This window comes from Tenrec ecaudatus, chromosome 2 (assembly GCF_050624435.1).
Source record: "Tenrec ecaudatus isolate mTenEca1 chromosome 2, mTenEca1.hap1, whole genome shotgun sequence".
NCBI classification, from domain to species: domain Eukaryota; kingdom Metazoa; phylum Chordata; class Mammalia; order Afrosoricida; family Tenrecidae; genus Tenrec; species Tenrec ecaudatus.
In genome coordinates, this window is record NC_134531.1 from 51,001,559 (window position 1) to 51,073,647 (window position 72,089).

Below are 72,089 nucleotides of genomic sequence, written 5' to 3' on the forward strand. Positions count from 1 at the left end.
CGAGTGGCCCTTGGCTTCTGCAATGTCACAGAGGTCTTTCAGTACTGTCAATAAATGCCTGAAGGACATGCCACTTTGCCTTAAGTCTTAGCCTGAGGGCACTCAGTTCTAGCTCAACCGACTTGGCAAATCTAGCTTCTTAAGTAAGTGCTTGGAGGCAACCTACCCCACAAGCAAGCCTCCTACCTGAAGACACTCCATGGTGTCCACTCTGTGGGCTGGGAAGCCCGCCACTCTATCTTGTGCTCTGGCTCTTGGTTCTGCGGCTGATGCTCCTCTACCCCTTGTCTGAAGTTAGCTTTCTGTTCCTCGATCAAGGAGATTCACTGACAAAGGACACACTCCACTCCTGGACCTTCTTTCTTGATGGCAGTGAGAGCCCCCTTTTCTGCTTCTGAGATGTTGGGGTTTTTTTTCACCCAGCAGTATAGCAAACCTGATCAAACGCACATTTGAGTTCCTAGTTTTTACAATCACAATGAACCCTGATAACAATCACTCCCAACTTATAAGTATATAATTCTAGCAGCACCTTCTGCACTTTCTCTTACCCAGATCCCTCAGGAAGAGGGGATTTTATATAAGACATGCTGCAATGAAGAAGAAGAATGAGCCCCTGAAGCAGAGTGTGGATGAATCCATATTAGGCTGAATGAAATAAGTCCATCACAAAAGGCAATCTTACAGTAACAGTAACTAAAAATGTGGTTACCTGGGTAGATACATATGCCTTTATGTGTATAGAAAGGCACATGTGAGTATAGGGGTGTATCTGTAGGCATATGTATGTATACACATGTTTGTGTGTGCTGTACAAGACTGCAGTTCTTCAGAATCCCACTGTTACCACGTAGTTCTCCAGGCGCCATCAGCACAGTGTGCTCAGTGTACGCAGTGGTGCCCTTCCTGGTTGAAAGCTACTGATGACGTTAATGAGGCACTTGGCCTAGAGCTCATCCGCTGTGAGAATTGTGGCAGGCTCCACTGCTGGTGTGGGTGCTAGGGGAGAGGAACGTGTAAATACCACATACGTGGCTACTGTGCATGTGAAAGACCTCACTTGGTATCATCCCTATTCTTTACATAATTTGACTTCTAACTGGTTGTAATAACATGTGTTCTACATAAAGTAGTAAACCATTTCTGCATTCCTTTATCTCCTACCAGCTTCTTCCACGACCGTGAAGCAGCATTGTGGCTGGCACAGCAACTGCGGTCAGTGGAACTTAGCCAATACCACTGGGAGCCCAGACAGGCATCGGCCTTGCTGCCAGCAGTCACAAAACAGAATAAAGGGGTGTCCTGAGAGTGCGGGCAGTGGAAGCTCCAATCATCAGTAGAGTGTAGAAAGGATAGCAGTGTTAGTAACCTGGTCCAGGCATGAAGCCGACAGCCTGCCTAGAGAATTCCAGTGGAACTCCCGCCAGTCCCTCACGCCTGGACCCAGACAGATAAAGCACCCAGCAAAAATCCCACTCCAATGGACTCCCTTTCAATTGCATGGAGCTCAATTAAAATGTATGTTCACAACACGTTTTTTGTTCCTGTATCGAGCTATATGCCCCAAACACAGAAGAATGCACACACTTGGAATGGCCGAAATTGAGAATCTATTAATTTTCCAGATCGAAAAGAAGCATTGATCGCTTTAGAAGCTCTTCATTGGATTTGATAAGCCTGAAAACATGTTGCTCATATTGGACAGACTGTTTGTCACACTTTTAAAATCTTAAAGCCATAACAAATAAGAGATCTCTACAAATGTCCATCAGCCACACCTCAGGAGAAAGATGAGGCTTTCTACTCCCATAAAGAGGTGCAGTCTGGAAAACCCAGAGGGGCAGTGCTACTGTTTGATGGGATTGCTGTGAGTCGGAATCAACTCAATGGCAGTGGGCTAAGAAAAACAACACCCTCAATGTACCTAATCAGGAAGCAAACAGCAAAGACATAAGAGACGTATTTGGAAGTTCCTTTTACAGATGAAGAAGTGGACTTATCATGAGAAACCCTCAAGATCAGAACAAGCTCCCGGATCGCCGGAAATGGCTGCGTCAAGAGATCTTTGACTGAGAGAGAGACTAGGAGATGTCAAATTATGCTCTGAGTCTTTACCTCTTCGAAAGAAGCAGTACTCGTGTCTGCTATCATTGTTATTTTTTGACTGATACTCTCTCAGGCACTTATCCGACATCTCTGCTTTATGGATGTGCTTTCATTCATGTCCTTCAATCACTCATCTTTTTCTATCAGGAATTCATCTTTTCCTTACTGATTTAGAAAGGCAGCTAAGCGAGCTCTTCCCTGACATTTCGGGACTTGGTCTGGGATTTTCTTTCTCTAACCACCTGGCCTTGGGAGAAAACATTTTTCCTTCCAACCTCCGTCCAGCGATTGAGGTGTCTTGCACACATGGAGAAGGGAGTTATTGGTTTCAAAGCTTCCTCTGATGGGAGTGTTCAGTGAGTTTTTGTAGGATCCTGCAAGAGAAAAGGTAAGATTTAAGCTTGGTCTTTAATGCAAGTTAATCCTTTATTGAAGGTTTGTTCATGGCGCCTTCCATAAAAGAGCAAACTGAGAAGACTCAGGCCTTGTCTCCCCAAAATCCTCGGCGGCTGGGGCTTGTCCGGAGCACTGTGTTCATAGGGAAGTAGGCGAAGAACCGGCCGGTGGCTTCACGAGCAGAAAGCAAATGCAGCAGAGCCAGCAGAAATGTTCTGTTGGATTTTCTGTACTTTTGTTTTGCTTTGCTTGTTCATATCAGAGCGTATCTCACATATGTTATGTCATTGGGGGTCACCCTCTTGAAGTTATTATGTTTTTCTGGTTTTCGGTATAAGAAACCCTGGACTGATGAACTTATAGAGACAGTGGGTATAATAAGGGTTTGGGGGTAAGGGTGAATACAGTGAAGTGGGGTGAAGTAAAAGGAAGATGATGTCAAGGAGGCCAGGGAAAAAAAGAAATGCTTGGAAACTGATTATGATACCAATTGTATAATACTGCTTGACATGATCGAACTATGGAATGATATGTGTACTACCTCCAAATTCATAATAAATGTTCTTTAAAATTTTTTTAATGGTTTGGGGGCATGCATGGGCCAGATCTGAACATTCAAAGAATGGATGGCTACAAACCATTGAAAATATTTTAAAGGCTGGAATGACAAGCAGGATCAGATCTACCCGGGAGACCTTGGTTCCCAAGCAATCATCTGAAACGTTTGCTTTGCCAGCTCCTGACATTCCCTACACCATGTTGAGCACATCCCAGGGCCTCTCCACCTGCTTATTGCAGAAAGAGGTCCTGTGAGGAGTTCAAGGTGGCATTGATGAAATAATCGCTGAGTTAAAAAAAGAATAGGAGGATCGGTATTATTGGCATCTTTGTTATTCTCACCTACTCTCTGGAGAAGACCCCTCAGGGCCTTTGACTCCTTTTCCAGACCTTTAACTGCACTGAAACTTCGATGAGTCATCCTCCCACACCCCAGTGTCCGGGACTGCTCAGACATCAGAGCGACCTGGGGACTATTGGAAAATCATGGCCTTTTGCCATGTGGCAATCCCTTCCTAATTTGAACAACACTGGGCTAGGTAAAGTGTCCCCGATGTTCCTCCCTACAGCCCAGCACCGCAAGTCCTGAGCTATCCAAAAGCTGAGAGAGATGCCGTACATCAAGGGAGGCGGTGAAAACATGATCTGCTCCACAAAGTGTTTGCTAGCATTGTTCTGTCTGTGTGTGTGTGTGTGTGTGTGTGTGTGTGTGTGCGCGCGCGCGCACACGCTATCTAGAATTTAAGAGAGAGGAACCCAACTCTCGGAACGTCCAGTGAGAAAGAAAAAGATGCAATGGGATGGTCTTACCGGCCATCAGTGCAGGTTCACTTACTTACCAGTCTATAAAAGCGACTGCCTGCCAATGCAAGTCTCAGAGATGTACTTGAAACACAACAAAATTTATTTTGTCTTTATTACACACACACCCTTGAAAGCACCTTCTTCAAAAGGAGAAAAATAAAAAAGAAATTCACTAAATGTGACACTGAACGCTTCTTGCAAGACAAAGATTCTATCCATAATATATCCCCTTTGAACATCTCAAAACTAAATTGTGGCTCTATAGTCCTGTCCCCTCGGCCGGAATCAAGGTCTCTTTTTCATCAGTCATCTGAAGCGCTCATTCAGGGAGTCCCAGCCTGAGTGGGCTTCAGGAAAGGTAGGTGCCAGATCCTTGTTTTGGCTTTGCTGCCCTCTTGTGGCAACTGGGACACTGGCATCAGACATCTCAGTCGACAGCCACTTCCCAAAGCAGTAGCTCTGAAAGTTAGAATATGAAGGTACTAGCGGCCTTCAAATGCCTGTTTTATCGACACAAAGGAACATGGTAGAGCTGACAGGAGCCACATTGAAGCAAAAGGGAAAATTCCTTAGAAGAGACGAAATCAACCTACTTCCTCTATGAGCAAGATGGCGGGGAACGAGGCTGGAGTCACTCTGGGGCAGCCGCATATTTCTCCGCAGGATCTCACCACCTTGGATGTTACCAAATTGACACCACTGTCTCATGAAGTCATCAGCAGACAAGCCACCATCAATATAGGCACAAATGGTCATGTAGCTCATGGGAAGTCTACAGTTGTAAAAGCTATTTCTGGCGTCCACACTGTCAGGTTCAAAAATGAACTAGAAAGAAATATTACCATCAAACTTGGATATGCTAATGCTAAGATTTATAAACTTGATGACCCAAGTTGCCCTCGACCAGAATGCTATAGATCCTGTGGAAGCAGTACACCTGATGAGTTTACTACAGACATTCCAGGGACCAAAGGGAACTTCAAATTAGTCAGGCACGTTTCCTTTGTGGATTGTCCAGGCCATGATATTTTGATGGCTACCATGCTGAACGGGGCCGCAGTGATGGATGCAGCTCTTCTGCTGATAGCTGGTAATGAATCTTGTCCCCAGTCACAGACATCTGAACATCTGGCTGCTATAGAAATCATGAAACTGAAACATATTTTAATTCTACAAAATAAAATTGATTTGGTGAAAGAAAGTCAGGCTAAAGAACAGTATGAACAAATCCTTGCATTTGTACAAGGTACAGTGGCAGAAGGAGCACCGATTATTCCAATTTCTGCTCAGCTGAAGTACAATATTGAAGTTGTCTGTGAGTACATAGTAAAGAAAATTCCAGTACCTCCCAGAGACTTTACTTCAGAACCCCGACTCATTGTGATTCGGTCCTTTGATGTCAACAAACCTGGCTGCAAGGTTGATGACCTCAAGGGGGGTGTGGCTGGAGGTAGTATTCTAAAAGGAGTGTTAAATGTGGGCCAAGAGATAGAAGTCTGACCTGGTATTGTTTCCAATGATAGCGAAGGAAAACTCATGTGTAAGCCAATCTTTTCCAAAATTGTGTCACTTTTTGCGGAGCATAATGATCTTCAGTATGCGGCTCCAGAGGGTCTTATTGGAGTTGGAACAAAAATTGACCCCACATTGTGCCGAGCGGACAGAATGGTCGGGCAGGTACTTGGTGCCATAGGAGCTTTACCTGAGATCTTCACAGAGTTGGAAATTTCCTATTTCCTACTCAGGCGGCTTCTAGGTGTACGTACTGAAGGAGACAGAAAGCAGCCAAGGTGCAAAAGCTATCTAAGAACGAAGTGCTCATGGTGAACATTGGATCCCTGTCAACTGGAGGAAGAGTTAGTGCAGTGAAGGCTGATTTGGGCAAAATTGTTTTAACTAATCCAGTGTGCACAGAAGTAGGAGAGAAAATTGCCCTTAGCCGAAGAGTGGAGAAACACTGGCGTCTAATTGGCTGGGGCCAGATAAGAAGAGGCGTGACAATCAAGCCAACAGTCGATGATGACTGAAGATGCCCAGTTAAATAACAGTAAAGCTGGAAAATCGCTCCCCAACCTAGGGATGTATGAAGATGCCCAGTTAAATAACAATAAAATTGGAAACCGCTCCCCAACCTAGGGATGTATTTTCAAAGTAATACCACAATTCCATTTCACCGCTCATTACCTTCAGTGGTAGCCATAAGATTACTCTGAGTATTTGCTGATGAAATGTAATCTCTGGTACTACAAGCAGTCCATAATAAATGAACAATTAGTGTAATACTGGATTTACTCTACAGCCAGCCTTTGGTGTAGCGTACATGCCAATTGAACCTATTTGAAATAAAGATTCTGACCACCTGGAAAAAAAAAAAAGAAGAAGAGATGAAATCGACTCATCTAGTACAACACAAATAGCAGATATATAAGGGTTTTTTTAATTTTTGTGACTTGGGAGAATGTTCGTAAATGTAACAAGTGTGTGCATCGTAGAATGTGTGCGTCACATATGACCTTTGAAACACTCGTGTCTATTGAAAGCCTCTCTACTCAAGGCTCTCAAGTGAGGCCAAAGTAGTTAAAAACCCAAAGCCAACTCACTGCCATTGGGCTGATTCCAACTCAGAGTTCAACTCAAAGCTGGACAAACTAATTGGATTTAGAAGTACAGCCACCATGCTCCCCAGAGGCCAAGATGACAAGTTCTTTGGACATGTTGCCAGGAGCCACCAGCCCCTGGAGAAGGACATAGTGCTTGGTAAAGGGGAGGAGCAGCGAAAAAGAGGCAGGCCCTCGACCAATGGATTCACAGGGGCTGCAACAGTGGGCTCAGGCGTAAATAATTGTGAGCACGGGGCAGGGGGGGGCGCTGGTTCCTTCTCGTTCCTAGGGGCGCTGTGAGTCGGTCAATCCCATGGCAGGACGCACCAACGACACAGTGACTCCCCAGAAGGTGTCTGAGGTCGTAAGCCTTTATGGACACACAGATTCCCCTTGCTCCCAGCCCGGGGTCGCTGCTGTGGTCAAGCCCAATGTTTCACCCACCACACCACTAGGGCGCCTTCCTCTGATCATCAGCAGCATTACAAAGAGTGGCATAATATTCCACGGCTACTATGGAACTACTTAATAATGCTGAAATGCATTCGGGTGTTGGGAAGTGAAGAGTAGGAAACAATATTCCAATGTGGTCCCATTCCCTAGGCTTCCATGAAAACCGGGGGAGTGGGGGTGGGGGCGGACAGGCTAGAATCTGGAGGTCATAAACACTAGTTTGTTTAATGAGCCTGTGTGAGTAGGGGTGGTCTTCCTGCACCCCTTCCCGGCCGTGTGGGTGCTCCCGGGTCAACCCAGCAGCTCTCTCCTCCCTGCTGCCCACCCTCTGAGCTTCCAGAAAGGGCACGGTGCCAAGGGAAAGAGATGCCCGACACCACAGCTGTCAACAGTTTTGTTTTGAGTCCATGTTCTAGGTTTGAGGAGGGGTTGGGGAAAGAGCGCTGAAAACAGGAAAAACGACAGCTTCCCAGACAGTAGCCAGGCGTCTAGAAGGACGCGACAGCCCCACCGGAGGACAAGGCCAAGCAAGGGGTGAGGAGCCAGGCCGGCCTGGGAGCGAACCTTTTCCCACTTCGCGGTTCTCCGCGCTAAGGAAGGCGAATTCCCATCCCTCCCATGCCAAAAAGAACACCCCGCCCTAGAGCGATCATCCACTCTGTGGCTCAGAGCAGAAGTGCCCCCTCGGTGCTTCCCAGGCGATCCTCTGTATGGAGACTCCCATGGATCCGCCACTGGCTTCAAACTGCCAGCCGCGCTCTCACCGCTGCGCCACCAGCCCCCCAGAGGCTGCGCCCAGAGCTGGAGGGAGACTGAGGCTAGGGAGCTCGACTAAGTGCTCCCCCTCAGAGCCTCGGTCCCCAGGGCCACTGGAAATGTCAGCGTAAGTATCAATCCCCCCCCCCCTGTCTCCTGCTCTCAACTAGTAGCAATTTGTGAAACACGGCAGGACAAAGGCCGGTGATTCCCCAGCTGTGGCCCACATCTGCGAGACCAGGGGCCCTTCCAGAGAAGGGAGAAGCTACCACCCTTGAAGACATCTTTCCTGGGCAGTGACCCAGACAGAGGAAGGAGACTCTTGCTCACCGTTCACCATGGCGTTACAAAAGGCAACCTACTCCAGATGTGTAACATAATCCTGAGTTTATAAGAGAGGAAGCCGACCGAGCAAGAACAAATTCAGTGATGCAGCCGCTAAGAGAGACAGTGGAGAAGGTACTGTCCACAGTGAGAAGAAGGTTGGGAGGCCGTGAGACCAGGTTAACGGGAAGGAGACAGCTGGAATGGAGACCATGAGAATGTGGATGCCGCATGAGGAACACAACCAGTGTTACCGGATAGTATTGTAGAACCTTGGATTGGGGAACTCTAATGTTGTGTGCACCTCCCCGGAAAACAGTAGATATAGATAGAGATGATATAGATAGATATAGATGATATAGATAGATATAGGTGATATAGATAGATATAGGTGATATAGATATAGATGATATAGATATAGATGATATAGATATAGATATTTAATTGCACACTAACAATCTTGTGGTGTCTTGGCAGGTCTGCCTCTCGCTGTCACTCGTTCCACACTGTTTCCCCGCCAGGAGTGCCAGTGAACCCCTAGCAGACCTTCATGTCTTAGCTACCAACTGCTTTGTGAAATTATCTGCGACATCTGCTCTGCCATTTCATCCCACACCGGGCTACACAGTGACCGGCTCACAGTGACCCTGGGCACCGCCGCAGGGAACACTGCGCAGCCCTGGGCCTTCCTCGCCATCCCCGTCAAGTTTGAGCCCTTGGCTGCAGCCACTGTGTCCATCTCTCTCCTGACCATCTTCCTTTTCTTCGCAGACCCTCTGCTTCATCAAACACGGAGCCCTTTTCCAGGAAGTGGTCTCTCCTAGTGACAGGTCCAAAGTGGGGCAGAGGCCATCAGTCTCACCATCCTTGCTCCCAAGGAGCATGCAGGCTGTACTCTGTCCGCGATGGATCTGTTTGTGTTCTGACGGTCCGTGGTCCTTTCAGCGGTCTTCGCCAGCACCGTCAACCAAGCACATCGATTCGCTTCACTCTTCCTTAGTCTCTGTACAGCTTTTGCTAGGGGATTGAAGATACCCCCCAAATTATGGCCTCCAAAGAGACCCATGTCTATTTCTGGAAGCTGTGATTGTTATCATGTGTGGTCAAAGCTTTGCCGACATGAATAAATTCAAGATTTTGTTTGGGGGAGATTGTTCTAGAACGGTGGTTCTCAACCTTCCTAATGCTGCAACCCTTTCATACAGTTCCTCATGTGGTGACCCCCTCAACCATAAAATGATTTTCGTTGCTACTTCATCACTATCATTTTGCTACTGTTATAAATCAGGCAACCCCTGTGAAAGGGTCTTGTGACCCCCAAAGGGGTCATGACCCACAAGTTGAGAACCGATGCTCTAGCAGTCAGTGGTTCTCAATGCAATTGCCTGTGACTATCCAGGAAAGGTTAGACACTGAGCTGACAGCCCCAGGTGACCGGTGGTTGAAAGGGTGCTCTTGTAAGGAGAAAAATAAAGCGGTCTGCTGCTGGAGATTTCCAGTCTCAGAAACCCCACCTGGGCGCCATGGGGGTCAGCATCAACTCATGGCAGTGGGCTCGGTTTTTCTGTTTTCTGCATAGAAGAGGAGCAGACAGCGTGGCCACAAGGATCACATTGCAGCAACACAGCCAAGGGCCTAAGTAAGTCTGGATCCCATTAAGAGCAAAATAGCGTCTAGGGAACTCCAACATCACCCACACTGGGGAACTGTGGGCTGTCCGCAACCGTTCTCTAAAAGGAAACGGACAAGCCAGGACCCGAATCCTGAGTTCACTCGGAGTAAGGGGACAGCAGTGCTTCCGGGTCTCGGAGAAGAGGAAGAAATGGAGCCGCGCCTGATCCAGGAGAAGGAATCCAGTTTAGTAGAGGGGAAGGGAGGTCCCAAAGAAACTGCCCTCAAATGGTCTTCAAACTGCCCTTGAAGGATGAAGGACCCCTTGTGACGCAGAGGATACGACCAGGCTGCGTTCTGCAAGCTTGCGGGCCAGAGCCACCAGCACGCTGCTCCTCAGGAGAAAGACTGAGCCCGTGGAAAGTTACAATCTCAGTATGTGGAGGTGTGCATTTGTTATTCTTGTTAGTTGTTGTGGTTTGGTTTCAATTATTTTTCGGCATATGAAATCCAGGATTGGCAAATCTATAGAGACAGTAACTGGATGAAACGGTTCCTTCGGATGTGGGCAGGGGAGGTTGGGGAGAAATGAGGGCTAATAACGTTGGGTGCAAAATGGAAGAAAATGTTCTAAAACTGATAGTGCTGATGATTGTACAACTTCCTGATGCGATCAAACTATTGAATTGTGTAATAGGTGAACCCTATGCCAATAAAACTGTGGGGGGGGGATCTTTTCGAAGAGTTGCCCTCGTGGAAACTCACGAGGCAGTTCTCCCCTGTCCTTCGGGCCCTGGGAGTGGGCATCACTGGAGGGCAGGGCATTTGGAGTTTCCTTTGCAGGAGGGGGAGGGGAGGAGGAAATGGAAGGAGTGATTAAGCAAGCACTCCACTACTCGCTGAAAGGTGGGGGGTGGTGACCCCATCGGGCAAGTACTTCAGAAGACAGGCCTGGCGATCAGCAAGCTCTCAGCCCAGCAGTTCCACTCTGCACACACGGCAGCCACGCCCCAAGCACCACCAGTTCTGAAAAGGAAAAAAAAACAAACCTTATCCTTTATTGGTCCTGAGGGCGAAACTAGAACTGAGGAAGGGGAAGAAGCGAATCTGTATTCAACATAAAGACTTTTGAAAGCGTTCAGGCACAATTTCCCTTGGTACTTTGGATGCACCCCCTGCGGGTTAACCCCTCCTTTCGGGGCCACACGGTTTGGAGGAGTACAGATGAGCGTTTTTAATGCACTTAAAATCTGGGGGTTTCCAATGATGAAGTAAAGTTTTCCCCACGAAAAATTTCCTTTGAATAAAACCACTGAGTGCATTCCATAAATAGCGTGAGGGCTCCAGCGCTGTGTCCCGGCAAGGGGGGGGGGGCGCCGCTGCCTGGGGCTCCGGAACCTGCCAGTGGGCTGTGCCATCGCAGCGTGTCCGTGTTCTCTAAATGTGTGCTGCAGGATCGTTCTCCTGCTGAGGAAATGCCTGTCGCATACTTCTAAGTGACTCAAGTATGTATTAATAGAGAGGCAGAGGAAGATAAGAAAAACAAGACAAAGGGGGGAAAGGGGATGAATGCCTCCCCACCGAGGCCCATCAGTTTTGCCTGTTTGTCCTTGCAGTTCACGGCGTGGGGACACTAAATCGGGAGGAATTTGGAGCGCCCGCGCCAAAAAACAAATAGAAAGGAACCTGGGGAAGTTAAAAATAAGGTCAGGAAGTAACAAACTGAAACAACTGGGAAAACAGAAACAAATCTATCTAGTGACAAATGATCTGACACGCAAGCATTCCGTGGGCGGGGAAAGCCTGCACGTGCCAAGAAAGACCACGCTGCTGCCACTGCCACCGGAGGCGTCTAGAGCCAGCGGAGTCTTCAGAGGTAGCCAAGATGACCCCTTTAGGACTCGGGCATATCCTCCCAACCCCCCCTTGCTTAACCTGCGAATGAGGAGCCCAAATGTTTTCCTGTATATGAAATCTAGGACAGGTCAGGTCAAAAGCAGCTTCCTTCAGGGGAAAGACGACGGGGAAGAGTTCCACTAACGGGCGACACCTGGGGCTGCTAACTACTAGGCCTGTAGTTTGGCTCTACCAGCTTTCCAGTCTCAGAAACCCACAGAGTCCCTTCTGGCCTGTCCCATAGGGTCACGCTGCGCTAAACTCACCTTGATGAACAAGAGTGTGGTTTCCAGTCTTTAGCCTCTGAAGGTCTGTCTCCTGGCCCCATTCTTCCTGCCGGGAGACATTCCAAAGGTAGGGTCTCAATACTATTTCAAATGAATCATTTTTATGGATTCAATCCGGCCCCCAGTATTGTATGGAAGTTCTAACCCCTGGACCTGTAAACATGACCCTGTTTAGAAATAGAGGGCTTCTTTCTTGATGTTAATGAGGTCATACCAGAGTAGAATGGATCCTAAACCTAATGACTTTTGAGTTATAAAACGCAGAATAAACACAGAGACACACATGGGGAGAACACAGATGATAAGAAATTCCAAAGCATTCCAAGGAAGTCCTGGTGTTACCAGAAAGGTAGGGCTCTTCCCTAGAGCATGGGGAACAAACCTATTTGGCATACCACCTCCTTTTCAAGATAAAAAGCACTCAGCACCTCCTTTGCAATTAAAATTTTTTAGTGCTAACATGCACACCCAATGTTCACTGCAGCACTGTTTACAGTATCAAGAAGATGGAAACCGCCTAAATGCCCATCAGTAGAGGAATGAGTAAAGAAATGTTGGCACACGCACACCATGGAATACTATGCATCGCTACCAAGCAATGACTATACCACAAAGCACACATGACCTGGAGATCATTATGCTGAATGACACTAGCTGATCACAAAAGGACGAATGTTATATGAGACCACTGTTGTGAGGGGGAGAAATAGCAAACACTTTCGTACCAAAGGGAGCAGACCTTTGAGTTTGCCAAAGGGAGACCAGAGAAACAAATTCATTTACACTCATATATGTGTATAGGAAAAAGATTTCTATAAAGGGTAATTGTACATTAAGAAAACATCCCAGCCCAGTCCAGATCAAGTCCATAAGTCCGATATTAGCCCATATGTCCAATATCAATCAGGAAATTCCTTTTCAGACTCATGCAGCACATGAAATAATGCCGAATGCAGGAAGATCACAGGCCAGTGGGTGGAAAGTCTTATGGATCCAGTGGCAGTGGAACCATCTCAGCGCTGGCATGGGTCTCCATGCCGCTCCTCCAGCTCCAGGGCTCTGGCTGCCATCAGCACAGCTCCATGTGGCTTGTCAACAGGAATGTCTTGCAGGGAGTGAGAGCATTCCCCGCCTCCTGCAAGCTATTTATCTCCAGAACGCCTCCAAGTGATGTCATCACGCACTGACCTGATGGACTGGCTAAATTCCACCCCTTCACTCATAATAATCTCACATCTCATAATGAACAGATGATGTAACTATCACAGGGAGGGAGGGTAGAGCCATGCACTAAACGGTTGGTGGGTGTTGACTCAGGTGAAGCGGAAGGTGGTGATCAACAGAAGAGAGAAGGCAAATCAAGGGGCGGGGAAGGAATAAACAGAAGGGCTTAATTACTCATTTAGGCGGTGGAAAACCAAGTAACCTCTCTGAAGTGGAAAGCTCCATCTGTGTTCCCATTTAAAATAAAAAGCAAGGAACTTTTGTACTGTACCCCCATAATCCAGGATAAAGCATAGGCATCCGCTTTTACAACCCACCTGGATCTTCCAGCAACGCTAGTGGGTAGTATCACCCACTCTGGGAAACACTGCAGGAGAGAATACTCTGAATTTGAGCTTTGGGGCTCCTGACCTGTGAGAAGAGGAGCCTTGGTGGTGTAATGGGCTAGACACTGGCCTGCCGACTGCAAGATCAACAGTTCAAAACTGTCAGCCCCTCCTCAGGAGAAAGAGGCTTTTACTCCCCCGAAAGAGTTACAGTCTCAGAAGGCCACAGAGGTAGTTCGGCCCTGTCCTACAGGGTTGCTGTGAGCCAGAATCCACTCTGTGGCAGTGAGTGGGTTTTGTTTCTTTTGTTTGTTTGAAGTGTGAGAGAGTTCTGTTTTGTTACATCAGCGCTAAATAACTAAGACAATCATAAAGCCCAAACGATTTGCCGCATGTTTGAACCTCCATACCTCTGAATCTTTGAGGGCCATGCAACTCAAAACAAAACTCAAATACAACTCAAAAACAAAAGCAAGATCATTTGCCGCTATTTCCTTTAGTTGCCATTGGCAACTCCTACCACTTGGGGGCTCCAAGTGTCTTCAGCATCTTCCCTTGTTTGCTGGGGGCCCAGGTTACCTTCTCTGAGATCCAGTCATTTGTCATCTTGATTTGTTGCTGGTCCTGGCTGAGCGTTTGTGACGTTGTTCTCCATTCTTCCTCACTAAGCCCTTGGGATGATTTCCTCTACAAGTGTCTTCCCAGGAATGAAACCCCTTCACCAAAAGTACTCAAGTAATTGCACTACCATGTTTTCTTCTAAGTAAACCTATGCTTCCTATAACAGGGAAACGTTTAATGCCATTGAAGAGAAGGCTTAGGAGGTTAGGAATCCTATTCCACTGACTAGATAGGTCTACTATCTTGGATGAATTATTAACATCTTCCTGTTTCAAAGAACAATGTGAAGAAAATACCAGTAATCTAAATACTAAAGGGGGGGGCTGTGTGCTCCAAAATGAAGTCACTTATTTAGAACTAGGTTGTTTACTACTTTATCTTTCTTCCGTAATTGTTTCATGTGGGTTCTCTTGGCTCTAAAATAGACTTTAAAGTTGTGTAAAGCTAGCTGCCTCACTTACACTCTGTACCCTCTGCAGCGCCTCATTTGGGTGGGTTAACTGAATCATTGGCTGATTCCATGCTTGACCCGGTAGCTTCTCCCAAGCTTGGCCTTCACCTTGTAAATATCTTCTCTTCCTCTCCTTTAGGTAGCTTTCCTTGACCTATAGAAAGAGTGCTGGTGGCTTCTCTAGCATACTATCTCCTATGCAAATAAATGTGTAATTTTAATACACTTACAGTCTAAGAATGGAGCCCTAGTGACGGAGTGGTTACACCCTGTGCCGACTGCTCCTCGGGAGGACAGGGCATTCTACTCTCACAAGAGTTAAAGTCTCAGAAACCCCTAGGGGCAGATCTACCTAGCCCTGCAGGGTTGCTATGAGTTGGCATCCACTCGAAAAAATAATTTCCATATAGACACAACAAGGAGACAATTTTGACATACCCAGAAGGCTAAGAAATGACCTCAAAACATGCAACCAATGCCACGGAATTGTACATGTAGAAATTGATGAATTGAGATATGTTCCACTGTGTATGTTCTCAACAACAACCAAAATAAATTACAAAGGCAAAACAAAACACAGATAGAAAAAGAACCTGTCAAATGAGCAAAAGAGAGGTCTCTGAAGGACAAACTCTGCTCACCCAGCACCGACCAAAGCAGGAGTGTCCCAAGCTTGTCATGAGTGCTGGATGAATGGGCCTTACAAAAAACTGTGTCGTGTTTTTGTTGGTTGAAACTCTTAAGAATCATTAAATTAACAAATAACTGCTTGCAGCCTGAACTTAGTTAAACTTTAGTTTTCATATACAGTAAAAGTTTATGGAGACTAAGATTTCGTATGCAGTCAATTTATATACAGTCAAACCAAGCTGAACAACTGTTTGGGATTTTTGTTAGTTTCTTATTATTAGAAAATTGGAATTCTAGTTTATACAGCAATCTTTTACAAGTATGTACGGCATAATGTTGGCCTTCCCAAAAACACTCCCAGGAACCCCTGGCAGGGCAGTAATGGAAGTGTTTGGACTGCTAACCACCAGGTCAACCGTTCAAAGCTACCAGCTTCTCTGTGGCAGGAAGATGAGGACGTCTGCTCCTGGAAAGGTGTACAGTCTTGGAAATCCTCTGGAGCTGTTCTGCCCTGTGCTAGAGTGTCTCTGAGTTGGAAGAGCCTCGAGGGCAATGATAGAGAACATCAGTAGTTTGAGCCCAGTGGTCTCTCTGAGGGGGAAGCAGAGGCATCGAACTCCAGTAAATACCGCCTTGGAATCCCACAGAGGCAGTTCTAAGTCAGAATCAACTCAATGGCAGTGGGGTTGGGTTTGTTTGTTTTGTCTTGTTTTTAGTTTTGAAGTCCACTCAACAGCTTGATAGAAATGTTTGCATTTATTAAATAAAGACTTAAAACTACTGTCATAAGTTTATCAAAATAATATCAACCTCCCTTGCAGAGCAAACCACCTTGTCCTCCCATCTCAAAGTACACAATAATGGGACAAGATTCATCTCAACTCAACTCACCGCCATTGAGTCCATGGCAACTCACTACAACGTGTGTTTTATAAAGTAACTGCTGGGTTTGGGTTTGTTTAACTGCATTGTGATTTGTGAACATTTATATGAATTAACTCTTAAGACTCAAGTTCCTGAGCCATTTGCTTGGACAGCTTAAAGAGTTAAAAGAGACGTAGTTATTTTGAGAATGCTGAGGGCAATGAATGTACAAATGTGCTTTACACAATTGATGTATGTATGGATTGTAGTAAGAGTTGTATGAGCCCCTAATAAAATGACTAAAAAAAAAAGAGAGAGCGAGACCTAGTTACACAGAGGGGTCACAGGGGAGAGGTGAGTCAACCAGAGCGCAGTAAAGCATCAATGAAATACACAATATTCCTCTGGTTCCTCGAGGTTTCCTCCACACCCCACTATCATGACCCCAACCCTGCCTTTCACTGTGGGATAGACCGGAGCATGTGCACAGGTACAGACAAAAACAGGAATGGGAATAGTGATACCAGAAAGGGAGGGGAAAGTAGAAAGGAGGGGAAGAAGGGGGAACCTATCGCAAGGATGAATGCATAACCACACGCACACCCCTCTAGGGGGATGAACAACAGAAACCATGGAGAAAGGGAGACGGGTGAGTGTAAGATATGAGAGGAGCTGATACCAAGGGCTCAATAGTAAGTAAATGTCTAGAAAAGAATGATGGCAACATATGCACAAATGTTTTTGATACAATTGATCTATGGATTTTTATAAGAGTTGTGAGAGCCCCCAAAAATGTGACCTTTCAATAAAAAATAATAATAATTTTTTAAAGATACCTAATTAGTGTAGACAGAGACCTAGAGTTAGGTTGTGTAGACAGAGATCTGAAATGAAGGCCAAGGTCATCCAAAGGTAGGGAAAGAACTAAGCAGCAGGGTTTCTCAACCATCTGAATTATCTGTGGTCTTATGAGAATGCAGATTCTGATCCAGAAGCTCTGAGTGGGCCTCGGATTTGACTGCAGCCCAAGAGTCACCAGAGAATTCAAGCAACAGAGCAGGCTTAATTAGAATATAAATATGGGGACTTTGGCGGTTTAGACAGCTCAGCCACAGGACGCCAGGGTAGCATCATCACTATGACAAAGTGCTGTAAACTGTGGTGTGCATTCTTGTTCTTCACTTGAAATTATGTTTGAAAGGGAATGCTTTCTGAGTAACCATTAGTTAATTGTATCCATTCTTTTTGTTTGGTTGGTTTGGGGTTTGTTATTGTACCCATCCCTTGCAGATTTTATAGTCTAAGCTGTGGGCCTTGTTCAATGGTTCTCCCCCACCCCAACCCACTATCACATCACCCCACCATCATCCACCCCCCCACAGACACACACCAACAACAACCCACCCTACACATTGTCACCACCACCACTATCCCACTTCACACGCACTACCCATCTCCCTGCCCCCCATCCCATCCCATCCCATCCCCACCACTGCCCCACACCCTCTCCCGCTACCCCAGGTCACCCCCACTGCCACACACAGGCAAACATCACGCCGGCAGCATTGCTGGGCAGCCTCCTAAACACGGCTATGAAAGCCAGCCGTCTGGCAGTGCTAGGAAGGGCACAGGCGTGAGCTCCTTGGCTCAAGACATGTACTTCGCTAGCACCTTCCACAAACACATCGTGACACCCACGCCCAAGTGCAAGAAAGCCTCTGGAGTCAGAACTTACCACGTGTCTTCACTGGGCCAAATGAGGAGACCTGCAGTTTTAGGATCTGCAGGCTCCCTGCCTCATCCACCTGTGCCCTCCCTTTAACCGCACCACCATCAGCGGCTGCAGCCGGGCTGTCTGTGGCCTGTCACATCTCCAGGTGGAGGGCTGGTGCTTGAAGGAGACAATGCACCCAGGTGAAGAGCTTTGGGTTTTGTTCGGCCCTTTGGCAACCTTTGCCACATGAAGTCTGGGTAAAGCTTCTGCTCTTTGTGCTGTCAGTTCCTTCAACTCAGATGGCATATTTCATCCAGACATATCATAATAATAAATCCACTCGGGTTATGCATCATGTGAACAGATTCCATTTCATCTACATTCTGAACCATTGCTGAGCAGAGAACGCCCAGCCCTCTCCTGGCAGCCTACGGCTCAATGCATCCCATCAGGACCAAGCCCAATGGTAGCCAACCGGAGACCCCTTACTGAAGGGTTGTGGGGAGGAGATGAATCAGGCAGGGTGCAGGGTAACAACAATGAAATATATAACTTTCCTCTAGGTCTTAAATGCTTCCTTCCCATCACCATCATGATCCCAATTCTACCTTACAAATCTGGCTAGACCGGAGCATGTGCATAGGCACAGAGAGCAACTGGAAGCACAAGGAATCCAGGACAGAGGACTCCTCCAGGACCAGTGGGGAGAGTGGCCATGCCTGGAGTGGGGAGAGAATGTAGGGTAGAAAGGGGGAACTGGTTACAAGAATCTACGTATAGCCTCCTCCCTGGGGGAGGGACAGCAGAGAAAAGGGGGGGGGGAGTGGGGGGGGACGTCAGACAGTGTACTATATGATAAAATAATCATAATTTATGAATGCTGACGGGTTCATGAGTTAGGGGGAGTGGGGAGGGAGGGGAAAATGAGCAGCAGATATTAAGGGCCCAAGCAGAAAGCAAATGTCTTGAGAATGATGAGAGCAACAAATGTACATATGTGCTTGACACACTGGATGGATGGATGGATTTGATCAGAACTGTACGAGCCCCCAATAAAATGATTTTTTTTAAGATGCTTAGTGAGTGAGCACCCCGCAGCTTTCTCGTTACAAGAGCGCCCTCTTCTGCTGAAACATCGTCCGTGCCGGGGCTGTGCGAAAGGACTACTAAAATGAACTGGTTTTTTCGCTAGCGACCATCGCCCCGGGTGTCACAGGGTAAGGACTGGCTCTCTCCGTTTCATTCTGCAGGTTCACGCCACGTCCCTTCCACGAAGGGTCTTTCCCGTCTGGACGGTGACGTCGGTGGGCCCCGGCGCTCCGTTCAACTGAGCCGGTGTCCGGTTTCAGCTCCTCCTAGGATTCCGCCGGGATCCTGCCTGCCCGCTGGGATCGTCCAAAATGGAGCCTCTGGCCGCTTCGCCTTTAAAGTACTCGGGGCCCAAAGCGAAGGTATTTGCCGCGTTCCTCTCTATGGTTCTTTGCACCGTGTTGCTCTTTCTGCTGCAACTAAAGTTTCTGAAAACTAGAATCAACAGCTTTTATGCCTTCGAAGTGAAGGATGCAAACGGAAGGACCGTTTCTCTGGAAAAGTTTAAAGGAAAAGTAAGTGCATCTTGTGATCGTTACGCTGTCGTGCTCACCTCCCGCCTCTCGAGTTATTCCCGAACGCCATCCGGGTTGGCTAACCAGGCGTCATCTAGAAGTTAGCCTTCAAAGAACGGATGCAGCGCTTCCGTTCGTAGAACTCTGATGGTGTGCTGACTTTTGATCACCTATTCGGTTTCCTTCGAACGCTTCCCTTTTTGTGTTGAGTTACTACTTGGAGATGTTTAGACGGTGCTTGCCGTTAACTGTGTGTCTACCGAGACATTTATTAACAACAGCGTCCGTTGCATAGGCTAACAATATTTAAAAAGCACACTATCAGGGATCATAGTATTTGCTAGTGTAAAAACGCACGTTTTTGTTTTGTGTTTGTTTGTTTGTTTGTTTCGTAACACTGGCTAACCTCACACTTCAGGGTTGTGACAATGTAACAAAGCTAGCTATGTCTAAAAATATTGAAAATAACCTTCTGGGAGCTCGCAAAGTGGTTTAAGTTGTTAACTACTTGCAGGATTTTTTTTTTTTTAATCTTTTCTTTGCTTCACTTTCCGGTTGGATTTTTTTCTTTTTCCGGGAGGTTTCACTAGTTGTAAACGTGGCTAGTGACTGCCAACTCACAGCCAGAAATTACTTAGCGCTCCAGGAACTGCACAAGGAATTTGGGCCGTCCCACTTCAACGTCTTGGCTTTTCCGTGCAATCAGTTTGGAGACGCCGAGCCACGCCCAAGCAAGGAGATAGAATCTTTCGCGAGAAAGAACTACCGAGTAACCTTCCCGTTCTTCCACAAGATTAAGATCCTCGGATCTGAAGCAGAGCCCGCATTTAGATTCCTCGTTGGTAAATATCCATCTTGCCTCTCCGATATAATGTTGTCAGTTGCCTTTCGATTCCGAATGGAGCGGGGCGTCCTTTGCTGTTTCATTTGAAATGGTTCGTAAAACGTATCAAACAGCCAGAATCTCACCCCGGGAAGCCAATTTCCCAGATGTTATGCTTCCCTGAAATTAGCGTTTTCATTTGTTGGGCAGCAAGAGAAAACAAAAGAAAAAGAATATTCTCACGTGTGTTTTATTCCTAATGACTTTGGAGTTTGTTCCCCTGTCAGTGTTTTCACAAATCATCTGTCATTTCCCTAGTGTTTGGGGAAAGGCCCCTGCTCACTATTAAATCTCGGAGCCTTAGGAGTGGAGGGCTGCAAGCTGGCCGGCTAGCTGTAAGGTCAGCGGATCGAAGCCACCTGCTGATGCAGCAGAGACATGAGGCTGTCTATTCCCATAAAAAGTGCACGTTGCGGACCCCTGCAGGGCGTGGGCAGGTCTGTGCTGCCCTGTGGGGTCTCAGTTAGTGAGAATCGATCCCCTGGCAGAGAGTATGATTACATTTGTATACTGCTCATGAGAATCATTGAAAATGACTAAATTTACCTTTGTACTAATTTTCTGTTAGCTTGCAGTCTCAGAAGCACACAGGGGTATGTCTACTTTGCCCTACAAGGTCACCGTGAGTCAGAAATCACTGCATGGCAGTGAGTTTGGTTTGATCTGAATCAAGGAGAAAGAATATCTAGGCTTACCAGGTTTTTTCTACATTCTAAACAGAATAGCACTCAATTTTTTGTGGACATAAGGTTAGTGTTAAGCTAACTACAGGCACCAAGGTAGATTTCCCAAGGTTGGCAAAAGACAAACAAATCTACCTTGGAAGAAGTAAGACCGGAGGCAGGGAGAGCAAGACTTCATCTCACGTAGTTTGGATGTGTTGCCAGGAGAGACTGGTCCCTGGAGAAGGACGTCAAACTTGGTAAAGTGGAGGGGCAGCGAAAAAAAGGAAGATGGACTGACACAGAGGCTGCAGCCATGGGCTCAGGCATAGGAACAATTGTGAGGATGGCGCAGGACCGCCCTGTCCGACGTCTCCCTTCACCCACTTTTCTGTTGTCCGTCCCCCAGGGAGGAGGTCACATGCAGATCCTTGTCATCGGTTCCCCCTTTCCAACCCACCCTCCTACCCTCCCAGTATCACCACTTACACCACTGGTCCTTAAGGGATCATCCTGTGTTTTCCTATGTTTCCAGTTCCTATCTGTGCCAGTGTCCATCCTCTGGTCTAGCCAGACTTGCAAAGTAGAATTGGGATCATGATAGTGGGCCGGGGGGGGGGGGGGGGATAGGAGGGGGGGGGAGAGTGAGGAAGCATTAGGAACTAGAGGAAAGTTGTATTTTTCATCGTGGCTACATCACACCCTGACTGGCTGCACTCCCCCCTCAATCACTATGGTAAGATTTTTTGTTCTGATGATGCCTGATACCTGATCCCTTCAACATCTTGTGATCGCACAGGCTGGTGTGCTTCTTCCATGTGGGCTTTGTTGCTTCTGAGTTAGATGGCTGCTTGTTTACCTTCAAGCCTTTAAGACCCCCAGATGCTATACCTTTTGATAGCTGGACACCATCAGCTTTCTTCGCCACACAAGATAAATCCTTAACAACTTCAATGTTTTCTCCATTTATCATGATGTTGCCTATTGGTCCAGTTGTGAAGATTTTTGTTTCCTCTACGTTGTTGTAATCGTACTGAAGGTTGCAAACCTTGATCTTCACCAACAATTGCTTCAAGTCCTCTTTTTGGCAAGTAAGGTTATGTCATCTGCATATCAAAGGTTATTAATAAGCCTTCCTCCAATCCTCATGCCATGTGGATTCTTCTTCATATAGTCCAGCTTCTCTGATTAAATAGGTATGGTGAGCATATACAACCCTGATGCACACCATTCTTGATGTTAAAGCATGCAGTATTCCCTTTTTCTGTTTGTACAACTGCCTCCTGAGCATCAGTTAGTGTTCTGGAATTTCTGTTCTTCTCAGGGCTATCCATAGTTTGCTATGATCCACACAGCCAAATGCCTGTGTGTAGCTAATAAAACACAACTAAACATCTTTCTGGTATTCCCTGCTTCAAGTCCAGATCCATCTGACATCAGCAATGACATCCTGTGTTCCATATCCTATTCTGAATCTTGCCTGAATTCTGGAAGCTCATGGTCAATGTACTGCTGCAACCATTGTTGGGTGATCTTCAGCAAAAATTGTACTTCCATGTGATGTGAATGATTTGCACATTCTGTTGGGTCACCTTGATTTGAATTACCCACTTCAAAGAATGGATCTCTCCCATTCAGTTGGACAAGAAAATGTCTTCCAATTTTTTTGGCGTATGTGAGTAAGAGCTTCCAGTACTTCATAAGCTTGTTGAAATGTTTCAGTTGTTATTCCATCACGTCCCGGAGCCTTGTTTTTGGCTTATGCCTTCAGTGAAGTTTGAACTTCTTCCTCAGTGCCATTGGTTCTTTATTATATTGTACCTCCTGAAATGTTTGATTGTCGATTATTTTTAGTGTCCTGGCTCTGCGTAGTCTTTCCATCCTCTCTGGATGCTTCCTACATCATTCAATATTTTGCCCAGAGACTCTTCCAGTGTTCAGCTTGAGGCTTGAAGTTTTTCTTCAGTTCTTTCTGAATATGCTGAGTGAAGTCTTCCCTTTTGGATTTCTAACCCTAGGTCTTTGCACATTTCATTATAATATACTTTGTCTTCTCAAGCTTACCTTTGAAATTTTATGCTCAGCTCTTTTGCTTCATCCTTTCTTCCATTTATCTCAATTATTCTATAATTAAGACCAAGCTTCGAACTCTCTTCTGACATCCACTTTGATCTTGCCTTTCTTTCCTGTCTTTTTCATGCCCCTTTGCTTTCTCCAGAGGGATAGCCTCCCACAGCTCATTAAGTCTTCTGACGGTGTTCAAAGCAACAACTCTGTCTTTGAGATGTCCTTGAGATTCAGGTGGGATGTTCTCAAGGTTGTATTTTGGCTCTTGTGGGGTTTGTTTTTATTTTCTTCAGCTTCAACTAGAACTTACATATGAGTGATTGGTGGTCTGTCCCAAAGTAAGCCGTGGCCTCCTTTTGCCTGTGGTTAATTTGAAAGGATTAAGAGTGAAGGGGTGGAGTTTAGCCTGTCAATCAGGTCGAAGCTTGATGACCTCATTTGGAGGTGCTAAGGAGAGAAATAGCTCGCTGGAAGTGGGACACATATTCACTCCCTGGGAGACATTGCCGCTGACAAGACACATGGAACTACCCTAGTGCCCAGAGCCAAAGGAGCCATGTGGAGAGACCCCCCTGCCAACGATGAGATGCTTCCACCGCTACTGGATCCATAAGACTTCCCACCCCAACCACTGGTCTGTGATCTTCCTGCATTTGGCATCATTGCATGTGTTTCATGAGTCTGAAGAGGACTTTAGAGATTGGTATCGGACATATGAGCTAATATCGGACTGATGGACTTGATCTGGACTGGGATGCTTTCTCAATATTCAATTGCTCTTATAGATAAAGCTCTAACTTATAGACATATGAGTCTCCCTGGATTTGTTTTTCTATCCTGCCCTAACACAACCTGATATTCACCTTCTCCATTGTCTTGTCTCACAGATGTAGTCAATCTGATTTCTGTGCATGTCATGTGGAAAAGTCCACATGTGGTCACTGTTTGTGTTGAAGAACAAAAGGTACTGGCAGTGAAGATTCCTGTCAGTCAATCCCCAGCTTCCTTTCTCTCACCAAAGCCATACATGCCAGCCACAGCTCCTTCCTCTGTTTCCAGCTGGTGCATTCCAGGCCCCAGTCTCATCACTGCATCTTGGTTGCATGCTTCATCAATTTCAGACTAAGGAAATGGTAGAATTCTTCAATGTCTTCACCATTCGCTTTAGTGGTTGGTGCATACGTTTGAATAATCACTGGATCAACTGATTTCCTTGTCTTTGTGTAGATACGGTCCTATCACAGACCACAGTGTACTTCCAGGTAGATCTTGAAATGTCCTTTTCTTGAAGATGAATGTGACACCGTTCCTATTGAATTTCTTATTCCTAAACCATTTGATCGTCTGTTTCAAAATGGCCAACCCTAAGTCATGTATGCTCACTAGCACCTAGAACTTCAATTTTATAGGTTCCATTTCCAAGATTCATACTTCGTACGCTGCACGTTAACAGCTGTGTGTTCATTCTGAGTCATGCCCCATCGTGGAGGGGCGCATGGAGGCCCCAAACGCTTTATTCCATCCCTGTCCTTGCGGCCGCCTCTACATTGAGGAGGCAGGTCTTCCTCAGCCCTACACTGAGTGCCTTTCGACTCGAGGGGCTTGTCTTCTGGCCTTGTCACGGCCCGTGTTCGCTGTTCTTGAGGTGGTCAGTGTCTGGTGAGATTCTGTGCTGCTCATCAGGTTTTCAGTCGCTAATCACTAAGAAGTCGACAGCCTAATCCTTCTTTATAGTGTCTTCTTAGTCTGGACGCTCTGCTGAAACCTGTGTTCACTCCGGGTGACGCTGCTGGCACTTGAAATACCAGGGACATCGCTTCCAGCATCACAGTAGCACACAAGCCACCACAGTAGGACAGACAGACAGACAAAGAGTGAGTCTGGTCCGTGGGCTTCCCCTTTTTCACTGCCCTTCTATTCTACTGTCCTTTCCCAGGAACTGGTCTCTCCTGAGAACAAGGCAAAAGTGTTGAAGATGAAGTTTCATCATCCTCTGTTCTAAGGGCTGTACTTCTTCCAAGACGTTTGTTTATTCTCCTGGCTGCCCATGGTCACACATGTACATATTTTAAAATATAGATTCTGATCCACCATATCTGAGGTGGAAATGCAAATTCTCAGCATGAAGTGGTTCAGAATCCTGGTTTAAAGACATGAGCTAAAGGCCTCTTATCTTACTCTGATGATACTTTCAGCCCGTTTTCACTACAGATAATCTGAGTTTTGACAAAAATAAATGAATAACCATAGTCAGGCAGTCATGGTTCCAGTCCAACCAGATAATGATGCTTGCTCAGTAATAGTTCCTAAAACTATAAGAACCTCCTAGAAATATTCGTTTTCATCTCTAGAGCAAGCCAATATGCCACACCTAACACCATGAAAGAGTAGCACAGCAATGATGCTTCTGGTGTTTCAAAGAAGAAAGCCAGCATGTGTGCTCTTGAATTCCTAAGCACTTCTGCTCTGTCACTGAGAAAAACAAAAAACAGATGACAGTTTAACAGAGAATCCAGAATAGATAAACCCCTCAGGGCCAACAAGGAGGGTAGAGATGCCAGGAGGATTAGGGGAGGGTGGGGGAGAAAGGGGGACTCAATCACAAGGATCAATCTAGAACCCCCTCCCAGGGGGACGAATAATGGAAATGTGGGTGAGGGGCAACAGAGGATGATGTAAGATATGGAAATAATAATCTATAACTTATAAAGGGTTCATGAGGGAGGGCTGGTATGGGAGGGAGGGAGAAGAAATGGGGAGCTGATATCAGGGGCTTAAGTGGGAAGAGAATGCTTTGAAGATGGTGGCATCTGTGCAAATATGCTTGACACACTGGAGGAATGTGTGGATTGTGATAAGAGATATAAGAGCCCCCAGTAAAAGTATTTTTTTAAAAATGACAGTTTAAAATTCTTTACAGTTTTTAGCTATGTAATATGTATGTAACAATCTGAAGAACATTAATACATTTCATGTGAAAAGTAAACCTTATGTTTGTATTGTCACATAATATGAAAACGTCAATATAGTTCATGTGAAAAGTAATCTACGCATTTCTGTTACCAAGGATTATTTAGAGCATCATTTTATGGAAAAATAATTTTAAGAAACTGAAAATAATTCTGAGCTGGTTACCCGGTAGATTTGTTGTTATTGTCAAGGTCAAGGAGTTCAAAGTAAACTGCTGCGCTCAGGTTCATAGTTTTAGCTCACTCACATCATCAGTGGGGCTACCCACCATATCAGCATCTGCTTATCCAAAGCTGGGTTTGACCACTGGGTGTGGGTGTTTCATTTTGGTATTTGACATTTTGACAGTCCTAGAACCAGACACTGATGCTGTTGTTCATGCAAATACTAATGGAAATGAAAGTCTGGACAGAGAATGAAAGGCCCGCTCATGAGATTATGTTCTGACATTTCAGATTCTTCAAAAAAGGAACCAAAGTGGAATTTTTGGAAGTATCTGGTCAACCCTGAGGGTCAAGTTGTGAAGTACTGGAGGCCAGAGGAACCCAATGAAGCCATCAGGCCTGACATAGCAACTCTGATTAGACATATGATTATAAAAAAGAAAGAGGATCTATGAAAAAGACCTGGAACCATTCTAATGCAGTAGCCAACAGGAATGTCGCCACGAGGCCTTGGTCCCATTTGAAGCGCTCTGACAATTAAATACAGCACTGAGGAATGCTTGTGTTGTTGTGGTTGTTGTTGATATCTTGCTCTAACCGGTGCTCAGGAATGTCCCTAAGATATAGATGTTTCCCAAAGCAAAAGGGGAATGTGGACAAAAATCCCAAATTAAGTATGTTTAAATAATCCACCCGCTCGCTCAACTCAGCAAACACAGTCACCTGTGGATTTCACTGTCCTACTGCTCAGTTTACCATTTTCTAGAATTGCACGTGATGGCGACGCTAACAGACGAGGTCACCGTTTGGATTCAGAAACAGTTCACATGGCAGAATTTTTCAACACAAAATACAGGGAAAAATACAACATATATATACAAATTAAAATCCTTACATTGTTTGGTTTCACATGCAGAGTTTTTTTTTAAACGTTTTATTAGGGGCTCATACAACTCTTATCACAGTCCATACATATACATACATCAATTGTATAAAGCACATCTGTACATTCTTTGCCCTAATCATTTTCTTTTCTTTCTTTTTTTTCCCCTTTTCTTTTTTTACATTTTATTAGGGACTCATACAACTCTTATCACAATCCACACATATACATACATCAATTGTATAAAGCACATCCATACATTCCCTGCCCCAATCATTCTCAAAGCATTTGCTCTCCACTTAAGCCCTTTGCATCAGGTCCTCTTTTTTTTTCCCCTCCCTCCCCGCTCCCCCCTCCCTCATGTGCCCTTGGTAATTTATACATTGTTATTTTGTCATATCTTGCTCTATCCGGAGTCTCCCTTCCCCCCCTTCTCTGCCGTCCCTCTCCCAGGGGGGAGGTCACATGTGGATCCCTGTAATCAGTTCCCCCTTTCCAACCCACTCACCCTCCACTCTCCCAGCATCGCCCCTCACACCCTTCGTCCTGAAGGTATCATCCACCCTGGATTCCCTGTGCCTCCAGCCCCCATATGCACCAGTGTACAACCTCTGCCCTATCCAGCCCTGCAAGGTAGAATTCGGATCATGGTAGTTGGGGGGAGGAAGCATCCAGGATCTGGGGGAAAGCTGTGCTCTCCATCGGTACTACCTTGCACCCTGACTGATCCATCTCCTCTCCTAAACCCCTCTATGAGGGGATCTCCATTGGCCGACACTTGGGCCTTGGGTCTCCACTCTGCACTTCCCCCTTCATTCAATGTGGTATATATATATATATACACACACACATACACACATTTTTTTTTTTGCATGATGCCTTATACCTGGTCCCTTTGGCACCTCGTGATCGCACTGGCTGGTGTGCTTCTCCCATGTGGGCTTTTTTGCTTCTGAGCTAGATGGCCGCTTGTTTATCTTCAAGCCTTTAAGACCCCAGACACTATATCTTTTGATAGCCGGGCACCATCAGCTTTCATCGCCACATTTGCTTATGCACCCATTTGTCTCACATGCAGAGTTTTGTTTGGTGGGTTGTTGTTGTTTTTGTGGTGGTGGTGGTGGTGGTGGTTTTTAAGGGGGGGAGAGGGTTGTACTACAGTTTTCCTGGTACATTTTACTACATTTGGCCAAATCACTTTTTTTTAATCATTTTATTGGGGGCTCAGACAACTCTTATCACAATCTATCCATCCATTGTGTCAAGCATATTTGTACATTTGTTGCCCTCATCATTCTCAAAACATTTGCTTTCTACTTGAGCCCTTGGTATCAGCTCCTCATTTTCCCCCTCCCTCTAGCTCTCTCTCCCTCATGAACCCTTGACAATTTAAAAATTATTATTATTTTGTCCTACCTTACCCTTCCCGAATCATTATTTTTAAATGGTACTTAGCAAAAGGGAGCTTCAAAAAGTTCGTGGAAAAATCCCAGTATCTTTTCATTCAATTTTTCCATACACACTTTGAAGACCCCTTGAATTTGAAAATGCTCTCATCAATTTAATTATTCTCCTCACTATTATTTGTAATAAATAAGAGGGTTCCTTTGCCCACAATGATTTTTCCCCCCATAAAGATTTATAGTCTCGGGAGCAAATGAAGGGGGAAGAAGAGAGTGGAGCACATCCTGGCCCACCCAGCCCTGAGGACGATATTCGGCTCAGAGCAGCCAACCCACAGATAAGACCATTTGGCCGGCCCCACTATGAGACATGACATCATTCACTGACCTATAGCCCTAGAGGAGAAAATACTGGAGACACAGTGTGGGAATTGCTCCCAATCTGATCCCACCACACTGAGACAAAACATTAAGGGTGTGCAACAGAACAGCAAGGGGAAGAGAGCAAGGAAGTCTTGAGGGAATACAAAAATAGACTTTGGGGCAAGGGCTTGGCACCCCATCAGACTCAAGCGGAAAACACTCTTAAAGGCTAGCAAACAGTCCTTGAACTAACTACAGGCTTTTCTTTTTTGTTATTTTGGCTTTTTTGTCATTGGCTTTTTGTTATTGTTTTGTTTTTCTCTGTCTTGTTTTTGTGCATGTTATTATCTCCACAGGTCTGCCTAAATAAGATAGGCTGGATGAACAATCTGGAGGAGAAAACAACGGGACCAACAGTTCCGGGAGGACATGGGAGATGGAGAGGTCGGGGGAAAGGAAGTGGTGTTAACAAATCCAGGGACAAGGGAACAGCAAGTGATCCAAATTGGTGGTGAGGAGGGCATGATCAAAGGTAATGTAACTGAGAGGAATTACTGAAACCCAAATGTAGACTGAGCATGATAGTGGGACAAGAGGAAAGCAAAAGGAAATAGAGGAAAGAACTAGGAGGCAAATGGGCATTATAGAGGTCTAAATAAAGGCATGTACATATGTAAATATATTTATATATGATGGGGAAATAGATCTATGTGCATATATTTATAGGTTTAGTATTAAGGTAGCAGATGAATATTGGGCCTTGACTCAAGTACTCCCTCAATGCAAGAATACTTTGTTCTTTTAAACTGCCATTCCATGATGCTCACCATCCCAATACGATTACTGAAGACAAAGGGGTGCATAAGCAAATGTAAAGAAAGCTGATGGTGCCCGGAAAGGCCTGAAGGTAAACAAGTGGCCATCTAGCTCAGAAGCAACAAAACCCACATGGAAGAAGCACACCAGCCTCTGTGATCAGGAGGTGTCGAAGGGATCAGGTATCAGGCATCAAAAAACAAAAAATTAAATCATTGTGAATTGAGGGGGGGTGCAGATTGGGGACCCAAGACCCATCTGTAGGCAACTGGACATCCCCTTACAGAAGGGTTACGGGGAGGAGACAAGCCAGTCAGGGTGCAGTGCAACAACAGTGAAATGTACAACTTTCCTCTAGTTCTTAAATGCTTCCTCCCCCAGATCCCCACTATCATCATCCCAATTCTGCCTTACCAATATGGCTAACCAGAGGATGTACACTGGTACAGATAGAAACTGGAAACACAGGGAATCCAGGACAGATGATCCCCCAGGACCAGTGCTGAGAATAGTGATACCAAGAGGGTGGGGTGGAAAGGGAGAACCAATGAAAAGAATCTACATATAACCTCCTCCCTGGGGGATGGACAACAAAAAAGTGGGTGAAGGGAGTGGGTAATATATGACAAAATAATAATAATTTATAAGTTTTCAAGGGTTCACGAGGGAGGGAAGAGTGGAGAAGGAGGGGGGAAATGATCTGATACCAAGGGCTCCAGCAGAAGCAAATGTTTTGGGGATGATGATGGCAACAAATGTACAGATGTCCTTGATACCCACAGGGGCAGTTCTACTCTGTCCTGTGGGGCTGATATGAGTCAGAATTGACTTGATGGCAGTGGGTTTTAAGTTTATCCTGTTGTTTACCAGAAGCAACTCAATGCCCATACATAGAATAATAACAGTTGGTTCACAGTGTTTATTTCTGAGCACAATCCCTAGTGTGAGGAACCCTGGCAGCAGCGGGATTCTGTGTTGGGCTGCAATGCATAGTCGGCAGTTGGGAACCACCAACAGTTCCTTCGGAGAAAGACTAGGCTTCCTACTCCAGTAACCAGTCACAGTCTCAGAAACCCACAGGAGGTCGCTATGAGCCAGCATTGATTCCATTTGTTGTTTTAAGGGGATGGGTTTAACCCAAGTGTAGGAAGAGTAAAAGATTGCTTAGCTTGATTCACTCATTCATTATAGGTTGGTTTTTAATAAATTCAGATGGCTGAAACATCTGGAAAGACTGCTGTGTCTCCATCTTTCTTTCTGATGGCTGACACACGAAGGGCCATCTCCGACCAGTCAAAACTGTAATTCAAAAGGAGGATGACTGCAACCACATAGTCCTACCTGTGGAGCAAGGAGCTCTGGTGGCCCTATCAGGGAAGCTTCGGACTGCTAACCACAAGGTTGGTGGTTCAAACCCACCAGCTGCTCCTCGGGAGGAAGTTGAGGCTGTCTGCTCCCATCAAGATTTACAGCCCTGGAAATCCTATGTAGGGTCTCTGAGTCAGTACAGATTGGATAGCAGTTGGTTTAGGTTTGGATAACATGGAAGAACCTTAACAACACCCAATAGTGTAAGTTAACCTGGTGCTGCTTCTAACCAGCTACATGACTTTGGGCATGTGACTTAACTACAATTTTTTATTAGATTTTTTCCCACTTAACTGCCTTTAACTTCAATTCCCTCACGTGTAACTATATAAACTGCCCTTGAGTTGATTTCTGCTCGCCATGATATACAGGACAGAGCAGAACTGCCCCTTTGGGTTTGCAAAACTATGAAGTCTTTAGTCTCATCTTTCTCCTGTGGTGTGCCTGGTGAGTTCAAACTGTTGACCTCGTGGCTAACAACCTGAAGCCTAACCCACTCTTCCACCAGAGCCTGAACCACCACCACCACCACCACCCGCCCCCCCCCCGACAATGCACTTCCATCGCATGGTCTCCCACTCACAGTGAGGACGTAGTTTCCAGGTCAGAGAATCTTTATGGAGCAGATATAGCCTCCACGTTCTGCTGTGGAGAGGCTGTGGGTCTGAACCAATAACCTTGTGGTTAGCAAGCCAGTGCTTACCAGACACCACCACCAAGGCTCCTTAGGACTTGGGCGGGGGCTGGGGGGGATCACTACCATACCGTCAACCCTAACTCCTGGTAACCCTACAGGATTGAGTAGCCCTGCCCGAGGGCTTACTGGTGCTGCAACTCTTTCTGGGGGTGGAAAGCCTTATCTCCCCCGCAGAGCGACGGGTGGTTTCAGCTACGCCACCCAGCCTGGAAAGCTCCTTGAATGCTGCACAGTGACACACATGCTCACCAAACCGTGTCAAACATCAGGAAAGAAATCTGAAAACTAGATTGTTAGCTTAGAAACAGAAACCACCTAATCAACCTATCTAGCTTTTCCAACTTTCCCCCCAGAACCTCCTAGCAAGGTGAATTCTTGGCCTCTAAGCAAAATTGTGTCCTCCAGCGCAAACCCCGCCAATACTACTTCCGGGGCACCCTTTTTGAGCTCTTATGTGCCTATTAGCTGTGTGAGCAGAAGGATCACTGCCAAGCTAGGTAGACGCCTCACTGCCAGACCGATCTAATGGAGCTGCCCCAGGGCTGACCCCGACAATCCGATGAATGGAAGTCCCCCTTACCTAAAGTCATGAGTCCTCACGGAAGCCACAATAAATGGGTGTCCTCACTTATCTATCACAGCCCTGGCTGCCTTATTCAACCAGAAATACCGACCACTGTCAATGCTTCGTTCTCCGCTCTGGCCCTTGGTGCGTCTGAGCAGTTGCAGTGGTTAGGGACTGGGGAGTTGACTGTCACGGCCACCCTATTGACAGCAGAACCAAGCACCACCCAGGCCTAGGCCATCCTCACACTTCTGTTGGAGTGCACTGTTGCGGCCACGGTCGATCTGTCTGGTCCAGGGTCTTCTTCTGTATCTCTCTGGAGTGCTTTCAACCCTGATGTGCTCACCCGCTGGTCCTGTGTTTGAGTGTCCTGTTTGGATTCATGAGGATCTCCAGGGTTAATTCCTCAGAAGTGAACAGCTCTGTCCTTCTCCGTGCTCTGTGCTTAGTCTGGAAGCTCTGCTGAAGCCTGTTCACCTCAGGTGGCCTTGCTGGTATTTGAAATACCAGTGACATCACTTCCACCATCACAGAAACATGCAAGCCACCACAGTATGATGTTGGGGGTGGTGGTGAAGGTGCACTGCACGCATGGCCCTGAGGAAAGGGAAAGTGCATGATCGTTCAGGATCAGTAACAATTAAGCTTGTGAGCAGAAACGACGTGAATGGATTTGTTGGTGTGTTGCAACCCCAGGATAAATGCCTCCGAGAAATGCCCCACCCTGAGAAAGAAAGGCGTTTCTCTTGCCTTGAGCATAACTGCCATCACACATCAAGAAGTCCAGAGCATAAACTGCCACAGGCTGCCTGAACCGCGGAGTGGAACAAAAATAACACGAGTCAGTTACACAGAAGACAATTCAGTGGTTGTCATGTCATGACATAGGAATTGAAAAAAAAAAAAAACCAAGTGCATTTTTTTAATTTAAATCATTTTATTGGGGGTTCGTACAACTCTTACCACAATCCATACATATATCAATTGTGTAAAGCACATTTGTACAGTCGTTGCCATCATCATTCTCAAAACATTTTCTTTCTACTTGACTCCTTGGTATCAGATCATTTTCCCCCTCCTTCCCTCACACTCTCTCCCTCATGATCCCTTGATAATTTATAAATTATTATTTTATCATATCTTACATTGCCCAACGTCTCCCTTCACCTTCCTTTCTGTTGTCCATCCCCTAGGGAGGAAGTTATATGTAGATCCTTGTAATTCCTTCCCCCTTTCTACCCCACCTTCCCTCCACCCTCCTGGTATCCCCACTCCCACTGGTCCTGGATTCCCATCTGCCCTGGATTCCCTGTGTTTCTGATTCCTTTCTGTACCAGTGTACATCCTCTGGTCTAGCCAGGTGTGTAAGGTAGAATTGGGATCATGATGGGGGGTGGTCAGCGGGGAAGAAACATTTAAGAACTAGAGGAGAGTTGTGTTTCATGCTACACTGCACCCTGACTGGCACATTTCCTCCCGAGACCCCTCTTCAAAGGGACATCCAGTCCCTGCATCCCACACTCCCCCTCATTCACAGTGATTTGATTTTTTGTTCTTTGGTGCTTGATACCTGATCCCTTCAACACCTTGTGGTCACACAGGCTGGTGTGCTCCTTCCACGTGGGCTGTGTTGCTTCTGGGCTAGATGGCACTTGTTTACCTTCAAGCCTTTAAGACCCCAAAACCAAGTCCATTTTAATTGTGGCAAGTAATTCATTGGCCTGAAGTGGGTTCTGTTCTGCCTTGGTAGATGATGACATCTGGTCTTCTCAAAGCATATGTAATAGATGGTTAGATCAGAATAAAGATGAGTTTGCCTGAAATCTCTCTTGAAAGTGATATTTCATGTTGGAGAATGCTTCATCATGATGGCATATATATCATATAGTGCAGGCGTGTCAAACTGGTGTCCCGAGGGCTGCATGTGGCCCCCAGGTAATTTTTGTGGCCCACGATACTCTGAAATAAAATGAAAATAGAAAAAATTGTTAAGAAGAAAATAGCGCTTAGGAGAGATTGAGGCAATACCGCTGCACACAATTCCCTCACTAACCCTTTAACTACTGAAGACAAGTAGACACGTGGCCCAGTGCCTTTCCTGGGGGCGTGTGGACATGAGTAAATGCACTGTCTCTGTCCGGCGACGTCTGGAGGCGATGCATCTGCCACTCTCTGTGCCACGTCATGCAAACAGATCCCAATAGCGAAAGGTTAAAAAGAGCACTCTGGGTTATGCTGTTATGAATCATACCTAGCGGCAGCGCTGGCTAACATTTTTAGAGAGAAGCCACTGTGTGAGCAACTATTTTCATCCATGAAATTATATAAAATGGCATACAGATCAAGATTAAGTGAGACATGTAGCTGCCTTAATGAAGATTGTCTATTCTCAGTCTTTGAATCCAGACATTGGAAAACTAATAGGAGGAAAGCGCCGACAAGTTTCAGGAAAAAAAGAATAATTTTAGGTTTATAAATACATTGAATACGTGTTTAAATAAAAGCAATTATACGGTTTTTAATTATCCTATCCATATTCCTGAATCCTCACTTCGAAATATAAATTTAACAAAATTTGTAAATGTGATGTGGCCCACGTGAATCTTGTGTGTTGCACCAAATGGCCCATGTTTTAATTGAGGTTGACACTCCTTGTGTAGTGTATAACCAGTACATGTTCAACACCAACCCAGGAAGGAAAATCCAGGCTGTGTTTGCCGATTTCCTTGGGGTAAAGGTTCCCACATCACCAATTTCAAGCTACCAATGGTTAACAACTGACCTGCAAAATGCTTGAAAAGTTAACAGTTCTCAGAAACCAGTAAGAGCTGGCTCAGCACACCAAACTTCTTTTAAAATCCAGATTGATCGGGGTGTCACATAGTTCTCCAAAGAGAAAAATATAGAGCAAAATATATACCCTTTATTTTTACTAAGTTCAAATTTGATGAAAGGTTATGGAAACTGTCCACGCATGTGACCTAACTAAATTCTTTGCAGATGTCAAATAAGAAAATACCTAGATGAGGAAAATAGACATGTCGATAAAATCCACAAAGTTGGATAAAAGTCATATTTTTTGGTAAACATTTCTTTTAAAATATTAACGGCTTCAATATTTTTGAATATTTGCTGCTCATGATGTGAGAAGTGCCGTGTGGTCTAATAAATGTCACGTTCAGCAGTGGTGGGCTTTTGAAAGTGGAATAACATGGGGACAGAGGAGCCCTCCTGCCGTGGTGGTTACACGTTGGGTGGTTAAGCCAGAAGGTTGGCAGTTCGAAACCACTGCCACTCGGTAAGAGAATGAGGAGGCGTTCTACTCCCACAGAGTTACAATCTCGGAAACTCATGGAAGCAGTTCTACTCTGTCCTGAAGGGCAAGTCAGAATCAACTGGATGACTGAGTTTTAGTTTAATACAGGGACATTCTGTCCAAATATGGTCCTCAGTTTGAGTTCATCTTCTCCATGGGATAACAAAGTTCTAGTAAAGGCTGCACCCAGAAACCTAACACATAGCTCTGCCCAGTCTTCCTTCTCCTTCCCCGGCTTAACCTGGCAGAGTGAGGATGCCTTTGGACGGGCATAAAAGATAGTCAGCAATTGGGGAGAAGTCTTTCAGCGGGAAAGCAGGTGCCTGTTCAGCAGAAATGAATAGACCTTGGCTGCCTGCCAGAAAACACAGGACAAACCCTTCACATCCAACTAAGTCTCCTTCCTCCCTGTCACGCCCCCCTTTCTTTCCCTCCCCCCCCTATGAGAAACCAGACTCCGAGCTTTACTTTTGTTTTCTTCCTTACCTTGACCCATTGGTGTCTTTAATCTGATTCCACTCTGTTCTCTCCGCCTTCCTTTCTCATCCCTTAATATGGAACGGGTTCAAGCCAACCCACTGCATGCCAACTCATAGGGACACTGGACACAGGCTGGAACTGCCCCTGTGGGTTTCCAAGATTGTAACTCTTACCGGGATAGAAAGCCTTGCCTGTCTCCCAGGGAGCGGCTGGTGGTTTCAAACTGCTGACATTGTGGTTAGCAGTCCTACTCATAACCCATTAGCCATCAGGATTCCTTTATTAAACTAAATATTATTCTTTGAGTTGAGTATAACTGTTGACTTCTTGAATTTAGAAAAAAATTAACACAAAGGCCAAGCTTTTATATTTAGTATATTTTATGTCTAATTATCAACAGATTATAGTCCATAGAAGGAAACATATTGGAATTGCCTTTTATATAGATAAAATAAATGTAAGAAAAGAAGTTGAAAACAGCATTGACATAGAAGGGGCACTTAAAATGATACTGAATAGAGAATGCATTTTCAAGGGCAAAAACAGCCCAAAAAGGGATGAAACTTTAAAGCAGAAAGACGACTAGGGGTCAACTTCTAGGCCTCTGTCTCACCCATGTCCTAGAAATGAGGAATAGAAATCATCTCACCAGTAGCCTCTCATCTAGTATAATGGATAGTAGGATACATTTCTCACGCCTCACTTGGAGTAAAACGACCTTCCTACAGATGGCCACAAGAGGACGCTCCACACCTGGAACCCAGCCCGCATCTGCCAGTCAGCATGGCCTCCAGGCGGAGGAGGGAACATTTACAACTTTATGGTACAGCCAGTTCTTCCTTCTAAACAAGGTAGATAAGCTCTACTCCAAACATTTCCCGAGCCTGTGATCTGACAGAAAATGACGATTCAGGCAAATCTTCCCCACAATCCAATCCCATTTCCATGGGAGAAAACATCTCCCGTTTTCTGGACATTTCAGGTGAAATGTTTCTGTTGACAGACCCATAGAAAGTTGCCTCCACTGTGTGTTCATCAGCTGGAACGCGCCAGGCGATAGAGACCGATTCTGCTGGCAAACTAAGAAACTGATCGCCCAGAAAGAATACTTAGTAGAAAACTTCAGGAAACATTTCAGGTTTTCTGTTGAAAATTGTCATTTTCTACATTTTAAATTAAAAAAATAAAATACATCATTTCACAAATATCTCTACCCCGAACTCCAATACTCTTATTTAGAAAGTTTTAAATAATTAATTGGAGTAGTTCCTTTGCTCTATGGCTGTCTACATAGCATTATAAAAGGAGAGCTGGCGGCTTGGTTGTTAAACCGCAAGATGAGCAGTTTGAAATCAGCCACTCCGCAAGAAAAGGATGAGGCTCTTGCCTGTAAGGAGTCTGGAAAACTCACAGGGGCAGCTCTCCTGTGGCCTACAGTGAGTGCATTACAATTGAGCAACTGGAATAGCATTATAATTGAGTAACTAGAATAACAGTAACCATTACAGTAAAGAATGTCCTGGTTGTCAGCAAAAAGCATCTAAGTATATTGATTGCACGTTTAATTATGCTTGGATGTTTGTAGGGTCTGCAATAAGTTAGCAGCTGCACGTTAGCTGGTGTCGCTCACATATTCAACCAGCTAACAATACACTGCCAACTCATCACATCCAGGTAACCAGTGCTTTACATTAGCAAGATGAGCTTATCCAGAAGCAAGTGGCAGGGTAGTCGTGGCTGCTGAATTGACCCAACGCAGCCAGCTAACAATACACTGCCTACCTGATTCTGGCCACTGCTCCTTTCCACAGCGGAGGAAGTCACTGAGGCATAGCAAAAATGAGACTTGCTGGCACGACTTCGCATCTTGAGAGTCACATTCAAGAAAAGGTCTCAACAAAAATTATTCTTCCAAAAATGATTACGAACTAACACTAGTAGTTGCTTTAATCTAATCAAAATCTTTCCAGTTTTCAGAATACTTACCCTTATAAGCTTTTCCAAAGTCAAAGACTGGGTAATAGAAATGCTCTATCAGTACAAATGACGTAAGTTACTCTAATAAACAAGAGCTCTTGAAATTACTTCTACTTACTAACCAAAAGATCAGTTGTCTTTTATAGCAAAATATCAAGGAGGCATAGTAATACACACACTGCGCAAGAGATTAAATGGAAATAATGTGCTGGGAAGAAATCAATATGAAATAGTCTAGGAAATCGCAAGAATTTAAGTGTTCGTGTAGGAGCCCTGGTGGCAGTTAGCACAACAGGTAAGTACCAGGCTGCTAACCAGAAGGTTGGCAGTTCAAATCCACTGAGCAGCTCCCTGGAAGAAAGCCATCATGCTCTACACACAGCCTAGATGTGGAGGGGGTTGGGGTCAAGGGGGGGGAGGGCAGCTCTGCTCTGTCACACGGGGCTGCTATAAGTTGAAATCAGCTAAACCACCCCTAATCGGTGTTCTAAGAGTGCAGTTTTGCATTCACCTTAAGCAATCGCGTTCGAGTAAGTGAACATCATAGAAGGCCTGGAAGCGGTTAGCAAACTCGTGATGTGTTTGAATTAGAGTGTGTGGATTAAAGGTTGAAGGAGTGTGCTCTAGTTAGCCTGGAAAGGAGTAGTGTGAATGGTGATGGTGAAAGACTTAAAGCGTATGAAGAATGATTATGAAAAAAATTAAGAATCCCTAAAATTTGTTTAACTTTGATCTCTCAAGGAGGAAAATTACTACTTAGAATCAATTTTTAAGTCAATTTAAAGGATCGTAGCAGTAAAGATTCACAGCCTCGGAAACCCAAGGGGGCAGTTTTATTCTGTCTTGTAAATTCGCTATGACCCGATGGTAGTGAATTTGGGTATCTTAAAAAAAAAAAAAAATTCGCCGTAACCCTGGATGGTGTCACTTCTACGTACTGCCCACAGGGTGGCACCATTTCCATTTCTTCGAGGATGTTGTGCCTGCAGCAGAATAATATTACTAATAATACTAGTAAAACCAAACCCGCAGACTGGACCTCCTCGGGACAGAGCGGAAGTGCCGCGTGAGGTTGCAGCCTAGCCTTGCTATGACTATAATAGGGCTTCTGAAACGGCAAGTCTTTATGGAAGCCCACAACGCGTCTTTCTCGCGAGGCGCGGCTGGTGGGTCTGAACCGGCATCCTTGGTGCTCAGAGCTCGTGCGAGGGGCGTGCAGTTAGCGACTGTGAAAATGCACGGACAACAGCCAGCTAGCGACGCACTGCCTCCCCGGCACGCTCTCGCGTCGACGCCGCGGAGTCAAGATCTAGAAAGTACCTTTCCTTTCCGATGCCAATGATTGCCCGTTCTTCCTCGGGAACGTCAGTGTATCGCGGAATTTTCAGAAGTAGATGATTGGGACGCCAGGTGGCGCAAACGATTAAGCATTTGGCAAGTAGCCCAAAACTTGGCCTACGAACCCACCTGGCCTGGCGATCCACTTCTAAGCTGCGCACACGTGAGGTCGGTCGCCGCTGGTCCGAGTCGCCTCCTCGGTCAATGACAACAGAGTTCTTGTGCGATGCTTTTCAGTATTTGGAGGAGGCCACAATTCCTTAGGACCGACCAGTGTTTCCTTCTGTCTTACCTAAGAGGAGCACCTAACAACAATAACAACATCGTGGCAGAGTAAGCTTTTTACATTCTCCCATTTTCAGGGCAGTAGGAGCCCTGGTGGTTACGCGTTGCGCTGCTAACCGCAAGGTCAGCTGTTGGAAACCATCGTCCGCTCCCTGGGAGGGAGACCATGCTTTGGACATGTTGCTAGGAGACTAGTCCCTGGAGAAAGAAGTCGCACTTGGTAGCAGGGTGGCGGAAAAGAAGAAGGCCCGCAACCAGATGGATCGGCACAACGGCTGCGACCGGGGGCTCAAACATAACAACAATTGTGAGGAGCGCGCAGGACCAAGCAGTTTACCTAACAACAGCAACCACCACCGCACTGCCGTGAAGGTGAAGAGTGACCGTCTTGGAAACCCACCGTGGCAGTGTCACCCTGTGCTATAGGGTCGCCTCCAGCTAGTACCCCGCCATGGCAGTGAGTTTCTATGCTTCCTACAAGATCGATGGCGGTGAGTTTCTATACTCCCTACAAGATCGTCGCTTGCTCAATATACCAACAAGTCAGACCCAGAGCGAGCGCTGCCCACTCACCTTGGAGGACCCTGGGCTTTTCCGAGTCAGGTCTTGGGCGAGCACCCTCAAGGCATCCTCCTTTGAAAACAAAGATCATATATTCAGCGGGAAACTGTTTACGAAAATCATCACATTAGGTGTGGGCTGTTTCTAGGTCCTGGGCTAGGCGAAACCGCACTCTCTTTTTTACGGCAACCAGGCGCCTCTAGACTATCACTGAGTTGGCACGATTTGAAATGACCCTGGGGCCCAGGGGTCCCGGTAGTCTACAGGTGCTGCCCGCGGGCCCTGCGGTCTTCACCCACGGCATCGCCCCCTCGGTGCCAACCTTCCGCCTGGCGCCACTCCATCGGGGCTCCATCTGGTCTCTGCTCCGCGGCCTCCGGCGTGCCCCTCCCCGCTCTAGGCCAGTCTGGGCACATCACCGTCAGACCCCTGCGTCCCGTCCCCTAGGACCCTGCCGCTCTGCCACCGACCTCCCAGGTCCTCTTGGAGAGCAGTCCCCAGAGCCCGGTTTAAAAAGCCCACTCGGCGGCCGCGGAAGCGGGAATTCCCCGCCCGGCTTCTGATTGGCCCGCGCCGCGGTGACGTCAGAGGCCGGGAGGGGTTTCCCCGGCGCGCGGGGCCCGCGCGGGCCGGCCAGGAGGCCGCAGCGGCTTTGTGGCGCGGCGCGCGCTGGAGCGCCAAGCTTTCCCGCGGGCGAGGGCGCGGGCGGGCCTGGGGCTCGCAGGGCGGGAGCGCTGCGGGAACGGCCGGAGGCCGGGGAGTTGGCGCGCGAAGCAGCGGGTTCTGGGAATTCACATCTTTCCCGTTTTCAGAAGCAGAAGTGTCCCCTTTCCTGGGCCACCCCACTTCCCTTCTCCATCTCCACCCTGCCGCGGGGGCCTGGAAGGGTGCCGGCGCCCTCTGGCCTGCTCTTCGCGGGATGGACGTGCAGTCTGTGTTGGTTCTGCACGGGTTTCCTGGCGTGTTCAGCTGCTCTTCGTGGGCAGGCAGACGGGGGAAAGGTGGCACGCTTTCGTGCGGATGAAAAGGGAGCGCATCGCGAGTGTCTGCCCTGCTTTGTCCGTTTGGAAGCGGGCAGGGTCTCGCACTCAAGCTTCTGAGCTCTCTGCCTAAGCAGGGGCCTGTCACTGGCGCCAAGAGCGCGACAGGAGGAGCGAGCCAGCCGGAGAGCGGCTCAGACTAGGTGTTAAAGGGGAGAGGATAATGTGGGGATTAGAGGAAGGGGTTTGGAGGGAAAGGACTAGGAGCCAGATGGGCTGCGCAACCGTAGCGGCCCACCTGAAATGCCAAGGAGGCGAGATGCCCATATGGCCCAAGCTAAACGGTCTATGAATGCCGACCACGGGGGCAGCCCTCCTGTCCCTCCTCCCTCACCCCCTGCTCTTTCTCCATACGCAATTTGATGCTGGGTTACATGATGCACATTTGTGCCTTACTCTGGGAAAAGAGGTCGTGGACAGTGCTCAGGGAGATCACAGAGCCCCCCAAAAAACCAACGCTCACTTCTTCTTCCTGGAAACAATCAGAATGGCATTAAGAATGAGGTCCAATCTCAGGCCACTTTTCCTTATAAAATGATAACGTTAGAGAAAATCTGCTCCACAGACTAGCTTAATGTTCACATGAGATTGAACCAAATAGCTGATAGTCTAATACAGCGGTTCTCAACCTGTGGGTCACGACCCCTTGGGGGTTGAATGACCCTTCCATAGGAAAACACATCTCTGATAGTCTTAGGAACCGAGACCCCATTCCTCTATCACTTTCCAGGTGGGTCCGCAGATACGCCCACATCCAGAGTATCTGGCGAAGACTGTTACCCATGCTACATACACCATGCTTAAAGACATTTCATTTATTTGTAATTAGAAATAAATATTTCACAATATATAATTACATATTGTTTTGTATTTAATCACTATGCTTAGTTATGTTCAATATGTAACAATGAAAACACATCCTGCCTATCAGATATTCACATTAAGATTCATAACAGTAGCTAAATTACAGTTATGAAGTAGCAACAAAAATAATTTTATGGGGGTCACCACAACATGAGGAACTGCATGAAAGGGTCTCAGCATTAGGAACGTTGAAAAACACTGGTCTTGAGTTTCAACCACAAGAAACCTATTTTTATTTCTTTGGTAGTGCCTGTAGGGGAGAGCTCCTTCCAACTGGCAGTAAATCTCTTCAGCAAACATGGAAGCTAAACCAGATGAACCACCATTGGATGAGAGCCAGACTGACTTAAGTGGTCAGATTTGTAAACATCTAACAAATTAGCAATACATCAGAAGTAACCTTCAAGGCTTTACATTTTTATTCTATTTTAAATGGTATCTTACATTTAATCATTTGTTATTTTACCACTTAAGTAGAAAAGAGAAAGAAAAAAAACTATTCGTAGGTTTCTGAGGCTGCTGCAGATCTTTTTTTAAAAATTTAAATGCAGGCTTGGCAGGCAGGGGAACGCTGAAACACTGCTACAGATTCGAAGAAACAAAATACAGGTTCCAAATAAATGCCATGTGAGATTCTGGTTTGAATTCTGGATCAGAAACAAGGTGTATGAGCTGGAAAATTGTAGAAATTTAAAAACAGTGACACCCACTGGGTTTGATCACTGTAGTGTAACAAAGATAACATCTGGAGAAGCTGGGTGCAGGATATGATGGATATTTTTTTCCTTTTGATTCATTCAGTATAGACTGATAACTGTTTTATTCTGTGGGCCAGAATGAATTTAAAGTTTTATTTATTTTTTTACATATAACATAATGTAATTCATCGGACGATTTTTTGTCACTGTTGGAAAGTTGGAATACTTTCCAAATAAAAATTTTGGAAAGGTTAAAATAAAGGAATACAGTCATACTGTAAACACGGCGCGATGTGTTCAGAGGAATTGAGACACCCTGTAAATATTCTGTTAACTTTTAAAAAATCAATTCTGGTTTAGGAATAATGTCTCATTCAAATGTTCACGTGCCTGTAAAGTATTACCCTCAAATGGTTTTGCAGGTAGCTATAATAAGGAGAAGGTCAGAGGAGCCGGGGTGGAGGAGGGAAGAAAGGAGAAGGCGGCTTGTGGACTTTTCTGGATTCTCAGATCATCACAGGGATGAGTCTAAGCCAATTCCTACCAAGACTCCCAAACGCGGTCTTTTGTTTCTCAAAGTAAAATGACTTTGCCTTTCTGCACAACGCGTTGAACATCTCAGCCACAGACGAGGTGCTGGGGGCGCTGTCGGGCAAGTGTTGGACGGTTGGTCCGCCAGTGGGGCTGGTGGTTCAAACCCACCAGCCTCCGGGCCGCAGTAGGAAGTGGGCCTGGTCGGGGACTCCAGGGTCTTTCTGAGCACGAACTTAGGCCTCTTTCCTCAGAACCAGGCACCCAGGTGCAGGATACCTTTCAGAGTAACCCAACTGCGCGATGAGGAGGAGGTACAGCCTCGGAAAGGCTCCGGAGAGTGCGGCACAGGGAGTGCGCGCGCAGGCTCTGGAGAAGGTGCAGAGCAAAGACCTGCCCCCGCGTCGCCCCCTCCTGCCGCGCAGCGCCAGCCCTGCCCCCAGGCTCCGTGTACCCGGTACCGGCGTGTGCACACGCGGCTGTACACATCCCCCTGGCACTCTGGCCTCCCGCGGGAGGTCTTCGCATACTGAGCGGTTTGCAACTCGCTTTCCCTGCTTTAATGTAACCATGGCTTTCCCAAAATACAAATCCAACAGCTTCCAGCCCTAACCCCCCGCGCGCGCGCGACCCATCCCGCGCTGCCGACCCCGCCCGCCCGGGCGCGCGTCTACTGGACAAAAAGAACGGTTGGTGTTGGTTTCAACCGCCAGGGGCCACTGACTCCTGCCAGCTGCGGACTTGGCCGAACGCGAGCGCGCGGGAACCCGAGGGAAAGCCTCGTGCCGAGCGCTGAGCCGGGCCGAGAGGGGAGAGCCCGACGCAACCCCAAGGCTCAGGAGTGAGCGGGAGGAGAGGCCGGGAAGCCAGAGTTGGGGATATCCACCTTGGGGTGAAGGGTGCAGTGATGGAGTCAGCCGTCAAAGAAAGGGAAGGGAAATCCCCGGGGAGTCCTGAACCTGTAAAGTGAGCGCTTCTTCTCCCAGGGTGGGAGTGCTTAGCTCAGGATAGGGTGTACGGATAAAGGGCTGAATCTCTTATAATTCAGTCTATCAGCAGGGCTCTAGAAACCTGCAGAGCTTCTAGCCTCGTCAGAAGAGTGGCCAAAAGAGTAGGACTTCGCCTGCCTCTAGTTACATGGTTTATCATTCCATTTTAAGTACGTAATGTACTTTTTCTATAACTGCTTGGTTTCTAAGGTAATGAGGCCTATCCTTTCATTTCTTTTATTTATTTATTTCCCCGTTGATTTCTACCCCCACACTCCAGACAGGGTAAAGTCCTCCTACCTCAAAGTGGGGAACTCTGAGGGTCACCTCCAAACACTCCTTCCCTTACAATCGGCTTCTTTCTCCTTGGGGAGACTTGGCCCAGGTACTACCTATGTTGGGCCAGTGTCTGGAAGATTGTACATTCATCTTAGTTGACAAAGTGCAAACATAATCGATTGCAGTAAAGATCGCATATAACTTTCTAACCTATTCAAACCAATGAATTGTATGATCCATGAACTGCATATCAAATTGTTTTGTTAAAATGTGAGGCAGAGGAGGTTTAGCTCAGAAGGTTCTGGCCACTCTGATCCTGGATAGTAAATGGGGTATTCTTGCTAAATTGTCATGAACACTGCATAATAATGGAAGCTTAAGAAAAAAAAAACTTTATGAAACTCGGAAATGACAGCGGTGAAAAAAAGGCCAGCAAAGTGGCACCAAACAATTTGCTTTTTCATCCTGACTATGCACCTGATCATTATTCAAAGTAGCTAGGGCTCTCCTACGATGACTGTGGGGAAACCTTATCCCAGTTCACCCTGCAGCCCTGACCTTCCTCCTACATACTTCTTTGTGATCCCCAAACTCAAAGAACTTTGTAAAGGAACGTGGTTTGAGTCCCTCATCGATGCCCAAACTACTATTTTGGTGTGGTTGAAATCTTAAGAATTAGAGTGCTGACAATGATGATTGAAAGTACCGTGGACTGCCAAAAGAACAATCAGCTCTGTCTTGCAAGAAATGCAGTCACGGTGCTCCCCAGAAGCAAGGAGACTTGGTCTCCAGTACTTTGGAGATATCAGGAGAAACCAATCATGCTTGGTAAAATATGGATGCAGCAGGAAGGGGCTAAAGAAGATGATTGACAGAGTGGCTGCAACAATGGGCTCAAACATACGAACAATTGTGAAGACGGCACAGGAGCGGGCAGTGTTTCCTTCTGTTGTGTGTGGGGCCCCTATACGTCTGAACCTAATAATAATGTCCCATTAGGGTAGCTAGCAATGAGCTGGAATCAGTGATTTGGAATCAAACTACTACTCAATGGCAGTAGTTTGGTTTGGGAAAGTTATTGACTTATAAGGCTGCTAACTACAAGGGCAGTAGTTCAAACCCACCTACTGCTTCTTGGGAGAAAGATGAGACTGTCCCCTAAAGGTTTGCAGTCTCAGAAACACTACATAGGGTCTCTGGGTCCAAACAGACTCGATGGTAGTACGTCAACAACTCAATGCCTTCAAGCTGATTCTGACTTGCATTGACCATATAGGTCAAAGTAGAACTGCCCTTGTGTGCTTCCTAGATGTAGCTCTTTACATGAGGAAAAAGCTCCATTCTTCTCCCTTGGAGTGACTGGTGATTTTGAACTACACTGTAATTCAAAGACATCAATTCTTCTTTGGTCTAACTTATCCAGTGTCCGAATTTCACATGCATATGAGGCTATTGAAAATACCAAGACTTGAGTCAAGTGCACTTAGTCCTTCATGTAACATCCTTGCTTTTCAACACTTGAAAGAGGCCTTATGCAGCAGATTTACCCAATGCAATGCATTGTGTGAACTCATGCTGCTTCCCGGAGCACTGATTGTGGATCCTGGCAAGACAAAATCCTTGACTTAAACTTCTCTCCACTTATCTTGATGTTTCCTTTTGGTCCATTTGTGAGGATTTGGGTCTTCCTTAAATAGAGTTGTAATACATACTAAAGGCTCCAATCTGTGTTCTTCACTAGCAAGTGTTTCGAGTTCTCACTTTCAGCAAGCAAGATTGTGTCATCTGCATATTGCAGCTGTTAATACGCCTTCTTCAGGTAATGTTGATGTCACGCTCTTCTTCAGGTAATCCAGCTTCTCTGATAACTTACTCAACATAAAGATTGAATAAGTGTCGTAAGAGGATACAACCTGACAGACACCTTTCCTGATTTTAAACCATGCAGTATGCCATTGTTCGGTTTGCACAACTGCCTCGATCCATGTACAAATTCTGAATGAGCACAATGAAGTGTTCTGGAATTCCCTTCTTCTTAAGGCTATTCATAGTTTGTTATGATTAACACAGTCAAATACCTTGGCATAGTCAATAAAACACAAGTAAACCTCTCTGGTATTCTCAACTGTCAGCAAGATCCAGCTGACATCAGCAATGATATCCCTTGTTCGGTGCCCTCTTCTGAATTTGGCCTGGCTTTCTAGCAGCTCCCTGTCAAAGTACTGCTGTAATCATTGTTGAATGATCTTCAGCAACATTTTGCTTGCATGTGATCTCAATACTACTGTTCTATAATTTGTGCATTCTGTTGGGTCACCAGAAATGGATACAAATATGGATCTCTTCTAGTCAGCTGGTCAAATCTCCCAAATTTCTTGGCATAGACAAATGAGCTCATCAACTTGTTGAAACATTCTAACTAATCTTTGAAACACCCAATTAAATCTCTTGGAGACACATTAATATTGCATAGTGTCATCTATATGTGGTTATCTAAATATGGTGCTTCAAAATACAAAAAAATCTATTAGAAACCATAGCTAATCTTTGAGCGTCCAATTTCAAATTCTAAAGTCTCACAAATTGTCTTTGGCATTGAACACAATCAAGCTGAGAAAGTCAGAGTAGATAGGCTCATGACACTCAATACAAATAAAATAATGTTCTTATTACCTTCCCTCCGAACCAAACTCACTGCTGGTAGAACTCACCACGAATGGGGTAGACCCATGCCTGTGGGCTTCTAAGACTGAAAGTCTGAATGGGAATAGAAAGCCTCGTCAGCTGGCCTTTCAGTTAGCCACCCAGCACATACATAATCCACTATGCCACCCAGGCTCCTTGTACTTGATCTCGCCCTTCCTCTAATCCATTGGCACACAATCAAAAGAAATACCTTTCCTGAAGGTGGCACTGTGGACATGGAAAAACAATTAGCTCTGTTCAGTGGGTCATTCAGGAACTTTGTTGTTTTTGCTGGCTGCTGTCAAATTGATTCCAGTCATTGCCACCGCATGGGGTGCAGAGTAGAGCTGCTTCATAGGGTTATCTTGGCTGCGATCTTAACTGAAGCAGCTCACCAGCATGTATATATATACATGTTCTTTTTCAAAAGCAACATAATATGCATGCCATTCTGTTACATTGATAATACTGTTTCTTTTATTTTGAAAGAAAAATTGTCATTTTCTTTAAAAAAGAAAATTGTCTTTTATTATAATTCATCCTTCCTTTCTCGATCAAATCTACTTACGTTCTACTTCAACTACACCCATTAATTTTTTGAGTATTTTTATATTTAAAAAAGTATATTCTTACAAAAATATTAATTGCCCGTTGAACAACAACAGCAACAACAAAACTCACTGCCATCGAATTGATGTCACTCATAGGCAGAGTAGAACTGCCTCTGAGTTTCTGAGACTGTCACTGTGTACAGGAATAGAAAGCCTCATCTTTCTCTCTTGAGCCTGTTAAAGGTGATTGAAAAACTTGAAAACAATGGTGAAAATTACAGAACTTGATGGGTGTAATTAATGTCACCAAATTGTACACATAGTAATGACTGAAAGAACAAAGCTGTTATATCTAATTTGCCAGAGGAAAAAGTTTTAAATAGAGAAAATAAATAGATCTCAGTTGGGGAGAAACCAGGAGTGACATTTTATTGAGTGGTAGAGAACGGCAGTTCAAGTTCACTCAAACACACCTCAGAAGAAAGGCCTGGCAATCTAGTCTGTGGGGGGGGCGGGTGGGTAGCCAATGAAAACCTCTGCCCTGACCCACTTGGTGACACGCCTGGGTCATCGTGGATTGGAATGGACTCAATGACAACTAGGTTCCTGGGTTATCTGGTCTGTCAGCCACTGCCCTGGACAGGTCAATGTATTACAGCATGTTAGTGGGCTAGAGAAGCTAATTAAAATGTTAGTGGAGTCCCACCACTCCAACTTACTTGGTTAAGAGCGTGTAAACTTGTTCCCCTGGTTTCCCTCCCCTCCCCGAGGCAACATGTAAGGAGACACACTTAACAAAATAAGAACCTTTATTTTATTACGTGCTATCAAAACATGCTGATCTAATCAAGGGCGACAGTTCCTGCATTCTGTTAACAAACACTAAACCAACTCTCACCAGAATTGGGCCCGTTTAGCAAGGCGCAAACCTTCTAAATTATTTTGTTAAGGAATGAGAAGAGTTTGGATTCAAACCACCTAAAAGTGTGGTAAAATTTTACAGCCCCCCTCTGATTTGAAATAGTACCTCTTGAATCTATGGATTCTGTCTGGGCCACAGGCAATGCCACTGTGAATTTTTTTCTGTAGCAATCCTACAACATGATTACATGGACTTTAGTCATGAAACTGCCCTCAAACTGGAATTGTATTACTATTGTGAAAAATTTGCCCCTCATAGAATGCCTGGTGGGGCTTGATCAAGCACAATGTAGCTTAGATGAGAGCAATATAGTTAAGAGGAAGTACTGAGAGCTGACTGAAGGTAAAACATGATAGTGGTACAGGAGGAAAGTAATAGGAAATAGAGGAAAGAACTAGGAGGCAAGAGACATTTATAGAGGTAAAAATATAGGCATATACATATATAAATATATCTATATATAATGATAGGGATACAGGCTTATATACATATATTTAAATGTTCAGTATTAAGGTAGCCGACAGACCCGGGCCTCTACTCAAGTCCTGAAAGAACATTTTGTTCTAATAACCTGGCATTCTGTGATGCTCACCTTCCCAACATGATCGCTGAACACAAAATGGGTACATAGCTAATGTGGTGAAGAAAGCTGATGGTGCCCCGCTATTAAAGATATAGCACCTGAGGTCTTAAAGGCTTGAAGTTAAACAAGTGGCCATCTAGCGTGGAAGCAACAAAGCCCATCAGTCTGTGTGATCATGAGGCGTTGACAAGATCAGGTGGCAGGCATCAGATAATCAAGAACAATCATATTGATGCAAATGATGGGGGCTGTAGTGGAGACCCAAGGCCCATCTGTAGACAATTGGATCCCTCACAGAAGGGTCACAAAGAAAGAACAGGCCAGCTAGGGTGCAGGATAGTTCCAATGAAACACATAACATTCCTCCCATTCTTAATGTCCCCCTTCCCCTGCCACTACCATGACCCCAGTTCTACTTACAAATCCAGCTAGACCAGAACATGTACACTGGTACAGATAAAGCTCTCAACATACAGAATCCAAGACAGCCCCCTCAGGAACAGTCATAGGAGTAGCGACACCTCAAGGGTAGGGAGAAGGTGTGGGGAGAAGGGGGAAAAGGGGTATGTTAATCTGGATTGACTAGAGAAGCAAATTCGTAGACACGTATAAGAAAGAGGTTTATATACAAGAGCAATGGAATTGAGGAAACATACCAGCCCAGTCCAGATCAAGTCCATAAGTCCGATATTAGTGCATATGTCCTATACCAATCTATAAAGTCCTCTTCAGACTCACAAAACACATGAAATGACAATGCAGGAAGATCACAGGCCAGTGGGGGCAAAGTCTTGTGGATCCAGTGGCAGTGGCAGCATCTCAGCACTGGCAGGGGTTTTCACGTGGCTACTCCAGCTCAGGGCACTGGTGTAGTTCGACATGCTTGTCCACTGCTATGTCTCCCAGGGAGTGAGCAGAGAGAGAATGTCTCCTGCCTCCAAGGAGGAAATACAGGAGTTCCCAGAATCTCAGGAGAAGGCCATGTACACATAGAGGCCTCATTGGCTACATCCCAATTGATTGGCTAGACTCCACCCCTACACTCTTAATTCTCAAATTAATACCAGATTATGTAACTACCCCATGGGGAAACCTTTACCAATGATTTACATATACTACACCCCCGGGTGACGGACAACAGAAATGTGGGTTAAGGGAGACAGCAGTCAGTGTAAAATATGAAAATAATTCATAATTTATCAAGGGGTTACAAGGGTGGGAGAGTGAGGGAGGGAGAGAAAAAAGAGGAGCTGATACCAAGGGCTCATAAAATGTTTTGAAAATGATGGCAACACATGTACAAATGTGCTTAATACAATTGATGTTTGGATTGTTATAAGACCTGTAAGAATAAAAGAGCAGTAAGAACTCCTGAATATATATATATATATATATATATATATATATATATATATATATATATATATATATATATATATATATATACCCAATGAAACACACAACTTTCCTCTAGTTCTTTAATGCTTCCTCCTCTTCCCCCAACTCCCCTCCACTGTCATGACCCCAATTCTACCTTGCAAATCCGGCTAGATCAGCGCATGTACACTGGTACATATAAGAGCTCCCAACATAGGGAATCCAATACAGATAAACCCCTGAGGACCAATAATGAGAGTAACGATACCAAGAGAGTAAGGGGAAGGTGGGGGAGAAAGGGAAAACCAATCCCAATGATCTACATATAACCCCCTCCCAGGAGGATGAGCAACAGAAAAGTGGGTGAAGGGAGACATCGGTCACTGTAAGACATGAAAAAATAATGATTTATAAATTATCAAGGGTTTGTGAGGGAGGGACAGAAGGGGGGAATGAAGAGCTGATGCCAAGGGCTCAAGTAGAAAATGTTTTGAAAATGATGATGGCAACAAATGTGCAAATGTGCTTGACACAATGGATGGATGTATGGATTGTGATGAACTGTATGAGCCCCCAGTAAAATGATTATTTAAAAAAACTAAAACTAAAAAAAAACATGCCCCTCTGCTGTACCACTAAATTGTCTGCTCATCAGACTTAAACGAAACACTTTTTAACTGTGTATCCAGCAAGTAAACATACCTGTGTAAATACAGAAGCGGTTGGTTAATACTTAGCACAATGCAAAATAACAAGTGGGCCAAAATTTCAACACAATTATGTTTACATTTCAGTAATATTATACACCAAGACCTGATTTACTAGAGTAAGACAATATGGACAAGCTCTTAAATTCTTCTTCATGGGAATAGGAAATACACAGTAGCAGATTAGTATTTACAGAGTCACAAGCCTGGCCATTCCTTTAAGCCATTGCCACCAAGTCCATTCAGATCCACAGTGACCCTGTAGCACAGACTAGAAATGTCTCCTTGGGCTTCCAAGGCTGCGAATCTTTACTGGAGCCAACATCTTCTCTTTCTCCGGTGGAGCACCTGGTGCGTTTGAACTGCCAGCCTCACAGTGCAATGCCTGACCCACAGTGCCCGGGGGCTCGTGGCAATTCTTTTAGAAGCTTATTAAAAGTGGCCTAGTGGCTGCAGGCAGGATGAAACTAAACTCCGTTGGAGATGTCATAGTGTGTCCAGCTTCAGTTCAGTAGACATCTATTCTTAGAAAAGCTCACCAAGGAAATGGTGTGAGGGGCGCATCGGACCTGCCCTGGCTTCAGCAGGAAGAAGGAAGCAGAGGAGCTCCACACCAGCCGAAGCAGAGGTCGGACATGCCTCTGCCCTCCAGTGTGTTTTACCCTGTTCAGACACCAGCAGCCCCTCCCACAATACTCTCCTTCTCTGCTGGGTTCGATAATCCACTGAAATGATTGTCATGATGAGGACCACATGGACAAGGCTCATGATTGTGGGGTTTGGGTAGGGACGTTAATAGGTACAACAAGTCAAGATCAGAAAATATAAGGGCGGAGGGTTAAGATGTAGAAGCCCCACTAGGTGAACACGAACTTAGACTCTACCCCAAACACATCGTATCCTGAGGGCTGAAGACCGAAACTGCCTGGTGTGTGAAGAAGCAGGAGACATTGACTGACTATTTCAGTGCCCTACTTGCTGTACTGAGATAGGTTTTATTCTGGCAGACCTGTGTCTAACATTACCAGTGAATATTACTGTAAGTTTTGCCTGATCGCCAAATCCCATTGTGTGTGCAAACAGTGTCAGTCATATAAGGATTTATTCTGTACACGTAAATAATCCAGGCATTGTGATATGTAGTTAGCCTATACTTATTCAATATCCCCCTCTTGGTAGTTTTTAAAATTAGTATCATGGGCTAAACAAAAGGTCCCTGCGTTGCAGGGAGATGATCGGTAAGACTCTCTGCCATAAATCAACAAAGGTGTCTGTAGGGTGAACCAGAGGCAGATCAAAAGCAAACGCACATTCAGGGATGAATTCGGAGCTCACTCTATCCTAGCTCTCCCTAAGGACAGTTAGTTTTATGACACAGCCCTGCTCGATACTTGGCCTCATGAAGGAAACAGGAGACGTGGGTGCTATTACAAAGTGTGGTGATGAAATTAGAACAGTGCCCCGGTTATTAGAATAGTGTCTGCATGGTAGACAATGGGGGAGGAGCGGGGGAAAGGAAAACAAAAGGATGAATATAAGGAAGAAAAGGGTAGTGGGGTCATGGGGCACTAATCCACCCAAGGGGAGGGTATTGTTTATATCTCCACAGGGAAAGTGGGACCACACTTCAACCCAGTGCCACAAGGTATGAATGCAATATCCCAGCGTGGAGTAGGGAACCAGTGGAGAGGTCTGGGAGGCTGGCCCCAGCACCAAAAATTAAGTGGATTCCTGCCCCGAAAAGAATTTGTTTCAAAGAATTTGCCCCGAAAAGAATTTGTTTCAAGTGATTCTGCAGCTCCGGGAGATAGACATATCTGATCAGAGCACACGGGAGCAGATGAAGGGGCAGGAGGAGAGAGTGGAGCACAGCCTGGCCCACCAGGCCATGAGGATGATGTTCCTGAGTAGAGCAGCCAGTCCACAGAGAGAACAACATGGCTGGCCCCACTATGAGAAATGATGCCCCTCAGTGACTAAGGGCGATACAGGGGACAGCACCGGGGACATAGTGTGGGAATTGCACCTGAGCTGATCCCACCACACCGAGGCAAATCACTGGGGAGTGCAGAGGAACAGCAAGGGAATGGAGTGGCAAGGTCCCCAGGGAATGCTGAAAGTGGACTTTGGGGCCAGGGCGTGATGCACCAACAGACTGGACTGGAAAACACTCCTAAGGGCCAACAAACGATCCTTGAACTAACTACAAGCTTTTCTTTTGTGAAGTGTTTTCTTTTGTTCTTTGTCAGTTGGTTGTTTTTGTTGTTTTGTTGTCTGGTTGTATGCGTGCACGTTAGTGTCTCCACAGGTCTGTCTGAATAGGACAGGCTGGATGAACTATCTGGAGGAAAAACAATGGGACCAACAGTTCTGGGGGGGGGGGACTTGGGGTGGGGAGGGGGAGGGGTAAGGAAGTGGTGTTAACAAACACAGGGACAAAGGGAACAACATGAGACCCAAAATGGTAGTGAGGGGGGAGTGGCAGGACTGGTGGGAATTAACAAGAGTAAGGTTGCGTAGAGAAGAGGTATAGCTGTAGCCCAGGTGGGGACAGAGCATGGTAGTGGGGCAGGAGGAAAGTCAATGGAGATGGAGGATGGAGCTGGGAGACAAGAGGCATTTATGGAGGTCTAGACAAAGACGTGTACATGCAAACATATATATGCGGATGGGAAATAGATCTATGTGTCTATATTTATAGGTTTAGTATTAAGGTGGTGGAAGGACATTGGGCCTCTAATCAAGCACTCCCTCAATGCATGAATACTTACTTTTATTAAATTTGCACTCTGTGATGCTCACCCTCCCGACATAACTGCTGAAGCCAAAGTGGGTGAACAAGTAAATGTGGTGAAGAAAGCTGATGGTGCCCGGCTATCAAAAGAGATAGTGACTGGGGTCTTAAAGGCTTGAAGATAAACAAGCAGCCATCTAGCTCAGAAGCAACAAAGTCCACATGGAAGAACACACCAATCTGTGTGATCGAGTGGTCCCAAAGGGATCAGTTATCAGGCATCAAAGAACAAAAAATCATATCATTGGCTGCACGCCTCCATGAAACGATCGCCAAAGACAAACTGGTGCATAAGCAAATGTGGCGAAGAAAGCTGATGGTGCCCGGCTATCGAAAGAGATAGTGTCTGGGGTCTTAAAGGCTTGAAGGTGAACAAGCGGCCATCTAGCTCAGAAGCAATAAAGCCCACATGGAACAAGCACACCAGCCGGTGCGATCACGAGGTGCCAAAGGGACCAGGTATAAGGCATCATGCAAAAAAAAAAAAAAGTGTATATATATATGTGTGTGTGTGTGTGTCTGTATATGTGTGTGTATATACATATGTGTGTGTGTGTGTGTGTGTGTGTATATATATATATATATAGTGAATGAAGGGGGAAGTGCAGAGTGGAGACCCGAGGCCCAAGTGTCGACCACTGGAGATCCCCTCACAGAGGGGTTTAGGAGAGGAGACGGGTCAGTCAGGGTGCGATGTAGTACTGATGAAGAACACAGCTTTCCCCCAGATCCTGGATGCTTCCTCCCCCCAACTACCATGATCCGAATTCTACCTTGCAGGGCTGGATAGGGCAGAGGTTGTACACTGGTGCATATGGGAGCTGGAGGCACAGGGAATCCAGGGTGGATGATACCTTCAGGACCAGGGGTGTGAGGGGCGAGGCTGGGAGAGTGGAGGGTGACTGGGTTGGAAAGGGGGAACTGATTAAAAGGGTCCATATGTGACCTCCTCCCTGGGAGATGGACAGCAGAGAAGGGGGCGAAGGGAGACTCCGGATAGGGCAAGATTTGACAAAATAACAATCTGTGGATTATCAAGGGCTCATGAGGGAGGGAGGAGCGAGGAGGGAGGGGGAAAAAAAGGAGGACCTGATGCAGAGGGCTTAAGTGGAGAGCAAATGCTTTGAGAGTGATTAGGGCAAAGAATGTACGGATGTGCTTTATATAATTGATGTATATATATGTGTTGATTGTGATTGGAGTTGTATGAGCCCCTAATAAAATGTAAAAAAAGAAAATTTTGAAAAAGAAAATGATTAGGGCAAAGAATGTACAGATGTGCTTTATACAATTGATGTATGTATATGCATGGATTGTGATAAGAGTTGTATGAGCCCCTAATAAAATGTTTTTTAAATTTTTTTAAAAGAATAGTGTCTGGTGCTTGGTGCCAAACAAGCAGCCATCTAAGTGAGCTGTCAACTAAGCCCACATGGAAGAAGCACACCAACATCTCTGATCCAAGGATTATAAATTATATAATCCAAATCCAAAGGAGGGGATCGTATCCAAGTTTAAATAGTGAGATTCTAATGTGCGGAAGGCTATGGGTGACATTGGAAGCCCAAAATACACTTGCGGGAGCTACACAGGGAGTAAGGCTCAGTCGGTTTCCCTGTGACCATAATTGAGGGATGGGCATAACCTGGTGATCAGACAGAGAGTATTGGAGAGACGCTCTAGTAGATTAAAATGATAAATCTAACTTGAACAGTTAAAACCTGGTTGCTTGATCTCCTTTCTGATACACTGTGGCCTTGATCTGGTTTTTAATATTTTCTGCGGGATTTCTTTGCATATTATGGTTTATCTCTTTTGTATGTTGTCATCATTGGTAGCATCCTTGACTCTGTGTCATGTATTTTTGTCATTTTGGGGTGTAAGAAACCCAGGATGGATGAGTCTATAAGGACAACAGCTAGAGTAAGGCTTCCTGGTGGGGGATGGGTACGATGGGGGGGATAATGGGACAGTGATCTCAAAGAGTTCAAGAAGGGAGACAGTGTTTCTAAATGGATTTTGGTAGCAATTCCACAACACTGCTTGATATGATTGAGCTATGGAACGGTATGATGTCTGGGCTAGCTCCTAATAAAGGGGTTTAGAAAAAAAACCTAAGGACACAATCCTTTTGTTCACAGAGCCTCTTCTCAATGATGTTAACAGGCAGCACGCCTCTCTCTGGTCTTCAGTCTCTGTCTTGTAGTCCCCTGGTCTCTGCCCTGCTCTGGGCAAGTGTTACAAAGCTCCCTCAGTACCAATAAATGCCCAAAGAGCATCCCACTCTGCAAGCCTGCCTCCTGCCCAAACAGAAGCCTGCCGCTCTGACTCAAGGGCTCAGGGCTGTTTCTCTGCCTTGTCTTAAGGTCTCAGCTCTGCTTCTCTTCTGCCTTCCTATGTGGGTGCCTCCTATGTGCTTTACTCCTGATTCTTCTTTCTTGTTGGTTGTTGGATTCTCTGTTCCTGCTTCTAAAATAGCTCACTTCATACCTGTGATAGTTACCATGTATACTCGTGTATAAGCCAAGTTTTTCAGCACATTTTTTTTCAGTTCATCCCAATGAATGCATTATATCCAGGAGGCGTTTTTATTGGACATGTTAGCAGCATTAAATTAGAAACAAACAAAAAAGTGACTATCTGAAACTAAGATGCTTTATTTTCCCAAGTGGAAGCACCACTAAACACAAGTGAGAAAGAGTGCTTCAATATGCAAACCTCTTTTATGTCACATTTTTAAAAATGGGTTGTTTTTTCAGATAAATAAGTAATTTCTTACTTTATAGTGAATACTTTATAATGGTTAATTTACAATGGTCTTAAAATGGCATTTTTTTCTAGATACATTGTTTCCAGTGAGTTTCTCACCATCTCCAATAAAAGATGATATTTGGTATTGTAATTCTTTTTTTTAAATCTTTTTATTGGGGTTCATAAAGCTCTTATCACAATCTGTACATACATCAATTGAGCAAAGCACCCTTATACATTCGTTGCACTCATCATTCTCATAATTTCAGCACATTTTAATGCCATTTTGTGGTAAAATTAAGTGTCTCAGTTGATATTTGGGTCGGCTTATACTTGAATATAAACGGTACATAATCTGTTGTCAATTTGAGGCTTAGGGGGTGGAGTTTAGTCTGTCAATATGATCACAAACTTGATGACCTCATTTGGAGGCGCTAAGGAGATAAATAGCTCACTGGAGGCTGGACACATGCTCACTCCCTGGGAGACATTGCAGCTGAAAAGACACATAGAGGCTGGCTGATAGCAGCCAGAGCCTCAAAGCTGGAGAAGCCACGTGGAGACTCCTGCCAGTGCTAAGATGCTTACAACACCACTGGATCCACAAGACTTCCCACCTACTGGCCTGTGATCTTCCTGCATTTGGCATCATTTCATATGTTTCATGAGTCCAAAGAGAACTTTATAGATTAGTATTGGACATATGGGCTAATATCAGACTTATGGACTTGATCTGGACTGGGCTGGGATGTTTTCTTAATGTACAATTACTCTATATAAAGCTCTTTCTTATATACATATGAGTGTCTCTATGCATTTGTTTCTCTAGTGTGCCCAGACTAACTCAAAACTCAAGGAATAGCAAAACTGACCAATGCTCTCGTCAGACTCCTTTACATCTTACTTGCATGCTCCCACTTGGTCATTTGGTGGGAGTTGCAAAAACGATGGATAGAAGAGCCATTCCAAGTAATATTCCTTCCCTGCAGCACACACATTCCTGGAAGAACAGATAAGTAAGGTAGCATGAGCAGATAGCTAACACAGACTATGCAAATGATAGCATGCAAATACAAGGTGCTACAGGAGATGATTTTTATAAAAATAGATTTAATTGTAGTCATTGATAAGCTTTCTTCTTCACAGTACTATTTAGCAAAAAAGATGAAAGCAACTTAAGTGTGCACCCACAGAAGAATACAAAAACTTTGGGACGTGTACACAATGGAATACTCTGCCATCTTAAAGAATAACAATGAATCTTTGAAACACCGCTTAACAAGGATGAACCTGGGGGTCGTTATGTTGCATGAGATTCTCCAAACACAAAAGAACAAGAAGGTATTTTTCACACACACACACACACGCATGCACACACACACACACACACACATCTTTGATGCTTACCAGAGGAGTGAAGATAAGGAACGGAAAGAATATCACTGTCTAGGATGTATAAAAGTGTTACCTTGAGTGAAGGGGGAGGCAACACGCAGGTTGGCAAAGCTATGGAGGCAGAGGAAGACCCTTGGCGGGGGGAAGACACTGGGAGGTTTGCAGGAGTTTTAAACAAGAGAGGTGTATACTCATATGCAATCCTGTGTTGTGATCTACGAGTAGATGGTTAAATAAACACAAAAGCTGAATAAGTGTAGGAGGGTGAATGGAAATATACTCACGAATATACATCGGTTTGACAGAGGAAATTTGTATAGGTATATTTATAATTTTTCTACAAACAGATCCATTATTGTGGTAAAATATACAGGGGTCAAAGTTATCAAAACTTCTTCGATGTAACCAAACACCCGAGGGAACAAGTTACTGAGCCTGGGAGATCAGGAACGGTCTTCTCCACAGCACTGTAAATACAAACCATAATAGTAAGGGGTGGAAATATAAAGAACTAGAGGCTGGTCATGGGGTCCTTCGGTGCTATACCACACAAAGGACATACAGTTCACAACGACAAGCTTCTGCATCCTACTCTGATGAGTAACCACCAGGATGTTAAAGGCTCGTCAGCAGCCATATACGGCACAACTCTTGGTGTCTTCCCATCCGGAGGAAAGAATAGAAATGAAAATCAAAAGCCATGTGGCAATAATGAGCCCAAGGAACCCATGGACCCGGCAAACATCAGTCTCCACAACCCTGAGACCAAAGAACTAGATGTGCCCTGCTACCAATGCCAACTATTCTGACAAGGAGCAGATTAAAAGGTCCTAAATAGAGTAGGATAAAAATATGTAAAAAAGCTCAAAATTGTTTGGGCCTCTACTTAAATATTAACTCGGTACAAGAACCGTTTGTTCTAATTGGCATTATATGATACTCATCTTGCCGACACAATCGCTGAAGACAAAATGGGTGCAAAGCAAATATGGTGAAGAAAGCTGATGGTACCTGGCTATTAACAGATACAGTGTTTGGGGTCTTGAAGGCTGGTAGTTAAACAAGCATCCATCTAGCAGATAAGGAAGAAGCACACCAGCCTGTATGATCATAGGTGTTGATCAGAAAAGGTATCAGAAAAAGAAGTTCAAAAACAAGGAACCAAATCGATGAGAAGGGCATGGATGTAGTGGAGACCCCAAACCCACCGATAAGATAATAGGACAGTCCCTTTCAGAAGGACCACATAGAAGAGATGAAAAACCAGGGTGTGTTACAGCACAGATGAACCACATAACTATCCTCTAGTTTTTAATATTTCCTCCCCTTACTATTATGGTTTTTATTTGTTTAACATTATTAATCATGTTAGAATTGTGTATGTTCATTTATATAGATTAAGATGATTCGATGCATGAAAGCCAAGCTAGATAACCCTTCAGATACAGTAACAAGGAGAGAGGCAGGGAAAGGAGGAGCTGACAGCATTGATGACTGTATAACCTCACTCCAGGGGAGCAAACAACAGAATCGCATGTGAATGGATATATTGGATGGTATAAGAGGCAGCAAATATATATGTGCGTGTGTGTGTGTGTGTGTGTGTGTGTGTGTGTGTGCGTGTGTGTGTGTGTTGAAGAAGGGAGGGTGGGGGAAGGAGAGAATAAAAGGGAGCTAATATCAAGGAGTTCAAGAAGAAAATGTTTTTAAAGTGATTGTGGTAGCAATTGTCCAATACTATTTGATGTGATTGAACTATGGAATGCTATGATATCTGTAAGAACTCCCAATAAAGTGATTATTTTTAAAAACTCAGAGCCATAAAAACAGACCAAGTTTACTGGTTGGCTAGAGACCGGTGAAATTCCTGAGACTATGGCTGTTAATGACTCTTTAGGTCTAGAATTAAATTCATTCCCATGTTAGATTAATCACCCATTTCAGACAAAAGGGCAATATTTACCCAAAAGTTCAGAAAGGACAGGAGGAGGGATAAGTGATGGAACATTATGAGGAATGCAATGGATGAGTTGAAACTGCGTGAGTGAATTGTTGAATGTAAAACTGATGATCCCTTCTGTAAATCTTTACCTCATTCATAATAAAATGTTTAAATGTTGGACACAAAACCAGTGACCTTTGTATGTGTTTGTATGTATAAAGAGATTTATATCAAGAAATATCTTACGCAGTTGTAGACATTGGTAAGTCCGGTCCGGTTCAAATCAGGTTTCTCCTGATTAGTAGCAGCTGACAAACAGGAAGCAGGATGGTGAATCAGAGACAGCAGGAGACACAGGCTGGTAGATGCAGAGGTTTGAAGTCAGCCAAATGAATCCACCGTGGATAGTCAACTGAAGTCTCCCGGGATCAGCAAGCAACATAACAAGAGATTGAGAAACCAGATACAAGATCTAGCTCTGGCAGAAGACAAAGGGCCAAAGAGGATTCAACTCTGCTGTCTCTTTCACTCTCTCATACAAAAAGGTTTATGACATCAATGAGACTTCATCAGGCTGTGACCCAATTGATAGATTAGGCTCTGTCCTTACCTTTACACAGGAGTGCCTTGTTGGCATAATCACTAAGCATCACAGTGTGTGTGTGTGTGTGTGTGTGTGTGTGTGAATTTGTGCACACACACATATGTGCACACACATATATGTGCACACACACATAGATACGCATACTTGTATGCATACAGGTACAAAAGAGTCTGGAAGAATATTCGTCTAATTGGGGAAAGGTTGTATAAGTATCACCACAATGATGATGTCCATTAAATTGAGTCACAGATAAATCCATCCCTGTTCCAAACATTAAGGAGCCCTGGTTGCACTGTAATTAGATTTAATCTTTTTGTGTAAATTAGTTTATTTTTAGCAGTTTCACCAACATATAATTCACATAACATTTTAATAGTTCAGTCACATTTATCAGAGTTGTGTAACCGTGAGCATAATCAGTTGCAGGACATAGACTCTCCCTTTTACTCACTCCCTTTTCCGGTCAGCCTCCCCTGTCATGTCCCTTTGAATCTATTAATCCGGTTGTTGTCTCTATAGGTTGACCTAATCTGGGTTTCAGGTATACGCAATCAATACAGACAAACAAATGACCCAAGATCAATGACACGATGAAACAAACAAAAAGCTCAATAGAAAAGAAAATACTAAAAACGAGCAATTATACATTGGATCAATGGGGAGATCAATGACAAGCTGTGACATTTGACCTAACTACAATTAAAGTAATCCACTATGCGACGGACTTTATGTGGTAATGAGACCTTTCTTATCTCTGGTCCATAGTCAAAGGGGATTTACTAGACACTTAATAATCTACAAGGAGGGCCCTGAAAATGAGTTTTGGGCTTTCACTGTCATCTGCAGCCTTCTACAAACCCCTGTGTTCAGAACTTAAGCTCTAATACACTCCCTCCTCCAGGCTTGAATTTTTTGTATTTACAATTCTTGGATCACACATGCTGGTGCTTCCATGTGGACTTAGCCAACACCTCCCTTAGATGGGTGCTTGTTTTAAAACAAGCCTTTAGGACCCTATACACTAGTCTTCCTGATAACCAGGCACGATGTGCTTTCTTCAGCCCCCTTTGCTATAGCACCCACAGCCTCTGTGCTCACTGCATGGGAGTAGGTATTGAGCAGCGCATGTAATCATAGCTAATTGTTCTTATATTGGGGCTGTAATTAAGTGGGAGCTCAAAATCCATTCCAATATCCATGGTATATATTTGTCCCTGCTTCAATTTGAAGACATTATTATTTTTTTTGAAGGACATATACATTATCCTCATGGGACATATGGTACTTCTATTGATATTATCATTAATTTAGCCACTGGTATAGAGTTTAAAATACTTTGGAAAAAATAAAGTATAAATATATAGGAAAGTTTTTTAGATCAAAATACATGGATTTGTACAGATAAACTATTTAGGTGAGTGGATACTATCTAAACTATCAGTGAGAGTTGAAGATAGGGCAAAACTTATATCAACAATGCTCTTTCACAGAGGCAGAACTGAGCTGTACATGTCATACAATGGCAAAGGGAATATGAAAATAGCACATATGTGAGCAGGTTGAGTTTCTACTTACACATATTGGGCATTCTCAAGACAAGAATTATGAACCAATGTCCAGTGATCAATATCAATAACCAAAGTCCAGATCAATATCCTTGGGATAGTTGCCATGTGCTTCTCACCTTAGGCACATTTCAGCCTTGGACACATGGGAATGCATCAGTTTTTAAAATCTGCTACTAGTGTATTTAAGACAAAGTCCAGGTCAATTAGTTGGAGTTCTAAGTTGAATCCTTCTGATGTGGTCTATGACGTATGTTATGTACCTTGAGAGAACAGAGTCTAAAGTCCTGATTGCCTATAGGGCATGACCTGGGTCACCAGTGTCCAATTAGGTATGTAATACTGAGCTAATTCTCATATCAGTGGTCTGTATACTTAATGGTTAACCTTTTCCCCAATGGCAAGCTACCCCACCCTATTTTTCTATCGGCTGCAGCAGTCTCTTTCTCCAGCACCCACATGCCCACCACCTCTTGACTTGGCTTTCAAGTAGGTTTCACCAATCCCTCTGTTCATTGGGGTTAACCTTAGAGTAACCATTAATCACTTTGCTATCTCTATGTATTTGCCTGTTCTTGATATTTCACATTAATAGAAACATGCGATCATGTGGTCTTTTATGATGGGTTCCTTGTATTTAGCATGATATTGTCATAATTCATCCATGTTAGAACATATGCTAGTACTTTACTCTTTTTAAAAAGAGCAAGGTGTGTGATATATGGATTAAGTACCAATAAAACTGTTACCTTAAAAAAAAGAACAAGTTGAGTTTTTGGTGAAAGTTTATACAACAAATTAGATTCCCATTTTTTAATTTCTATATATTGTTCAGTGACATTGGTTACATTGATGACATGTGTCAGCATTCTCATTATTTCCATTCTGCCTATTCTGTTTCTGTTATTTTTCCTTTGTTTTTTAATGAACAGGCTCACAACATTCATGAGTAATATGATTTTATGAATAAATATGTTATTAAGCTAAAATATGTCCTCCAGTGTAAGATATGACAAAAGAACAATAATTTATAAATTATCAAGGGCTCACGAGAGAGAGGGAGTAAGGAGGGGGGGAAATATGAGGAGCTGATATCAAGGGCTCAAATAGAAAGCAAATGTTTTGAAAATGATGATGGCAACAAATGTGCAAATGTGCTTGACACAATGGATGTATGTATGGATTGTGATAAGAGTTGTAGGAGCCCCCAATAGAATGATTTCTTTAATTCTAGGAGTAATTTCGATTTAATGGATATTCAGGACATAGTTTCTCTAGTTTATACAGGTCCAGTGAGCTTGGCCTTTTAAATGTCATTTAAGCTTTATTCTGCAATTTTCTCCCATTATTTTTGGGACTATTTATGGTGGCTCCAAACACTGATAATACATGCAAGTAAAATTTTGCTGAAGAGTGCTCAAAAATAATTGGAGCAGTTCACTGACTGAGAGCTGCCAGAGGTTCAGGCTGAATTCGGAAGATGTGAAACAAGGACAGCATTGCTGATGTCAGACAGATCTTGGTTCAAAGTAAATACTAGAAAGATGTGTACTTGTGTTTTATTTACTATGCCAAGGCATTTGACGGTGCATTTGATGGTGCATATTATAACAAGCAATGGGTAACTTTGAGAAGAATGGGAATTCCAGAACACTTCTTTGTGGTCCTTCTGAACTTGTACATGATGGGAACAGAACAAGGGTGGAGTGGTGCATGCTTTAAAATCAAGAAAGGTGTACATCAGGACTGTATTCTCTCCTCATACTTATTCAATCTGTATGCTGAACAAATCACCAGAGAAACTGGACTATGTGAAGAAGAATGGGCCGTCAGGATTGGAGGAGGCTTATTAACAGCCTGTGATATGCAGATAATACAACTTTGCTGGCTGCAAGAGAGGAGGACTTGAAGCACCTGATGGTGAAGATCAAGGAGTGTAGGCTTCAGTATGGATCACCACGCAATGTAAAGAAGACCCAAATCCTCACAATGGGACCAACAAGCAAAATCAAGATAAATGGAGACAAATTTGACGTCAAGGATTTTGTCCTACTTTGGTCCACAACCAGTGCTCATGGAAGCAGCAGTCAAGAGATCAAAAGATGAACTGCATTAGATAAATCTACTGCACAAGACCTCTTGAGACTGTTGAAAAGCAGGGATGTTCACTTTCAGGACTAAGGTGCACTTGACACAAGCCATGGTATTTTCAATTACCGCATCTGCTGTGGGAAAAATACCGGGGGCTTCAAAGTGCAGCATGAGAGAGGGGACACCATGCTGTGTCGTGGATGAGCTGGAGACGTTGCCTGCTCGGTTTTTAATGTTCTTCTTTTCAGATCCTTTGCTTACCGAAGGAGGCTCAATTGCTTTGATAACTGTGCTTAATAAATTCAAATGGAAAGAGAATTTTGCGTGTGTGCCTTTTGCTGAAAACTCCCAGAAAACCCATTGCCTTCATTCACAGTTTCACTTTGCATGAATAGGAATGGCCTTTTTCCACCTCAATTTACACTTAATTTCTTGTGTATTGATATTATCAAGTAGAGTTTTTAACAATACAGGCATCACACTTTTTTCATTTGATGACCATGTAACAGTGCACGAAAGTTGCCTTAAATCCAAAATGCAAGCCATTCATCTTTAATGTAGGCCTTCAATGGCTTCTATCAGTGTGTGTGTGTGTGTGTGTGTGTGAGAGAGAGAGAGAGAGAGAGAGAGAATCATGCAATATTCTGCTTGGAAAGGTATTTTTCTTTTTCTCAACAAAGGTCAAGGCACTTTATTTATTAAACCTCTTCTACTGAAGAATATCCTAGGGATCACTTTGTGGAAGGTATGCAGAAGTATTAGTAAGCATGCAGGAGGAATATGTATCAGTTTCCTACTACATCACAGTAATAGGAAATGATCACCGAAACAGCTAGCACCAGAGCGCAATCAGTGGTCTCCCTAGTGAAGAAAGTCAAACTGTATTTGAAAGACTGAACTTTGGAGCTTCTGTAGACACACTGAAAATCCTGAAACTAGCAGAGCAGCTGAGATACAAAGAACTCGTCAGTTTGGCATGGACCAATGTAGACTACTACTCACTGCCATGAATTTATGCCAGTTCATAGCGACACTATAGGACAGGGTAGAACTGCCCCTGTGTGTTTCCAAGACTGTAACACTCTATGGGAGTAGAAAGTCCTGTCTTTTGCCCATGAGTGGCTGGTAGTTTTGAACTGCTAAGTTCGCAGCCTAATGAGCAGGGAATATAGATATGGGCCAGGGAATGATACAAAAGAAGACATTTTTATGACAAAGAAGACAGGTTGAGAACAGGTCATACTAAGCTCTTATGGCTCAGAGTTTCATCGTCATCCTCATGGTAATCTGAAACTATACATTGAAGGTGCCCGCCCCTTGTCACCTGCTGTGTACTTCCATGTGCTTATTTGTAATTTATCCATCGGATGTGGACTCTACTTACCTTGTTTTAAGTATAATGTCTCAAACTAAGGAGTCTATTCAGATATTTTTTAAAAGAGCCATGCAAAATTGGTGGAATCAACAAAGCCATCGTCCTGTAACTGAACTGCTGAAACTACTTAAATAAAAGCAAGCCTAGACTGAGAGACTGTTAGATCTCTTCCTACTCTAGCTGATTCGTAGGAAACCACCTGCCAATAAATAGCATCTAATAAACTGGTCTGATAAGAAATGCATAACCAAAATATGTTATACATTTAATAGAATAAAGGCATTAAGCTTTGCATATTAAAAACTGTTTTTCCACCAGACCAAAACCAGGGATGCACATGGTAGACAATGGGGGAGGAGGTGGGGAAGGAAAACAAAAGGATGAATATAAGGAAGAAAAGGGGAGCGGGGCATGGGGCATTAATCCACCCAAGGGGAGGGTATTGTTTATATCTCCACAGGGAAAGTGGGACCAGACTTCAACCCAGTGCCGCAAGGTGTCAATGCAATATCCTGGCGTGGAGTAGGGAACCAGTGGAGAGGTCTAGGAGGCTGGCCCCAGCACCAAAAATTAAATGGATTCCTGCCCCTCCCCCGAAAAGAATTTGTTCCAAAGGACGACATTAACTCTGCAGCTCCGGGAGATGGACATATCTGATCAGAGCACACGGGAGCAGATAAAGGGGCAGGAGGAGACAGTGGAACACAGCCTGGCCCACCAGGCCATGAGAATGATGTTCCTGAGTAGAGCAGCCAATCCACAGAGAGAACAACATGGCTGGCCCCACTATGAGAAATGATGCCAATCAGTGACTAAGGGCGATACAGGGGACAGCACCAGAGACACAGTGTGGGAATTGCACCTGACCTGAACCCACGACACCGAGGCAAATCACTGGGGGAGTGCAGCAGAACAGCAAGGGAATGGAGTGGCAAGGTCCCCAGGGAATGCTGAAAGTGGACTTTGGGGCCAGGGCATGGTGCCCCAACAGACTGGACTGGAAAATGCTCCTAAGGGCCAGCAAATGATCCCTGAACTAACTACAAGCTTTTCTCTTGTGAAGTGTTTTGTTTTGTTCTTTGTCAGTGATTTGCTTTTGTTGTTTTGTTGTCTCATTGTATACTGTTGCTTTGTTTCCTCAGTCTTGTTTAGTGTCTCCACAGGTCTGTCTGAATAGGACAGGCTGGATGAACTATCTGGAGGAAAAACAACGACCGACAGTTCCGGGGGGACTTGGGATGGGGGGGTAAGGAAGTGGTGTTAACAAACACAGGGACAAGGGAACAACATGGGACCCAAAATGGTAGAGAGGGGGAGTGGCAGGCCTGGTGGGGAATGATCAAGGGTAAGGTTGCATAGAGAAGAGGTATAGCTGTAGCCCAGGTGGTGACGGAGCATGGTGGTGGGGCAGGAGGAAAGTCAAGGGAGATGGAGGAAAGAGCTAGGAGGCAAAGGGCATTTATGGAGGTCTAGACAAAGACATGTACATGTAAATATATATATGAGGATGGGGAAATAGATCTATGTGTCTATATTTATAGGTTAAGTATTAAGGTGGCAGAAGGACCTTTGGCCTCTACTCAAACACTCCCTCAATGCATGAATACTTTCTTTAATTAAATTGGAACTTTATGATGCTCACTCTCCCGACACAACTGCTGAAGCCAAAGTGGTGAACAAGTAAATGTGGTGAAGAAAGCTGATGGTGCCCGGCTATCAAAAGAGATAGTGACTGGGGTCTTAAAGGCTTGAAGATAAACAAGCAGCCATCTAGCTCAGAAGCAACAAAGTCCACATGGAAGAACACACCAGCCTGTGTGATCACGTGGTTCCGAAGGGATCAGTTATCAGGCATCAAAGAACAAAAAATCATATCATTGGCTGCACACCTCCATGATATGATCGCTGAAGACAAATGGGTGCATAAACAAATGTGGTGAAGAAAGCTATGGTGCCCGACTATCAAAAGAGATAGTGTCTGGGGTCTTAAAAGCTTGAAGGTGAACAAGCTGCCAGCTAGCTCAGAAGCAAAAAAGCCCACATGGAAGAAGCACACCAGCCAGTGCGATCACAAGGTGCCAAAGGGACCAGGTATAAGGCATCATGCAAAAATAATATATATGTGTGTGTGTGTGTGTGTGTGTGTGTGTGTACCATATTGAATGAAGGGGAAAGTGCAGAGTGGAGACCCAAGGCCCAAGTGTCGGCCAATGGAGATCCCCTCATAGAGGGGTTTAGGAGAGGAGATGGGTCAGTCAGGGTGCGAGGTAGTACCGATGAAGAACACAGCTTTCCCCCAGATCCTGGATGCTTCTTCCCCCCAACTACCATGATCTGAATTCTACCTTGCAGGGCTGGATAGGACAGAGGCTGTACACTGGTACATATGAGGGCTGGAGGCACAGGGAATCCAGGGTGGATGATACCTTCAGGACCAGGGGTGTGAGGGGCGAGGCTGGGAGAGTGGAGGGTGAGTGGGTTGGAAAGGGGGAACTGATTACAAGGATCCACATGTGACCTCTTCCCTGGGAGAGGGACAGCAGAGAAGGGGGGGGAAGGGAGACTTCGGATAGGGCAAGATATGACAAAATAACAATGTATAAATTACCAAGGGCACATGAGGGAGGGGGGAGCGGGGAGGGAGAGGGAAAAAAAAGAGGACCTGATGCAAAGGGCTTAAGTGGAGAGCAAATGCTTTGAGAATGATTGGGGCAGGGAATGTGCAGATGTGCTTTATACAATTGATGTATGTATATGTATGGATTGTGATAAGAGTTGTATGAGCCCCTAATAAAATGTTTTTTAAAAAATAAAATAAAAATAAAAACTGTTTTTCCATTCTAACTGTGTGTTCCTGGTTTAATTTATTTTTTCATTCTGGTTTAATTTAGCAGTCTTTTTTTTTTAACGGCCCCCAAATTTAGCAGTCTTGTTGATGATTTTTCCATCTAATTACAACGTTTCCCCTAAAAATATAAATAAATAAAAAGTATAGCTTCTCCTCTGTTGTTGCTGTTAGATGCCAGTCAGATGAATCCTGAACCACAGCAAAATGAAATAAAATAATAAATTATTTTAAGAAACCCAAACCGTAGCACGCCCATACATGGCAGAATGGAACCCTGCACAGTCTTGGACCCTCCTCACAAGATTCGTTATCCTGGAGTCAATCGGTCTTTTTGCAGGTGTTTCTCTCTCTTGCAGATTCTCCACCTCACGGAGTAGGATGACTTCCTAAGGGACTGGGCATTCCTGCTAACATGACCAAAGTGAGATGCAGTCTCACCGTCCTCCCTTCTAAAGAGCACACTGCTGTACTTCTTCCAAGACGACTTTGGCCCTTCTTCAGACCGCAGCACTCAGTTGACAAACTACTGCAACCACTTGTCCGTTTGTCCAGCGGCGGCGGCTGGAGTGTTGCTGTGACGCTGGAAGCCACGCCGCCAGTATTTCAAATGCCAGCCGGGAACCCACGAGGAGCCATTTTCAGAGGCGCTTCCAGACTACGAACAGATGACAAAGAAAAACTAGATTGGACATCTCTGGACAGCTTATGGATAACAGTGAATTTTTTATATATAGTACCAGAATCTAAGTGGGATGCCTCCCTCATATTATGCTTGGGAAGAGGTAAGAGTTACCTCCTCAAAGGAGAGTCGATCTTAATGGCACAAGGGGAGTAAAGCTCTGGGGAACCTCCACTGCTAATGTGGCTTGAGTTCAGTGAGAAGAGACAGCTGCAAACGTCCGTTAATTCCCCTGTGGTGTCGATTCCAAGGACCCTAAGCGGTACCGTCTGGCAAGCAAGATTGGCCGTTCAAACCCACAGCTGCTCTGAGGCAGAAAGATGAGGCTTTCTGATCCCGTGTAAAGATTTACAGCCTTGGATACATTACATAGGGTCGCAGTGAGTCAGAATTGACCAAGTGGCAGAGGGTATTGTAGTAATCTAATTAATCTTATTATGCCCTCTTATCGCTAGCTTTGGGATATGTTAATGTGCCTGCTTCAGAAGATAAGTATTCCTTGGGCAAATTTTCCCTATGCTAACCTCAGCTGCTCACATGAGTGTTCTGTTGCGATGTGGCTTTTCTATGGGTCCTATTATCTTCCTGCAGCATGGCCCTCTCCATCGTTCATGTAAGATGTTGAGCTCATTTGAAGAGTTACTGACAAACAGCTCTGTTTCTCCACCCCACTCCTCGTGGCAAGCTCCATTCACGCTTATTTTCTTCCTCTGCTTCCTCCACTAGCAGAGCTCCCCATTCCTGCTACCCGCGCATTGCGGCGAAGCCACTTGCTGTGGAGTGTTTACTTTTAAGAATAGGCATCAGCAAATCTTTCCAAATTTCAATGCAAACAGGTCGTGCTTTCAGGCCAGAAACAAAAGAGCCTAAAGCTAACGTTTCTCTAAGTAGTAACACCTGTGCGTCCTTCAGTTCTTGTCGGAGCTGCAGGTTACACTTGGCTGTGCCCCACGAGCTCATCTTGCTTTCACAGTAACGTTCGATTGCTAACTGAAGCTTTCGCTGATGAGCAGCACAGAAAATCTAGCTTTCGTTTCACCCCTCTAGTCTAGGTCCTTGTTCAAGGAACTTTATAAGGGGAAAATTAGGTCTAGAGGATCTAATTACAGGAAACATGTAAGAGGAATATTTTTTCCCTTAAAGAAATCATAAAACTTACTAAGAGATCATTAAATCCCTAGCAAGCTAGAAACCAATTGTCAGGAAACCCATGCATTAACTTGCTGTAATGACTTAGTAACACATTAGACCTTACTAGCTGAGCTCAGTGTACGTGGACTAGCTAACTGACTCTGAAAACAAATAATAAAGAAGAAGAAAGAACTTTTAGGTCAAAACCAAATGTTAGTCAAAATGAAGGCAAAGGAGCAACTATTTTGGGTTCGTTACATGTTAGCAGTGTTGTGTTCGTTAGGTGCCAGAAAGGCAGTACAGCGCATAGGAAATGTATGTACAACAGAATGAAACACTGACTGAAACCATCTCACAAGTGGCTGCCGTGTCCATTCATCTAATTGATCATCTTTGCCACTGTCCTTCTCTTTATCAACTGCGACGACGTCCTTTGTGGCACAGGTGAAGAAAAGCCATGTTAGTTTAGCTTCAGAACCCAGTTTAAATCCATTGACAGCTGATGATCTGCTCTGTAAATCTACACCCAAATCACAATTAAAGGGGCGGGGGAGATTAAGTGTTACTGGAGTGAGATAATCATTACTATTTCCTCAGTTAAATGTGAGAAGAAAAGAGTAGGGAGTTAAATGGATAAAATGAAACGGGAGGGATGCAGGGAGAAGGAGAAAGGGAGGGGGCGTTCGTTAGAAGATACATGTTGTTCAAGAAAAGAGATTAATCTCCGCTGAAGAACTCCACACAATTTCATATAATTAATTAAACAAAACACAGACCCCTTGCCATCGAGGTGACTCTGACCCCCTAGCAATCCCCCAGGACAGGGCAGAGCTGCGCTGGCAGGCTTCTAGGACTGCAGCTGTTTGCAGGCGGAGAAAACCTCATCTTTCTCCCACAGAGCAACTGGTGGTTTTGAACTGCTGACCTTGCAGTTAGCATCCCAACATGTAAGCACCAAGTCATCTGTGCCTTGAAGGGTGGTCAGAGCACAGTACGAAAAGGAGGGGAAAATGGAAGTTTACTGGAGAAATATATCAAACACGACACCCTTTGGACATGTTGTCAGGAGACACCAGTCCCTGGAGAAGGACATCGTGTTTGGTAGAGGGCCAGCAAAGAAGAGGAAAGCTCTCAAGAAAATGGATTGACACTGTGGCTGCAACAACAAGTTCAAACACAGGAGCAATTGTGAGGGTGTGGTCTGGGGCCCGGCTCCCCTTTTGAAGCATCCCTAGGTGGGTTCCAAATGCCAACCTTTTGACCACAGTCCAGCACTTAACCCTAGTGCCACCCAGGGGTGCCATTCAGTTATGAATATGATTTTAAATTTATTTTTTAATTAAAAGATCATTCTATTGAGGACTCTTACAGCTCTTATAACAGTCCATACATCAATTGTATCATGCATATTTATACATATGTTGCCATCATTACTTTCTAAAATTTACTTTCTATTTGAGCCCTTGGTATCAGCTCGTTTTTTATGAATATGGTTTTTAATATATTTAAAACTTGTCAAAATAGAATGTTATTTCTTTTTTTAATCATTTTATTGGGGCTCATACAACTCTTATCAAAAACCACACATACATCAATGTGTAAAGCACACTTATACATTCGTTGCCCTCATCATTCTCAAAACACTCGCTTTCCGCTTGGGCTCCT

General features: G+C 44.8%; 1 protein-coding gene, 1 long non-coding RNA gene and 1 pseudogene across 3 annotated transcripts; all 3 read left to right on the top strand.

Moving 5' to 3' along the window:
• Positions 1 to 4,455: 4,455 nt before the first annotated feature.
• LOC142438980 (eukaryotic translation initiation factor 2 subunit 3 pseudogene) lies at positions 4,456 to 6,061 on the top strand (annotated as a pseudogene).
• A 12,618-nt stretch (positions 6,062 to 18,679) lies between these two features.
• GPX8 (glutathione peroxidase 8 (putative)) lies at positions 18,680 to 26,528 on the top strand. 2 transcript variants are annotated; one of them, XM_075541038.1, is made up of 4 exons: positions 18,688 to 18,838; positions 18,971 to 19,225; positions 19,806 to 20,067; positions 26,263 to 26,528. In XM_075541038.1, exons 2-4 carry the CDS (start codon positions 19,022 to 19,024, stop codon positions 26,424 to 26,426), a joined length of 630 nt encoding a protein of 209 aa, XP_075397153.1. In that variant the 5' UTR covers positions 18,688 to 18,838; positions 18,971 to 19,021; the 3' UTR covers positions 26,427 to 26,528. The 2 variants fall into 2 exon arrangements, with proteins under 2 accessions (XP_075397154.1, XP_075397153.1); XM_075541039.1 differs by lacking the exon at positions 19,806 to 20,067 and having other exon boundaries at positions 18,680 to 19,225.
• A 1,859-nt stretch (positions 26,529 to 28,387) lies between these two features.
• LOC142440779 (uncharacterized) lies at positions 28,388 to 37,015 on the top strand. Its single transcript, XR_012782888.1, has 3 exons — positions 28,388 to 29,152; positions 36,591 to 36,713; positions 36,845 to 37,015. It is a non-coding gene; the product is annotated as an uncharacterized LOC142440779 (long non-coding RNA).
• Positions 37,016 to 72,089: the final 35,074 nt, after the last annotated feature.

What these genes read in the sequence shown, in the direction of transcription:
- GPX8 (XM_075541038.1), top strand. Translation starts at nt 19,022, where the DNA reads ATGGAGCCTCTGGCCGCTTCGCCTTTAAAGTACTCGGGGCCCAAAGCG. An exon ending in TGGAAAAGTTTAAAGGAAAA is followed by an intron (nt 19,226 to 19,805) that starts GTAAGTGCATCT and finishes TTTTTCCGGGAG; the next exon opens with GTTTCACTAGTTGTAAACGT. An exon ending in CGCATTTAGATTCCTCGTTG is followed by an intron (nt 20,068 to 26,262) that starts GTAAATATCCAT and finishes CTGACATTTCAG; the next exon opens with ATTCTTCAAAAAAGGAACCA.